Here is a 72,089-nt window from a genome sequence, read left to right on the forward strand (position 1 = left end):
GCCACGCGGAAGACTCGGGTTCGATTCCTGGGGTGGTTGATGTAAGGTCGAAATTTTAGGGTCTTGTCTCACTCCATATAAAGCGACCCCGGGGCTCAACCAGCCTCGAATCAATGGGTACCTGTGTGGTAAAGGCGGCCCGAAAGTGGTGCTGATCACATCACCTTCAAAATGGCCGAGATCGAGAATGTGTGGGCTTTATCTCCACATCCTCTAAATGTGCCTTCATGGCACTCTACTCTACGCACTGTAACATTTTACCATTTACCTAAAGTATGGGTTTCTGTCCCCTCAGTTTCTTGTACGGCACAGGTAAGCTATACCCTGTCCCGGTTATCTCTGGAGTTAGCAAACGAAAACAAGTCTGCACAGTTAGTTACGCGAGGCGACTTCACTAATGAACACGTGAGAGGGAAGTGGGGAGAGCGACTACAGTTACAAACCTTCCCAGCAGCGTGTACTGCTTCGCTCTGCTCACTCGATTTCCCCCCTTCTCTGCCGCTATGCGTGGCCTTGCTCCAGCTCAGAGTACAGATTTAATATTTTTAAAGGGAGAGGAAACCCTCGAAGAATGCCCAGACTCCACCCGCATGCATTAGAGGGTATGCGCTTATGTCTGGTGCCTAAAAGACCATGAATGTCGGTTCCCCCGTTTTTCGCTCTTCTTTATTGTTTAAAGTTTACAATTGTCTTGATTCTACAGGTGTAGTGTGCAGACATTCTGCAGGATAAAGTACCAAGTACCGAGGCTGTTCGGCAGTCCTGGACAGCCCCAGTTTACAAATTACAATAAGTATAAAAATGGATAAGCTATCGTTCATGATATAAGTGTAGTGTAATAGTGCATATATAGCAAATTAGAGTGTATAAAAGTTATGTAGAAATGAAGGTAACGTTTGATTTATTCATAGTGGGTGGTTTTAGTTGAGAGGAAGAGGTATATTGGAATGACTTCAATAAATTGGAGCTATTTTGGAAGCTCCAGGAAGTGTAGGTCCTGGGATGCGTCAGTATAGGAATGGGAAGGTTGGTTAAGGTATCGGTGCAAGGGTTAATAGGCTTAATATTTCAAGAACAGCAAACCATAAACACACAGGTTCGCTACAATTATTAACCACCGACTGGTGCACGTAACTGTTATGTCTACAACACCTGCCAGCATTTTATGCCGGAGGAAACGTCATTCCGAAGCGATCGCCAAGCTTTGAAATTCCCACCATGCGTATTCAAATTGAACAGAATGCAAATGAAGTGGTCCTGTGGCGGTCCTTGTTCCACTGCCGCAGGGAAAGGCCTCCAGCAACTGGAGAGAGAGAGAGAGATAAAGAGAACTGGAGCCCCTCCCTCCGCCTTATCCCTGGAGAAATTCTCTTCACCTCATATTTGAGGAGCTTACGTTTAATAGCTGAAGATATTAAGTTTGCAAATTGATGTGGACTTAAAGCGAAAGTGAATCAAGAAACTTATAATTGAGACAAAGAAATTTCAGCTATGGGCAAATTTTGTATTGGCATAGCAATTGAAAACAGACAAATGGAATTATAGGTAGATGAGAAAAGGGTCCATGTTGACACGTCGAAGGGACAAAAACCAGCAAAACTGTTGGGTAAAAAATTATGGTTACTCCGGTTTGGACTCCAATTAATAATTAATTAGTAGACCTACATAAAAACGAGTTATACCCTGTCTCGGCTATGTCTAAAGCAAGGCCAAGAAAAGCGCAGAGTAGGAAGGGGAGGGAATCAAGTGGGTAGAGCGAAGCAGTACACGGGGATAGAAGGCTGGTAACTGCATTCACTTTCCCCCTCCACGCAATCCCGTTCCCTCTAGCGTTTACATTGGTGAGGCTGTCTTGCGTCACTACTTGTGCAGGCTTATTTTCGTTCGCTTGCTCCACAGATAACCGAGACAGAGTATACATAAAAATTTAGATTATTCAATGCAGCATTAATGTAGGTAAGGTTAACGTATCCCTCTTCATATGCACACATGCCATGAAGGAACGTGGGGTGATGCTTCACATATTCTTGATCTCGGCCATAGTTGAGATGTGATCATCATCACGCCCGACCGCCTTTACTCCCAAGTACCCAATAGTACGAGGCTGGGTAAGCCTCACAGTAGCGCAGAAACAGGGAAAAGACCGAAAAGATTCTTGGTGCAGACCACTTGCCCCGGGATTCGAAGTGATAGCCAGATGCTCTACTAACCGAGCAACCGCGGCACCTGCTTTAATCTATGGTAGCCATTATTTTTGGTAATCCTTTCCATTTATTGTCGTGAGAACCAAAAGGTGACTTTTTTTTTCTAAACGCCAACTGTCTTTGAAATGCTATAAATGCGAAACGTGTAGTCCAATCCTGATGAAATTTAAATACAGTGCAGGCAGAAAGGTTTAAATTGAATTCTTAATTTACACATTTTTTTTGGTCCGCAAAGAAAAGTTCTAATGAATTTTGTCAAACAATATTTTCATAGTATTCGGTAGTCCTACAAATACAATCTTGGTCTTCAATTGAAACTCTTTGTAGCTGTTTTTAAAACCAATCATCACTGTAAGTTCACATTACAAAACCGATATTACACTGAATAATATTCAACGATGTACCGATGTGCATTTAACATGACAATACCGCACGAGCTGCCGTTACCCGACTCAACAGCGATGTACAATGAACCATGGAATGTTAGTGCTATCCTACTTCTCAAGGATACATGGAACGCTCTCGTATGTCAGTTGTTGCGCCATGGCTGATGTGAAGGGACACAGTTATAGTGCTTATGAACGCCTAGTGACGTGTGTGTGGGTGCACAAACGACATCACATGGGGAAACAGTGTACTCTAATGCAATGTAAAGTTGCCAAGAAATATTAACGTAAATACATGGATACATAAATATATATGTTATGTACAGGGTGTGTCAGAAAAAACCTGATGAGTTTTAAAATGATACAAGACAACTGGCAGCTAGATAGGAGTGGATCCCACCACGCAACGCGACACAGAAACAAAACACAAATCGGCAGATTTGTCTTCCCCTGAAAGTAAAAGTTTCATCGACCGACTCCAGAAGTGTGTGGACCAATATGGGCGCCATTTGAAAGATATTATTTTTCGTATTTAATGTTGCTGTATATCATAATTGTCTTACTTTAATAATAATGGCATACACATAGCTGTATAGCTAGCACATGAATAAATACGAACTCTATTCATGCAATGTGTTATATCATTTTAAACGTCATTAGGGTTTTCTTCCCCACCCTGTACTCGTATATCTACGGTTGTGCATTATATATATAATCTTGATGTACGGGGATTTCCTGGACACCCTGTATTTATTCCCACAGAGCTGCAAACTGTATGCTACTCTGCTAGGTCACATAAAACGTGTGATATCGATTACGGACAAGGTCCTCTGAAGCTCGTGTAATCTCTTGGCGGTGAGATGGCACTGGCCAGCTTAAATTTCCTCATTCCATGCGAATTCCGTGGTCAAGGAATGCCCTCACTGTGGAGATGTTCTTGTCGTCTGCCTGTCATGTTCTTGTCCCCAGGGCCCCCAACGCCTGTCCATTGCGAAGCTGCCATTAACTTCACTCATTCCTATGCCATTTCCTCTGGAACACTTACTGTTGGTCATATTGAAGAATAACAAATAAATACGTATTGACACACAGGGGGAAAATTACTGCTACAGGATGTAAAGCAGAGCTAGTCGTTACAAGGATTATAAGTGTTATAATCAAATCTTTAAAGCCTTGTGATGTTTGTTTTTGTTGCAATTCAAGTCCTGCGTGTGAATGTTGTATTAATAATGTTCATGTGTTACAAGAATATGTTGAATTAATGGTATTAAATTCTGTGAGGTTTATTTATTTAATTGCAAACTTGCAACTCAATGTATAACATTTTGGTAACCACACAATTATACTCAGGGTTTAAATTCATATTAATGTGCCAAGTGCACGTAGTTCCACTGTGTGCCGTCTTAGGTCTCGTCGGACTCTCTATCCTAGTGAGCATTCCTGTGCGCACACCATCGCACAGTTCGAAGGAACACCACACGCCTGCGCCATCGCCTATATAAGTGAGGACGGGAGCACTAGGTGCCATGGCTTGCCGCGAGTTGATAGCTTCCTGGAAATGAGGCCTTGCTCGAGAAAAGGTTTATTATTGCTTATTTTTGTGGGAGCAGGAAAAGGTTTATTATCCATTTTGCCTTGACTCATCTCACCAAAAGGGTCAACAGTTGCCGGTGCTTGCCCAGAGTTGATATTTTCCTGGAGATGAGGCCTGCTTGAATAAAAGGAAAAGGTATATTATCCAAACTCTAACCAGGGGTTCTACAATACCACAGATGCCAAGGCCTTAGACACTCCCAGATTCAGTGTCAAGCAAGACGCAGATGTGTCAAATGTGCAGATGAACACATAACTGAATGTGGAAACACAGACGAAAACCTGCTAATGTTGCAACTACTGTATAAATCATCGAGCCAACTACAGAGGTTGTAAAGTAATCCAAGCCATCAAAACTCCAAAACAGCCTGTACCACCGGCTAACCCAGGGAGCTCCAAGAATTGCAATACACAGCAGCAATCAACACGACCAGCAACCACAAGAGTTACAAGAAACAAATCGTATGTGCAAGCAACATAACCAAGCCACCCAGCCGTACACCGCAAACCAACCACAGCCACAACTGGCAGGAAGAAGATGACTCACAAACATTCTTCGTCTTCTTGAAGAAACTCTGCACCACTCACATCATGGACCATGTGAAAAACGTAGGCCGTAAACATAAACAAGCAATGGACCAAGTCACAAAAACCATATTCGTACTAGAACCCATCATCCATATCATCGCTGTTGGAGACTTCTACGAAACCTTCCTTAAACCTAGAAAAAGGTTCAGAATTCCTAACTACATAGTCTACCGACAAGACAGAACCACTGCAACAAAAGGAGGTCTACTACTCCTAGTCAAGAGATGCATACCAACAGAGAAGATCGACATCCCTCAACTCCCCACATAGAAGGCCTTGGAGTTTGTCAAACACCAGGCACTCCAATGAGGCTGATCTCCTGTTATAAACCACCAACAGCAACACAACTGCAGGAAGACCAGATAGAACTGGACACTGCATAATTGCAGCAGGGCCTCAACGCCAAGCACCAACTGTAGCACCCTAGAGTCAACAATCAAGCCGGCAGAACATTGGCAAATGCACTCCAAAACACACTGTAATTCAGAATAGACGCACCAGACGAACCAACTCACTACCCGTGGAATGGCGGACACCCAGATGTCCTAGAAGTAGTACTCGAGAAATCCTGCACGCTGGTCGCAGGACCTCGGATAACAACAGTACTCACATCAGATCATATTCCGGTTCAGTTCACGGTACCACATAGAGTATCACGCACAAGCAACGAAAGTCACAGCCGGAAACACTGGACTGGGCACATTATACCCAATTACTGGCAAACTCTATAGACCTGGAACAACCAATCCACTACCCAGATGAAATTGACAAAGCAGTCAGAGCTATTACGCTGGCCATCCAACAGGCGTCCAAACTAAGCGCAAAGAACAAGATAACAGATTCACTCCAGAAAGAAGACCTCCGTCTATTTCTTCTAGTGAAGATGAAAAAATGTGGCCGCAGAAAATGGCAGCTAACAAAAAACCCACGCACTGCAAGGCACTTTGAGGTGGACTTCATAACAAGAATACCCAACAACAAAGCTTCTGGACTTGAAAAAATTAAGCCAGAATACCTGAAGAAGCTACCGAGAAAAGCCCTGGTCTACATTACCAAGATCTTCAATGCCGTTTTAAGAAGCTCCTATTTTACAGCACAATGGAAGACTTCAAGAATCTGCAGTACTTCCAAGGCGGAAAAATCCACGAATACCAAAGAGGTACAGACCACCACCTTATTGTCTCACCTCAGCAAAGTCGTGGAGCAAGAACAAATAACAGCCCAACAACTGATACAAGACTTCCAACGTGGCTTCAGACCTGGACAACAACCAAACTTACGATAGTGGTTGACTTCCTCAACAGACAACAAAGCCTACGAAAAAAGCTGTAAGAGTCTTCCTCGATGTTGAAGGAGCGTTTGACTGCGTCTGGATACATGACCTCTCCTCGAAGCTACGGAAAACGTCATTATCGGAGTGCTACTTGCATCTACTGCAAATCTGCCTCGAAGTACGAACCTTCATCTCCAGCTTCCAAGGAGTGCAAACACTCGACCGGCCAGTTAACGCAAAGGTACCACAAGGCTCCACACTGGGACCACTACTATACTCTCTGTACATGGCAGATGTACCAGCAGAACCAGCCTGCTTTCCAGCAAACTACGCAGATGACGCAGCTTACTTTGCCGCCAGAAGAACATTCACGTGGAGTTGCAAAGCCCTATACAGACAACTGAACAGTCTCGAAACCTGGTCAACAAAATGGAGTAAAAAAATCAATAGCACCAAGAGCATGGCAGTGCATTTTCAACGAACAAGAAGGTACAACAAGCCCCCAGCACTTAGATGTCATGGACAGCTTATTCCATTCACCGATACAGCTAGATACTTGGGGCTCACCCTGGACCACAGAATGACCTTCAGACAACATACGGAAGAAACCAGACACAGAGGAAACCAGAGGTTTGCAGGACTATACTCCATATTTCGCAATCTGGGAAAACAGATGGAAACCAGACTCCAGATGCACAAAATGATGATCCGCCCATCATTCTACCGGGTGGCCAGAATTAAAGTTACCCAACACAGAGCTGTAGCCTGTTTGAGGCATCGTAGAACTCTGAAATTTGGTGAATCCACTATGCAGACCATGGGGAAGAGGATGGCGATAAAAAATAGTTCAATTTTCCGCCAACAGGTTGAAATGTGGCGCTGTACTTCCATGATGGGTTGTATTAATGACGTAAACTGCTCCAATTGGTTATGGATTTGCCTTTACCTTGCAATCTTGCAATAAACGAGAGATTATTTTCTCGCAACTTCCAGGCAGTAACAAATGTCTTTCTAATTAATAACTCAGCTAAATCACTTAACGTGAGTACTGAACAAAAGTTCGAAGTGATTACCATGCCATTAAATCAGAAAGAACGTGCATTGCTGGTGAAGTTGTTTTATCAGAACGGTAGTAATAGTGCAGCTGCACTGTGAGGTTGTCGTCATGCGAAAGGACTTCGAAAGGGGCCCACGACGACGCATGGGTTAAGAAAGATGATGAAGAAATTTAAAGAGACTGGAGATCTGGGTGTTGTAGCAGGAAGGGGCCGCCGGTCATTGCAGAAGAAGTTGTCACCGAAGTGGTTGTTGCAGTGGCGGATAGAGCCTCTTGTTCCCGATATTCTGAGACTAGTGCGCGAGCTTACGTCATTATTTAAACCCATCATGGAAGTACAGAGCTACATTTCAATCTGGTGGCGGAAAATTGAACTATTTTTTATCGCCATCCTCTTCCCCATGGTCTGCATAGTGGATTCACTACATTTCAGAGTTCTACGATGCATCAAACATGGTACAGAGGGCTCTGAGGTGGATAATTTTAATTCTGGCCACTAGGTATATGCAATACCAGCATGGCACAACGTCGCACCATCCAATCATATGAAGATGCAGGTAATTCAGAACAAGGCAGCACGCATAATTAGTGAACATGGTTGGAGAACAACAAATCAGCAAATCCAAGAAGATCTGGAATGAGAACCACTGAAGAACCTCATTGTCAGAGACGTAAATAAATTTTAGAATATGTTTCCAACAAATGGCAACCCCACAGACAACAGTATAGGAAATCAACCACTAGGACGGGCCAATACCAGAACCTCTCCTCCACGACGAACACTCAGCAGTTGCAGACAATAACCCTGCAAACCCAAGACAAGACGACCCTTCAAAGTGCCACAAACTACATAACAAGTAGGCCCTTCTAAGGACCACAAAGTCACATGACTTGTCGGCCCTTCTTAGGACCACAACGGGATGGTTCAACTAGAACCACAAACACCTCCACATAGCAGATAACAGTCTAAGCGACAGAGGCAGGAGTTGCAGAAGACATATTCAACACACGCCAATAGTGAACTCCTTGAACCACACTTTGAAGTCAGGCTTAATGCGACCCTTCACAAAACCAACAGTCATATAAGAAGAAGAAGAAGAAGACGAAAACCCTAACAGTGTAGAGACCGGTTAGTTCTTTGAACTCTCCAGCCTAACTATTGCCTATTTTGGGGGGAGCATGAAGATTTTTATTAAACTCTTCCCTTGACCCATCTCATCCAACAGGTCGGTAGCTGCCGGGCTTGCCCGAGTTGATGTCTTCCTGGAGATAGGCCTGTTCGATAAAATGATAAGTTTTTTATAATCTCTGCCGCACATGCTATTCTCACTACTAATGACCAAATCCGGATAAAACCTGATCCAGATATACGATAATTTTCTATTCGGATTTCAAATATTAGAACTCCGGATATTCTGATACACAGATTACCTGGGTATCCGAATTGTCCGGATTATCAGGATATTCGAATTATCCCAGTCGTCCGGATATTCAGATTACCGGATATTTGGATTATTCGAAATGTCCGCAGTGTGAGCATTATCCGGACAGTTTTATACTTTACCCATTTTACAGGCTATTCACATATCCTTTTATTCGCAATTTTCGTATTTCATCTAATCTGTTCTATCCGAATTATCCAGATATTGGGATTATCCTTTGCATCCAAAACGCACATAGGATAATTTTTATATCCGAATATCCATTGTTCGGATTGTGTGGTCATTCCGAATCCTCACACACTCCGGACCAACCCCCAGGCATCCTTCTTATACCGCCCCAAGCACTTGGCCGAATTAGTGTTGAATTAGAGCAGGGTGGTAGTGAAACAAGTCCTCAGACGAGACGATTTCGAAAAGTCCCCACCTAGCAACCGCCCGTGCGGTTATGGCTGTGTAATCAGATGGAAATTGACTAATGACTCTCCCGCCCCGGTAACCTCAGAAGTCAACACGGCACGGGCTAATGGGACCCCGCCAGAAGCAGACGGAGAGGAGGAGGAGGATGCAAATTTCGCCTCGTGTACTGCGATGCCACCTACGACGGGTACAGGGTGTCTCGAAACACCAATCCAATCCCAGCCTGGGCATGGATGTTCTTTGTGAGTATCCCTTCATCAATTTAATCATATCATCACTCATCCTCACGATTATCCAAAAGTGGTAAAAAAAGTGAAGTACGGTATATATATATATTATTATTAAGGTATAAAAATGGATCTATATATATATATATATATATATGTATGTATGTTTGTTCCGGCATAACTCTCGAACGCCTGGAGCGATTTCAACCAAACTTGGTACACATATGACTTACAATCTGGAAATATATATTGTGGGGATAAGACACCCCTGGCACTCCTAGGGGTGGAATGGGAAGGGGTGACATGTAAAAATAATCGAAAACGACCTATATTAAGGTGGATTCCATAGTTTTCGGGGTCGCTAAGATGAGTAGTGACACTCCGAATGCCGTTCAACTCAAGTTCATCACCTATCGGCATGAAGGATGAGAGGGGGTGAAAAATAATTTGTCAAAAATTACGTTCATTAGTGTCGAATCCATAGTTTTCGGAGTCGCTAAGCTAATTGGTGACATTCACGATGGCATTTGAGTCAGAGAGAGAGAGAGAGAGAGAGAGAGAGAGAGAGAGAGAGAGAGAGAGAGAGAGAGAGAGTCTTGCTATCTCGATCACGATCAACAAGACACAGGGGCAGTCTATTAAGTATTGCGGATTTAAGATCGACATATTTGTCCCACGTACAACTTTAATAGAAGATTTGGATAAATAAATACCCGAGCAACGTCTCGTAATCAGCTAGTAATAAATAAAATCAAACAGTCATAACGCACCTCGTAGTGTGTTCGATTCCTGAGCAAAATTTAGATGTTTCGTTGTGAATGTTCCTTCAAGAAATAATATTGCAAGACCTTGAAAACATTCAAATACAGTGTAAAATCGGGTAAAAATTGTTAGTTCTGTTACAAAAGAACTACAATTTGTAAGGAATAATATCATGTAGATAAACAGGCATGAAAGGGTAAAATGTAACAAAATTGAAAATATTGCAATAACAATTTAGTTCAGTATTATGTCAAATAGAATTATATAGTGCATACAGTTTGCAGAAACAGAAACAAATTATCACTCTCGCCGTCGCAGTTAACCTAAAGATATAATAGATCGACGTAATATGTGTAAAATAATCATAGCGATGATCTTGGAGTCACCAAGCATCTAATCGATAGTTGCACACTTCAACGCCAGGGGGCAGTGGCGTCATTTGGGGTTCATTGCTCAGAGCGTTTCATTTCTTTAGTTTAATTCTCTCTAAGATCACACAAGTTTCATTTTGTAACACCATTAAGCCTTGTTCCCATGATAACCAAAAACTCAATATGCTGACCAAGCTAGAAGGTTGAAACGTTTGGTTTGGTTTGATTTATTGTTTTAAGTCCACTTTATGCACAGTAAGGCTAATCGGGACTGGACCTACAGTTTAAAGTGGGATCCGAACCACTATGTGCCTCCACCGGGTATCGAACCCGGGACCCCTTGATTACAAGGCGACGACGCAACCACTGCGCCACGGGGGAGGCCCGTAAGTTCTAACTTCTAAAGTACTAATTCCTATAGTAACTTTATGCTAACACATAGTAAAGTCTCTTTACCTTGATTGGCCGTCGGTGACGAACAGCTACTCCCCTCACACACGATGATGTTTCCTAAAAGGAAGAATTCATATACTATTTCCGTTAGAGTGTCTCGACAGTTGCCCTAACCTTCAACTAATCTTTTCTGTTCCAGTGGCCATTTTCGCCTAAGTCCATATCCTGTAGACTTGCCCTTCAGAGTACAAGCTATCAGTGCGACCACTATCTCTTACATGTGACGAAACTCGCACTTGCTTTGTTATACCCTGTTACAACTATCTCTGGAGCAGACGAACGAAAACAAGTTCTTGCGCAAGTAGTGACGCGAGACGGCTCCACCAATGAACACGAGAGGGAACGAGATTGCGTAGAGGGGGAAAAGCGACTGCTGTTACCAGCCTTCGCAGCGGCGTGTGCTACTTCACTCTGCCCACTCGATTTCCTCCCCTACTCTGACGGTATGCGCGGCCTTGCTCCATAGCTAGCTGGGATAGGGTATATATAGGCTACTCCCTGTTTTCGTAAGCCGTAACATTAACGAGGAGATAGACTTTTCATCACTTCCTCCAACGTTTCATAGAACAATCTATATCTTCGTGCCTTGTTTTGAGGAAGAACCCGCATAATAAAGAATTTTACACAATCCCAAAGACTGGTGGCTATTAACGCTAATTCATGCCTGCTACATAACTTTTGCCCGCTCGTTTTGTAATTTTGGCCTTGGCTTTGGTGTTCTTTGTGAGTCATTAATTGATTTATTTAATTTATTTTACTTCGCTTTTCTGCCATTTTTTGATAATCGCGAAGATGACGATGAATGGTGATGTAGGATGAAATGGACACAGAAACATGTAGGGACGACACAACAGAGGAGTTCTTTGTGAGTGACCCTTCATCGATTCAATCATATCATCACTTATCCTCAATGTCGCGATTAGCCAAAAGTGGCAGAAAATTAAAATAAAACAACCTAAATCAACCAATCAAAAAATTCCATATTCACCTGAAACTAGAATTGGAGAGTAAAATCTAACCGATTTGGCAACACTGTCAATATAGCCACGCTGTCAAGCGAAAAAGCGGCGTTGCTGCACGGTGGTTAACGTCGCAACCATCTTCCATCCCGAGGGAAATGCGACAGGACATTGTCATTTTTCCCAACTTTTTGTCCCGGTCCCGATTTTTCCGCCGCACGTTATCAGTCCGGGACACGTACGATTCCTGCGGGATTCGGAATCCCATATCCAGCGCGTAATTCCTTCAGGAGGCCATTCGACAGACTCCCATCAACGGCGTCAAATATATCTCCGATCCATCACGAGTTGGGAGCAGCGTTCGTGGCGTAACGACATCGTCAGCTCATTGAACAGCCAATGCAGCGAGAAAGGTACATGTGTCGTGACAAGCGGATGGCCTTGTTTGTCGAAATGCCTGTTTTCACCCTCCTTCTGTGTGGGAGAGAATTGTTCAATGTTTCAACACCATTTGAGGTTTTTTTTTCCAATTTATGGCCAGAGTTAAAGGTAAAGTTCCCCGTTCATAGTACCATGAAGGCACATTTAGGGGATGTTTGGGTAGGGCTCCACACATTCTCGCTCCGGCCGCCTTTATCCCCTAGCGTTGCCCCAGGTTCCTTTTAATTTGAGTCTGGATGAGTCCCAGAGCCGATATGAGGTGACAAGGCCGGAAAAATTGCGACCTTATAGCACCTAGTACGGGAATCGAACCCGGGTCTCCCTCGTGGCAGTCAGACGCCCTACCGCCTTTTTTAAATTAAAAAAGGAAAGCTCCTAAGCGGAAGCTCCCCACATCACACTTCATTTACTCATATCATTTCACTCAAATCTCTATTTCAGTACTTCCAGTACAGACAATCCCAAACATCCATGTCCGAGTCGGGATTCGAACCCGGGACCCCTGGCGTCGTAGCGCGATGTGTTAAGCACTCCGCCACGTGGACTGACTTCAACTTTCTCGGAGGAGATTTGAACTCCCATCCTTTTGGATTCAAACCAACACTCTCACCAACTGAGCTAGGGTTGAACACATGAATCGAACTTGGATCTCCCTCGTGACAGTCAAACACCTTACCGACTAGACCACCCCGGCTCAATTTATGCACAGGTGGACTAATTTGGACCGAATTTATTTGGATCTAAACCACTGTTCTTCCACCAGGAATCGAACACGTGTCCCGTTAAGTAAAAACCTAGGCCTGTAGTTTCTGTAAGAGATAAGAGACTATAGTTTCGTATGCGTTCATTCTTTATAGTCCTGGCAATTTACACTTCGACCTGGGCAAAATTGCTTCAGAAGGTTTTTAAAGAGTTTCTAGCTCAGAAATTATTGCAGAATAAGATATCCAAAATCAGACGAAATCGGACCTCGGGAAACTCCCCCCAAAAAACTTATTTCAAAATGGCGGACTGTTTTCTACTACAGGCAAAAATAAAGTAATTTACGCCTTATATATAGAGAGAGATAACGCTTTTATTTACATTTAAAAATATTTAAGTTGAAACTATATTTGAACAATATACCATTTATTATTTAATTTTGATATTAAAAGTAATTTTTAGAAGTTAGTAATCAGAAAAATAACAATTACTTCAAGTATAATTATCTTAATTCTAAAGCCAACTCCTAAGGATGGACAAAGTTTAATTCATCATCTTCATCACTGTAAACACTGGCGTACTAATGTGTGTGTTGGGGGCAGATGGGGCTACAGTCCCTCCCGAAATTTTGCGAAAAATGAAAATTGTTAAATGAAAGCAGCAAAGAACTTGAGAAAGTGCTAAATTCGAATCCTTCTGAAATTAATTCTCAGATTACAATTTTGAGTGAAACTTCCAAATATACGAAATATTTTATAGTGTATCACCCCCAGTAGAACGTAGGTAATGCGCATTTTTACAAATCCAACCGTCCCCTGTCAAAAAAATAATCCTACGTACGCTAGTGACTGTCATCATTTTATTATGCAACCACTCGCCACGAGCGATTGAACGCTTGCATCCACATCGTCAAGTATCACCAAGATTCGTCGTGCATGAACAGCAAATCATTTTAAGGAGGAAATCTGGATTTAGTGGTTGTACAGCCACAGCAGGAATTATTCTCTACATACCAACTCCACCCTTCTGCCTCGACCATCTCTTCCGTATACTTCCAGATTCTTATTCGAAAGTGTGTGCGAAAGTTATGGAACTTTGTGGACGAATCGGTAGGCGACAGACACTCAGGTGTAACAAAGGATGTACCTGCAGCTACGTTTTCAATTAACATTCGACGACATAGTTCGCGTGTGAATTCCAACGACTCCCAGTCATACATCAGAAGCATTTCCTTTCTTCCAACGGCTTCAATATCTGAATGTAGGCAGAGATGTAAACAAAATGAATGTGCAGCTCAGCGGAGCTCAGTTACCTTCTTCAATTTGTCTAATACTGCAAATTTCCCAATCGAACACATTGTGGATGTGGTTTTGAGTTCTTGTGTTAGTTCCACTTTATTCACAGATACGCTAATCAGGTATCGAATCCGAAGCCCATTGAATACAAGAAGACGGATGTTACACCATCGGGGAGGCCAGAACAATTCTGGGTGTGGTATTACAGCCCGTGAAAACATACAGAAACAGGAGCAGCTTGGTGATGTCACGACCCAACAGTGATTGAATTCCGAGGATATCGAACGAAGCAAGTCGGCTTCATGTACCGAAGCAAGTCGGCCTCTTCCCTCTGCTAGTACAAATATTTCCATTATGCGATGATGAGACTGTAGGATGAGCGATGCCTACATGAGTATCCTCACATGTGTTGTGCACAGCATACGGGCACTTCTTCAACATCTTACCTACCTAAAAGGGAAATAATTGCTTGGTTCTTGTTTTAATTAGCTAGGGAGTGTTGTTTCTTGCCGGCGCTGATAGAACATTCCTACTGGTCTTGGTGCAGAATCTTCTGAGGGTTATGCCCTTGATCGTAAGAAAGCCATCAGAAACCTCGACAGCCCTTCCATCTTTTCTCATAGTGAAATCTACACAAGACATTGCAAGGTTCTTGTGTGTTTCTTTGTTGCGCAATGTAGCTCAATGTAGGATAGATCACCACCCAAAACGCACTGGCTTGTACATACACTGAACCTTCTCCATTTGTAACTAGTTCGTGTATTTGAGTACTGCATGAACTAACCCAGACTTTTCAGCTCTCTTCAACATACTTTGTCATTCGAATAATGCACGAGGATATGCACGAAGCCAGTGGCAAAAGTCATCATTATCTGGAAAAGTGATGCATATGCTTGTATATCGTATACGACAGGGCTCACAACAGCAACAGCAGCAGAATATCCTACTGTTTTCACTTTGTCAACCCTTTGGCAGAATATTTAAATACCTCTTTCTCAATTACTTTGAAGACGATGTCCGTACCGATATATAAGTAATTTAATTCATCAAGATTAACTCCTGAATCAGCTGTGACTACCTACTGTACTAATGTTGCAGAAACTTGAGTCAAAATGGAATGGGGATACAGATTCCAGTCGTTAGATTTCTTTTTTAATATCATTAACGCCCTCCCCCTTTGTCTACTTTCTCGCATTTCATTGTGTTGTTAACTACTCATCAACAAAACTCTGGGGTATTCTTGCATTGCTAAGTTGTAAGTGGAACCCAGGTGTATGGAAAAACATACATTGCCTTCTAGATTTCTGTAAATCCATTTCCTCGTGTCGGTCCTTCCATGCTTTGCGGGGAATGCATTAGTATTTGTTCTATTAAGAGATCTTATCCGAGTTCAACCCAGGGCCCCGGATTCGTTACCCGGTGGAGAAACATAGTCGTTCGGATCCCACTCTAAACTGTAGATCCAGCCCCAATTAGCCTTTCTGTGCAAAAGGACTTAAAGAAAGCTCAAAACTCAATCCGAGTACGGTCCATAATGTGTTACTTCATTTTGTCACAAATTTACCTCCCAGGAACATTTTCGGCACGGTTGGATTTTCAGACGACAGACAAAGTTTTCTGCAAGTACGGTGCTGCTGCAATGTTGGAGAGAATTTTCAGCATAACTTGCAACTGCCGGTTCTATCTGCATTTTCATGCAATGCTGGTCATTCCTGGTGATCATATTTTAACTACCTCTTGTCTATTGTCCAATTTTTTCTCACAAATCGCGCACAATTTAGAGATTTTCATTCTTAAAAGGCAAAATATAATTCGACACAAAAAGAAACACAAATGTTAAGTAAAAATACACAAAATATTAAGTCATTCACAAATAAACATAAAATGTTGGGAAATTCACAATAGCCAGTCCGCCATTTTGAAATCCGTTTTTAGGGGGTTTCCCGTGGTCCGATTTTGTCTGATTTTGGATATGTTATTCAGCAATTATTTCTGAGGTGGAAATTGTTTAAGAACCTTCTAAAGCAATTTTGGCCAGGTTTGATGAAAAATTGCTTTAGTTTGGCTGGACTGTTATAAAAAAAATAAAGTCACGCTTCCTGTAAACGTTTATTGGTAAAGTTGAAGGTGATACTTTCTTTCTTAACTCTGCACAAGTAATTTATTCAAACACCCCCAACAACCCCTAACACACCCACCAAATTTCCTGAACATATTTCTAATTTTGTTTTTACAAACATCCAATTTATGTTCATTTTGGCTGTAAATATACACTTACGTAAATTTCAATGGTACTATTGAGATTTACTATTGTACTATTAAGCCTTGTTTCCATGTTTAATGAAACACTAAAATGCTGACCAAGGCAAAATATATTATAAAATAAGACATTTCTTCTTCATTCTCATTTTTATTAGTGTTGCCCACGAGACGAGACTTTGGCCTGTCTCGTCTCGTGGAGCCTCGTGGAAATGCTGTCTCGTCTCGAAAATATTCGTTTGTCTTATGACACATGGTCAATCTCGTCTCGTCTCGAATTTTTAAAAGCCTGTCCCGTCTCGTCCCGTGGGCAACACTAATTTTTATCTCCTCTCCAACTCCTTATCAGAGCTTCTCATTTTTTGGAACTTAGAGGAGAGAAACCAGCATTTATTGTGAATCTTTGTCTGAATAAGATCCTGTTAGAGTGTGGAAAACTTATGTTTATAGCGTTTATTTTACAGTAAATTATGCCTTGGTCAGCATTTGAGTGTTTTACGTAAATGCCCCTAAATAAGAACTTACACCCCCCCGAGATGGAAAATTCTGGAAAAACCCCTACTGTCGACGTATCAGCGCATAACGGCATAGAAGGGAGAAAGCGAGTTGGCGCAGCAAAGCAGTGTGCTGCTGCTGAAAACGGCTGGTAGCTGCACTCACTTCTCCTCTCGTGCATTCATTGGCACAGCCCTCTCGAGTCACCACTTGCGCAGAGACCGTGTAGCTATCGTGGAATGTGAAGGTATGAATCTCGCAACATTGGAAGCGATGAAGACGCTGAGAAAGGTATTCTTGGACGAAATGTCGGATCATTGTTATCATTGATGGGATCAATGTGGTTGGAAATGCGGAAGACGGAGCATTGGAAGAAAATAAAATGCAAGGCACTGATCGGAAAAGGATCAGCTCAGAGAAATTGACTCTGGAGAGAGTGATTGTTGTCTGTGGTGAGAGAAATACGCGTATATCGGCATGTAAGGAGAGATACGAAGAGTAATATCAGAGACACTATCCTTTATATCCGAGAAGTCCCTGTACCAGGGTGGATGAAAATCATGATTTTTATTTCAAATAATCATTTTGCTTGATTTGTTTGATTTAAATCGATTTTTTTTAAATTTATTTAAAAAACACATTTAAAATTGCTTTTATGGTTTTTGGTGCTATACATATAGATATATATGTATTTTGTAGAAAGATTTTTCTAGTAAACAGGCCATGTAAAATATTTGAACAGTTAGATTAAAGCAAATTAAAAATTGTATATAAATATTCATTTTTCTGCTTCTCACACTGCACCTACTATGGACATTTTTTTGAGTGTTTTAATGAATCTTTAATAATTTCAGTAATTTATCTTTCAGAGAAAATAGAACGTTCTGGTTGTACTATATAATTATAACTTAAAATATTTTATATAGTCTTTGTAGCTGAATTTTCGCAATATTTTTAATGACAGTTTACAACATATCAGCTGCCATGTTTATTTACAGTTTGATGATAATTTCAGTATTTATAGTTTAACATGATTAGTATTTTGTATATTTTTCTACTCAAAATGTTTGCTATTTTTGCCCATAAAAATTATTGAAGTTTAAATCAAGGGAAATGTGTGTTTACAGTTTACATATTACATTTCCTTTCCTATGAGCTTCACACCATCAGTACATATATTTTGTTTCCTTTATCTTCCTACTTTAGAACCTAATAGACAACATTCAATAATTACGAGAATAATGTACTTTACCAAAAGTTATTCTCATATATAACGTATGGTGAAAAAAAATTGCACAAAAAGAAAACGCTGTGGTCAAGGGCAAAAACGCACGTATGTATTTCGTGTGCTGGTTGGTATACAAGGGTGGTATCTGAACATCACTGAACAAACACATTCACACCGAGTCTGCTGGCCTTGCGACAATTTTGGGGCACTTTCTGCATAGATGGAGCAAATGTTGATGTATCAACATCGCTCAAGCATTTGCGGATCCGCTGGATGAGGGTTGCAACGGTTGGTGGTTGATAATTATTGGCATACACCATCCGCTTTAAATTTGCCCAGAAATCTTCAATGGGCCGCAGTTGGGGAACATTAGGGGGATTCTGTTCTTTGGATATGTAAGGGATACCTAAGTGCTCCATGGGCGCAAGACTGTGTGCAGCGTAATGGCAGCTGGCTAAATCTGGCCAAAAAACAACATTGTCCCCACGATGGTATTCATTGATAAACTGCTTCACTTTAGGCAAACAGAACTTTACATACCGTTCGGCGTTGAGTGCAAGGCCAGCTTTGACAAACTAAGGTTTCGACAGTACATCTCACTCATGGCAAGCCATAGCAACACGTTCTGTGGGAATTTGGTTTTGGCAGCAAAACGCACTGGATCGGGCACAGCAGCAGTTCCATTATCATAGTGACACAATATTATAAACCGTACTACGAAAAAATCCTACACGTTGAAAATGTTTCACAAGCTCGGACTTTTGAACATCACGATTCTCTGTCCAATATTACACGATCATTTTCCGACGGTCGTCTTCTTTCAGCTCCATACTGACTTGTTTTTACACCATCCTTCTCCTGCTCTTCACACTACATAACTGGTAGACGTACGATCCTACACAGCTCAAATGGTGTGCCAGTGTGCAGTATTGCCAGTTCCGCAGGGTGCAAATGTTTTCACCATACGTTACATTATTGTATAAATTATTTATTTACAGTAATTTAAATCAGTGATTTAATCGCGATTCAAATCAACCTGCACGCCGATTATCTCCACATGGTCCTTCATTCTTTAGCAATGAAGTTGTGTTGAAGTTTTCAGTTTTTCTATGACACCACACAAAAGCTTATATTTGCATATTACAACCACAAATCGTTTTGTAAACTACCATATTTCAATAGATCTTGAAGTATCGCAGAATATTTCATCTAATTTATACACTAACTCTAAAATACGTTAACACAAATAATTCGGAAAGTTTATTTGGTCTGGAATGTATTAAATATGTAAATTTTATGTTCTCTGCATTAAAATTAATAAATGTTTTATGTGCTAAAGGCAAAATTATGCATTTTATGTTAAATAAGACTTATTAGATTACATTGCCCATATGGTCGACACTACGACTAAGTATGGTCGACTTCTGAAGCAAGGAAAAATGTTTTACCTAAAATTCCGATCCCTACGAATCAACAGTCCGGATGAAATACTAGCCCAATTTATTATAATTTGTGTGAATGTTTGGTGTTCAAAATACATAAATATACTGTCATATATGTATATGTAATGATACGTTTTAAATGTTATAAATATGACCTAAATTGAATATTTCCTCTTTTTCAGGTGAGTGAGTGTCTATTACCTGGGGAATTCCTACGTAAGTCTAGTAATTCATTTTAATTTTATTTCATATTGTGAAATATGTTATTTTTGGACCATTTCTTGTAATACATATGGATTTGTTGTCCTCACAGTCATGCCCAGCTTCAATTCTTGATAAGAATGTCATTTGCCCAGGATTAGTTCAATATAGCCACTCTCTAATTTTATATTAATTCGCGAAGAGGGGCGGAACCAAGAGTGGTCAGAGTTGGCATAGAACACCCGAAGTCAGACAAACCCACCTGGTGACCGGCAGCATCATAATTAGAGACCGGATTTTAAGGTGAAAAATGTTACTCTAAAAAGGACCAAATAAAGGACGAGAAAGAACTATGGTTATAATCATTTTAAATTAAAACACATACATCATTCATATACGTATAAAAAGTGATAAATCATATATATATATATATATATATATATATATATATATATATATATATATATATATATATATATACACACATACATACAGGGTGTCATTGTAATGGCCCCCCACGGGACACAGATTCGTATAGAGGACATCAAAACAAACAACTTTCCCCAGTAACATTTTTCTCGTTGTTGCGTCGATTCGACGCTACAGGCGTTCAAAAAAGACCGTTTTGCCGCCTGGATGCTGGCAACCCAACACAACATTTGATCGTACCTGTGACCTCATATCCTGCGGCGAAACAGCGCACGGCAGGGTTGTAAGGAACACACACATTTTGTGAAAAGTGACAAACTACCAACCACATTATTAGCTGTAAAACGATGCGAGAAACGCGTCCAGCAGACCGAATACCATAGCCTACCAGCCAAAAGATCAGCAGTCATCTCAGAGGAAGGGGGAAGTGAACCAACGATATGAGAAATGGTAAAAAACGTATTCAAAATGAAATGTCAATGTCGGATTTTGTCTCAGCCTACATCTAAATATCAACAACAATACATTTTAATAGACTTACAGCTTACATGTGGCTGTTTACGCCCAGATATATGTCAATTATATGTATTTGCAAATTTAGTTGCAAGGTTGATATCTACAGGTTTGTGTCCAGATGCATTGTGGTGCTTTTGTGCTGATAACGGAAATATCCGAGGTTCAGTTTGTTACATTACGACTAAAACACGTACAACCACAGTAACAATCTAATGATGAATCAGCAGCGAATATACTGCCCTGTTCACAGTTGCAAACTATTACATGTGTATCCGGTGCGTAGATAAACACAGTCGTCGGAGAGTTTGTTTTACTACTACCACTTACTACTTATATCCTTGTATTTTCAACCATTTTTTCCACTTGCCTCATAATGCCTTGAATACGCAATATACAGGGTGTATCAAAAAGAATCATCCGATTTAAAAATGATATATTTAGGAAACCAATGGACATAGAACCTTGCAGTAAGTTGTAGAATACATGCTGGAATATAAAGTTTTGCTTGCAATAAGGTTTACTTTGTTGCAGGTAGGTGCCACTGGTGCAGCTCACTCTTTAGTCCGCGTCAGGATGGCAACCCAGCAACCGGCAGCATTCTGCGTGCAACGTCGAATACTGTTAGCAGTAGGTGGCGCAGCACCGTATTTACGACGAAACTCACGCTGCACAACTGTAACGGACCACATTTGTTGAAGTGGAGAACGCAGAAAGCTTTCGGTTGTTGGGATGCCATCTTGAAGCGGACTAAAGAGTGAGCAGCACCAGGCGCCCGTTCCGAAAGTCGCACGAGTTGAACGCGTTAAACGAGTTATGGTAAATGACCGTCCCATAAGTGCTCTAGTGCATTTCGTTATGCTGTCCCAAAAGTCGCTTTCCGTGCTTCTCGTGCAAGAACGAGATTCACCAAACGCACGGGCCAGGAGGCTGGTTTGTTCGGTGAGGATCGTCTGCTGCGTGCAGGCAACGCGCGTGCTTTAAACTGCATATGAAGCAACATGCGTAAGACGAGTGTGCCTCAACTGTTCTTACAATGTGATTAAGATGAGTAACAGTGTCAGCAGTAGAGTTTATTTCTGCCATAAGGACATGCCTTCCGCTCGACGCCACGAGGACGCTGCGCTTTCGTCTAGAGCGTTCCATAAGTCTGTAAAATAACTCGTTTCACCAGGTTGACGAGCCAAGTTACTCTCGTTAAATTCGTTTCGTTAAGACTTTCGGAACGTACCTACCTGCAACAACGTAAAACGTATTGTAAGTGAAACTTCATATTCCAACATGTATTTTACAACTTACTGCAAGGTTCTATGTCCATTGGTTTCCTAAATATAGAACTTTTAAATCGGATGATTCTTTTTGATACACGGTGTATTATGTGTTGCTTACCTTTGGAATTTTGAGTTCGTTAATTTCTATCTTGTCATCTGTTCAGTGTGTGTGAGACAACTAGTATCAGAAGGACTAAATTGTAGATATATACTTGGTAACTAGATTTGCAAATATTTAACATGTAAGCTGAGACAAAATTCGATATAACCACTTCCACTTGAATTCTATTTTCTTTCTACCGTTTCTCGTATTCTTTGTTTACTTCCTGTTAGGTTACAGAACTTGTTTTCTCGTTTTGTTTTAACGTACATAATGTGGCTGATTGTAGCTATGTCGTTTTTCACAGAATATGTGTGTTTTGATGTCGTCTATACGTTTCGGTGGTCCGTGGGCGCCATTAAAATGATACCCCGTATTTATGTGTGTGTGTGTTTGTGTATATATATAGGTTAGTGCTCGTTTTGCAATATTTATATAAATGTCTGCATATGTCCATAAAAATAAGCGGGCATTACAGGCCGCAAATGTCGGCATCTCCGTCAGCGCCGCCCGCCACGCTTCTCCCGATCTCTCGGCTGAAGATCGAAATGGACGCACGGTGTATGTATATATATATATATATATATATATAGATATAGATATATATATAGATATATATAGATACACACACACACACACATATATACAGGGTGTCTCATAAGTAATAGCGCAAACTGATACAGGTGAAAGTACACGATAATAGAAGCAAAAAAAATGTCAGTAAACATGGGTCCGCATAGGAGCCGTTTTCTATCTAATCGCGAATGTGTGATTACAAGCCGCCATTGACTTCATTGTTTGTAAACGTCGTCCTAGTTGGTAAAATGGTAAAAATGTCCGCGAATGTGTGGTTAGAAGCCGTCACTGATTGTATTTTATAAAAACCGACTGCTTTACTCCTTGCGCGTTCCGAGGTTTGCTCTTCGTTTACAAAACAGAACATTTCCGAGAGGTAGCGTGGGAATCAAACAGGATGATAAAGCACTCGGTTATTATAATCAGTGATGGCACACATTATTAGCATTTTACCAACTAGGACGACGTTTACAAACAATGAAGTCAGTGGCACATATTCTCAATTATCTAGAAAACGGCTCGTTTGCGGAACCATGTTTACTGAGACTTTTTTTGCTCTATTATCGTCTACTTTCACCTGTCAGTTTGCGCTATTTCTGTTGAGAGACACCCTGTATATATGAATGGTATATATTGTGTTTTCATTTAAAATAATATTTTAGTGCAAATCTTCCTTGAAATAGTTTACCGAATTTACTGTCACACGGTAAAGTTAACACTATTCTAAAAACTTCTTAATATGAGTCTAAATCTATCAGAGAATTGCACATTTAAGTTTCAACTCAATAGGCTTGCCGTTTGCAGCGCGTTTGTTACTGCTTAGGCCCAGATCGCATTGTTGCAACAATCGCTGCAAATGTAATCCCAACACTCATGGAGGGAAGGGAGGGGAAAAGGTCCTTGTTCTTTCTATTCTCTAAGCTGCACCAAATAGACAATTGTTGAATGTTTTGTTTCTGTAAAATACAGTCGTACAAAGTTTTTGATATGTTTTCAAGAGGGACCAAGGAAATGTTTTTAAAAAAGGGAAAAAAGAATATGTGGACTGAAAATGGAATATTTCATAAAAAGGGAAAAAGTGGGAATGTGGGCTGAAAAAGGAAAAAAAGGGAAGTCAAAACCATGTAATTTTGTTAGTTGAAGATAATTACAAACACTGTTGTTAATTATTCCATGACTCATGTTGAAAAATAAAAAGGACTTCCCTTTAAAATACAGTCTCTAGTCATAACGATGAATTTCATTTGAATTTTCCGTGTTTGCCCAAGGGGCGTCATTGCCTTGTAATCAAGGGGTAGCGGATTCGATGCCCGGTGGAAGCACAAGTCGTTCGATTCCCACATTAAACCGTAAATCTAGTCCCGATTAGCATTGCTGTGCATAAAGTGGACTTAAAACACCAAATCCAACCAAACCAAACCGTGTTTGCCCAACAGTAGATGAAGTTTTTCTTTCCACTTTTTAGTCTTTAATAATATATCCAAGTCACACTTTATAAAATAAATTCAGGAGACTTTGACACGCACCTCCCTGGTCCTCTAGGGCCTGCAACTGGTCACTGTTAGTTACTCAGGTTACAGCTCAGGTTGATAGTAATAAATGACATGACCCGGACTGGTGACCGGTGAGGGATCTAACACCAGTTTCTTGCGAAATGAAAAGTTGACGGAATTTCTTTCCAATAACTCTGTTTTTCGTGATTTTATGCACAGTTACTGATATACAGGGTGAGCTAAAAAGAAATTAACAGTTTCAAAGTTTTAGAGAAACAATTGTTCTAATAACATGGTTGGAAGAGTATTTCATGACGTTTACATGGCTAAGTCACAAATGTTCTATGTGTGACCCTTTTGTAACACGACAGATATCAATGCGATAGTCCGGTTCGTTCAAACACGTCTAAGCATGTCCGCCACATTGCTTCAATGACGCCAAGGGCGCTCACGTGATTCTGACCACGACAATAAACGAAAAGTGGAGATTGAGATTGTACACTCGAAGAGTTTCTTTAAAACAGTACCAAATGCTTCCTGATGGAACAAACAGTTTTCGATTTATAAAGCATCTCAACTGTCTATTTGTTTTATGATCACCATGTACTATAAATAGCCAATTTGGTTACACAATCTGCATCTGGTAACCCTTCCAAGATCACTTCACAGTTACTTTCATATCGAAGGAACTTTGTCCAGGGACGGCAGGGTTGCGAAAAGCTGCTTTGTCGGGTTGCACCAGCGTAAGCTCTTCACTATCAGCAAACCGGGTAAAATAGGCCGTAGAACTGACATATTTTACCTTTTTATAAAGCAAAAGGTTGTTTACAAGGTTGCTTGACAACTTGGTTTCCATTTACAAATTTCTGTTGTTTTTTTATTTTATTTTATCTAAAATTAAAAGTTTTACATAAAATACATAATTTTGAAATCAACATACCTTTCTAAAATATTTTTCTAAATCCAAAATAAAGATAATAATTCTTTAAAATTTTGCTTTTTAAATGTAGATAGAAAATATTTCTGCTACATGCTAATGGATGATATTATGCAAACAAATTCCCGCATAATCACTGCGCTAAATCACGCCCGCCGCCATATTTCCGCCAAACTGATCAATGAGATCCTGCGTTGAAAACATGCTGGGTAAGCACTGTGCGTGTGATCTCTGCGAAGTGATTCAAAGTATGATTATCTTGATCATAGGAGGAATTTGTACGTATAAAATATCACAAATTTATGGCCGAAGAAAGGCTTCTCAGATGATTTTCGTAGCACGTGCGAATCTGTTTCCCCTTCTTCATGGGGTATCTTCCCAAAGAGCACTGTGTGATGACGTCAAGCTGAATATCGTCCAATTAGTATCGTCCATAGATAACGCCCACAGATGTTTCAAGACTTGTTTGCAACACAAAAATATCAGAATTGACCGCAGCGCCACAGCTTGTCATTTGTTCACAGTCTGAAATAGATTAAGCCTTGAGGCAACCACAAGTTTAATATCAATGAGACAAGTAGCACTTCATTTGTTTCAAAGCTTCCCGTCCTATAAATATTGTATTTTCATTATCGCGCTTCTCAATTTGTTGATAGTGGTCAGAAGTGGACATCCATGACCTGATATCGATTCCCCCCACCCTTCTACTCCCGGATAAAGCGAAAGAAAACAGCAGGAGTTTATTTTAAATTTCAATTAAAATGTGAGTCAAACAGTATAATTGGAACGAAAAGAATTTCCTTAATTGCATTTGTAGCTAGTTGTGGTGTGTATTTATGGATTTTTGTTCTCTCTCTCCTCTCGTGCCAAATCCACAGATGAGCAAATTTAATTAATGAGCTTTGTCTTTTCCCGGAATAGAGTTCGCTGATTAAACTGGCCTGCAGCTTGTTGCAAATGTCATTTCTTTTCGACACAGTCATTAAATAAGATCCAGTGTTTCAGCTCACCGTGATTAGCATAATTATGTGCTACGGGGACGTGTTGAGTAAGCAATTAATTCGCATTAACTCGTAACTGTTCATAATCGGATTTTGTAGTGAGAGATGTGATATAGGGTGTGCAGAAATTATTGTCATACAGGGTAAATAAAGATTCGCCAAATGCTAATTTATATCGTGAATAATACAACGTTAAAATATATGATTGAGTTTGGAGAAGATAGTTCCAAAACCACATCTTTGCACTTTTGAGAAACGCATACTTTTACAGTTCATACAGTTTCACAAATCTTCGTTTACTCTCGAAATTGCTTCTGAGACTTACTTTGTAATAAAACGCATAAAAACATCTGCCTTTGTGATGTCTGCAACATTTAAGTTTTTCCATTATAAAACCTTCTTGGTACACCCCTGTTCACATAAAGTGGGACACTTTATAAGGCTTCACAGTTGAAGAATGTGTCACTTTTTCTGAACAAGAGTGTACATTGATCAACGCCTGTTCACAAGAAAGAAATGCATGTAGTATAGTAGTTTTGACATTTATTGAGAACTTTTGACATCGATAGCCATGAGGTATTGTTGTACGTATGTACAGTCACCGACAATAAAACTGCGGCGCCTGAAAAAGACGCTTCCCTGCACAGAGGTGTGTGTATTGCCTAACTCTGCGAGAATAGCCGGACTTCTTATTGACAAGTGGCTAATGGAATAGGCTTTTCGCCTTACAGGTAGGCAACACAAACAATGTATTGAAGTTAAACGGTATTTCAGGATCTAAGTGTCCCATTTTATTGTCGGTGACTGTACATGACAGATTATAATATACGTTGAGATCGCGCATGATATATAGGGTGAGGCAGTCAAACAGGAAGATTTTTAAAAAAATCACAAGAAGTAGAGAGAGCAAATTTTAGTTAATTTTTGAACATGTATGTACTGTACATGAGTTAAAATTACTAGTGTATCTGAAAAATGTTAATTTTTTTAATATGGTGTCAGTAAGATGTCGTCCTAGGTGTTGCACACATTGTCGGAGTCTCAGAGTAAATCCGCCCATGACGCTTCGTAGCATCTCCAACGGAATGTTGCGGATCTCTTGCTGAATTCGCTCCTTCAAATTATCCCTGGTTCTTGGACGATTGTCCTTGAATACTTTGGATTTGAGGTAACCCCAAAGGAAAAAGTCAGGACCCTCAAATCGGGTGAACGGGCAGGCCACGGAATATCGCCGAATGTGCTGATGAGACGACCATGAAATAAGAGTCTAATCACATCCATACACACTCTGGCAGTATAACTAGTTGCACCATCTTGCTGGAAGAGTGTTTCTTCATCTGGGTCATAGTCATCGAGGACAGGTTACCAATATGTCAGCATAACGTCATGGGCGGATTTACTCTGAGACTCCGACAATGTGTGCAAAATCAAGGACGCTATCTTACTGACACCATATTAAAAAAATGTACATTTTTCAGGTACGCTAGTAATTTCAACTCATGCAGAGTACATTAATGTTCAAAAATTAACTGATATTTGGTTTCTCTATTTTTTGTGAATTTTTTAAAATCTTCCCGATTGACTGTCTCACCCTATATATACGCAAATTTGGCATTATTTTCTTTATAGAACTGTAACAATGATATAATATAAACATTTTTTTAAAGCCTATAAAAGCCCGACCCTGTGGCCGAGTGGTTAGCACATCGCGCTGCGACGCCAAGGGTTCCGGTTTCGAATCCCGGTCGGGATTGGTTGTTTGTGAATGTTCATTCATCAATTTCATCATTTCATCACTCATCCCCATCTTCGCAAATTAGCCAAGAGGCACAAAACGCGAAGTAAAATAAACTAAATCAAATCAAAAATCAAATCAAATTAAAGCCTATAAAATCAATATTATTTTATGATTTGCTGATTTAAGTGCAGATAATGCACAGATAGGCTCATCGCGACTGGACCTACAGTTTAATGTGAAAACGAACCACTGGGTATCGAACTCAGGGCCCCCAAAACCAATTTCATGTTCTTATTTTATAATGCACTAGTATTGAACACACTATTTTGTTCATTTCTGATTACAATTATTATAATTTTACAAAAAAGAAGATTGATTGATTAAAAATTTTTGGGTCCATTTCACACCCTTTAGTGTATACAAGGAATATCCCTTTATCTATAACCCTTGCTTCTAAATTAAAAAAAGGTGTAAATAGCCTATTCGGAAAGGTTAAAATGCAAGTTCTAAAATGACCTGCATATGACAAACATAACACATTAAAAAAAGTAATTATAGTTTAAAACTATCTCAGAAATAGTGGAAGAGGCCGGCTCTTCTCAAGAAGCTAGAAACATTGGCTAAAACACTGACATCGTTCCTCAACATAGAAGACTAATCGTTGCGATGGATAAAACCCTGCCTGAGGCCTTTTAGTTATAATTAAAAGCGTATCATACACCAGAAATTTATCGAATTAAATTGTTGGAATTTTTATTACAATGATTTACATCCGATGAGAAAGAAAAAAGGAACGTGCCGATTGAGTTTTGACTTTGACAGTTCCTAACGTTTCGAATACTTTTATTTCCCCCTGCTTTCATTGGTTTTGCTGGTTATCTAACCTCAACCGTCATTAATCACGTGACAAAGTGACCAGCGTATCAATGGAAACGATCCACTTTAGGTCGAGACCTCTTCAGCCCTGCTTGATCCAGTTAACGCACTATCGATAACCAGTGTGGCGCACGCACTGCTAGGATTTCAAAATCCCGGTCGGAGAGTTGTTCACAGGAAAAGCCTCTTTGGTTGTTGTTGTTAACTCTTTATCAACTGTGAAGCACTTGCAACTACAACTGGATGAGTCCTTGACCACCCTCCTAGGTGAAGTGTTTACGCGTGTTAACGTTATTTAACGAGTATAAATAGATTGAGATACTAGGATTGTAATCTATTTTTATGTCAACGTGTGTGTTATTTTTCGCAAATCACCTCGAGTTTAAGCCTATTTTATGCACAGGTTCAAGAGATTAAAGAGAGATCCAGCCGCCCCCCGTGGCTGAGTGGTTAGCACATCGTGCTACGACGGCAGGGTTCCCGGGTTCGAATCCTGGCATGGGCATGGATGTCTGTGAGTGTCCATTCATCAATTTCATCATATCATTATTCATCCCAATGTTCGCAAATTAGCCAAAAGTGGCAGAAAAAAGCGAAGTAAAATATAGGAAATCAATGAAGAGAGGTCCGAACCCAATGTTCCTCCACTTGTTATCGAACCCTGGGCCGCTTGATTACAAGGTGAGGACGTTACCACTATCTCATCGGCAGGCCTCTCGCACATTCTTGTCATCCCTTCATGCTAGCTTAACAAGGTAAAGTAAAGGTAAAGTTCTCCGTGTGTAGCACCGTGCCATGAAGGCACATTTAGGGGATGTTGGGGGTAGGGCCGCACACATTCTCGGTCTCGGCCACTTTGGAGGTGATATGATCAGCACCACTCTCCGGCCACATTCACCCTCCCACCCTCCACCGGGTTGCCCCCAGGTACCCATTTATTCGAGGATGGGCAATCCACAGAGCGGCTTTATGCGGGGACAAGCCAGGAAATATTCTGGCCATTGATTACCAACCTAGGGAATCGAACTCTGGTCTCCCGCGTAACAGTCAGACGCCCTATCGACCCCTGGAGTCGTAGCGCACTGTGCTAACCACTCCGCCACGGAGATCGACTACCGACTACACCACCGCCTCTTCATATTTAGCATGATGCTTCTAAATTGTACACTCTAAATAAATGTGCAACCAATTTTTTTAGCATCATCTTTGGTATCTTGTTACTGTCAAATCACACCACCTTTAACACTCGAATAGGTGTTGTGTTACACTAATTAGGGTGTAACTAGGAACTAGAAACATCTAGAAAGAGATAAAAAAATGTATAAGGTGCAAAGTTTAAAGGTTTAAAACTAAAAGATTTATCATGAGCTCAAGAGCAGAGTCGATTGTTTCAATGTACTAAATATTATGACGTAATTGAATGAACGCCAATTAAGAATTAGAAAGATGTTGAAGACTAACTTTTATGTATGTAACTAATGGCGGAATGTTTAAAATTTATACTTTTGAATCTACAAACTTTGTTAACTAAGCAAGATATGTCAATACCTTTTAAATTATTTGTCAAAGCTTACTGATGTGAAAACTACAAATTCTATTGTAACCTAAGAATGAATATGTCTTTCTTACATGCTAGACAGGGGTTCGATTCTACAGAAAACGGGTTTAAATACGCTAAATTTTCTTTGCTAAAATAGTTGTTTTTAAGTATCCGCGCCTGCGTGTGTCTGTTTCCAGACATAGTGTTGATTGCACTCATACCCAGCAGTTGTTGGAACGTAACAACTGCATATTTCTTAGTGCAGCTAAATATTAATTTTTTATATTTTACATAAACGTTTTCCATACGTAACCCCTTCTGTATATTTCTTGGAACCTTGGAACCCAGCTACGTAATAATGTCGTTATTATGGGAGAACGGAGAATGTAAAAACGCAGTTTTTAGTAATAACCGAGCTACGCAATGAGTATCGTTTATTCTATTGAGATAAGGAGAATGGATTTCTGCGAAAGCGAAAAAAGAGAGCTATTACGTGGGGAAGATAAAAAGGGAAAATGGCTCGAGGCAGAAAGTGACGCACAAAGGAACACGAAAAAAATATATAGCGCATGCAGATCCGAAATTCGCAATCACAATTAGAATTTTTTTAGCTGGTAACGTATCTAGATATCTTGCTAACATTAATCAAAAGATGTTTCTTTATTAAAACCCTGGGTTCGTCCGATAGGAGCGGGCAAATCCATTCGGGACGCCGAGAAAGGGAAAATAATTAAAGGAAATGGAGCTTATTCCCCCCATTCCCCTCCCATATCTCGCTCCCAGCATCCAATAGCTCTGGACCAGAAGCACAATGATTCCATTCATGCGTATTCGTAAAACACGCGCGTCATAACTGGAACTTCAGGACGTGACTCGATTGTTAAAAAAGAGAATTGTGTGCCTCTCTTTGTACCTTAGCTAATTAGGCTGCTCTCAAAGTTTAATTACAAGATGTCATTTGTCCACATGGTCCATTGGTTAGCGGTTTGCTGCGAAGTTGAAGCTATACGTATGCAATTAATTGAAACACGAACAACGCATTGAATTCCGTGCTCAAAGGAAGTGACGTCACAGCACACGTCATGTTTCTTCTCGCATTCGTGGATACCGTTCTATTTACAAACTGTTCTAAATAAAGCCATTCGTGGCCGACTGTTGACCAATCAGAGCACATGCTATTGAAATCGATTGTCGAAAAGAAGCATTGTGGTTCAGAATGCTATTTATTTTTATTCTGTGGTGAAAACAAAGAAACGTAAAATGTGTAAACACGAGGTTGTGACTTGGGCGAAAGGAGGAGCGGTGGATCATTCTTATCTCTATTTATTTAATCGAGGTTATCATACAAAACTTATGTGTGTATGATACACACAGTAATGTGTGATAATAAGACATATTCGATAAGCAACGGTAAAACATAATATTTTTGCTTTCATCTTAAATTGTAGTTATGATAAATCAAATGAAAAACATGTCTGTGGAAATGAGATTGTTTGATCGTTTCTGGGTGTATACCGCCGTGTACCCTCGATTACAACCGTGCCATGCACCCCCACGGCTGTAATTGAAGAAGGAACAGTTGGGAACGAACACACGTTGCCCAGAAAGTGATGGCGGTTAGATCTTGAGTGAAGTGGTCGGTCACGGAGTAACCAAAATTTGAATCTAGAAAAGATACAGCGAACGAACGTTTTATTTGTTATTGCCTGTTTATTTATAAATTAGCTGCTACATAATGTCCTTGAACATTATCAAAGAAATTAAAACCTTTATGGTATGCAGTTTCCAAGGCTGGCTGGCATCTCCTCAGGGCGCATCTGGTGACTCGTCGGGCGGCACTTTGTCTGCTGACTTAGGCGTCGTCGTAAGCTGGAAGTCGGTGCAGCACTTACGTATGAAGAAGGGGTCATACCACTTAAACAAATACAGCTATAAAATAAAACACCTTGTAACAACAATTGTTCCACTCTCAGAATAATAGCATACGTATAATAGTGGTTCCCAAAGGTTTCGTTTCACAGTGCCCTTGGTGTTTCAGAATTGTTCCGTGGCACCCAAGTCAGAATGTAGGCCTAACTAACACTTGCAATGGTCAGTTACTGTGGTTAGGTTGCTTGCCTTAAGTTTAGAAATAAATATATATTTCTAATTCAGAAACATTTGTAATGACCCCGAGTTGGCCTTTACTACCTTGTGTTATATTATTACTTTACGAACATTAGTATATAATGGCTAGTATATTATCTCATGTTCATTGTAGTTTATTATAGTTTCACTTATTTTACAGTTAATAATTCTTATAACAGGTGGCGCAAAAGTCATCATCCTACTTGAACTAACCTTTATTTTGACAACTTGTTATCAGTAGTTTTTTGTCAGTTAAATAGAAGATACTCACGAAATTTATTGTGTGCGAATATGAAAAAGTATACCCCACATACAGCCCGCGAAACATTAGTTCTTTTGCGTGACACTTTTCTGGGCAGGATAATATCCCGTTTTGGTGATTTGCCATGGCCGGCGAGGTCGCCCGATTTGACCGCTCCAGACTTTCTTCCTTTGGGGATATTTGAAGTCATTCGTTTATGTGAATAAGCCAGAGACGTTAGAGCAACTAAAGGACAATATTCAGCATGAAGTTGAAAACATTTCCCCGTAGATTCTTTCCAACACCACCAATGCAATAAAAAGCGCCAAAATTTTCATCAATTCCAATGGTGGTCATTTATTGAATGTTATCTTCAAAAATTGAGGACATAAAACTTACAAGTATCAATAAAAGTTTAACACAAAAAAAACTACTTTGTTTAATTTAAAACCCAAGCTATAGGCTAAGAAAATCAGGTGATGACTTTTGCGTCACCTTGTATAAGTTCATAGGTATTATATTAATGTATTCAGAAAACGTTCCCAATATGGCCATATGGCCGCCATTATCATAGTTAACTCTATTTACCGATATTTCTAGAAGTCCGTATAAATGGCGTCATGTTTAAGCAATTTTTATATATAGAACAGCAATAGTTTGATTCGCTTTTAAACGTTGTAAAGATTGGCGTAAGTTTCATTTCAATCAGTATAGTGAAGCCGAAGTTATTAATTTTTAATTTAAATGTCTTATATTTATTCTTAGATTCATTATTTTTGGCAGACGCCATTCTTTCCTCTCGTCATTTCGAAAGCCATTGTTTGTTTATTTAAATTTTCGTTTGAGTGAGAAGATTACGCGTTGTCTTTTGCATTGTTGCCATCACTTATCAAAATTCACTGTGCCAGATGAATGTACTTTTCATTATGCTACTGTTCGGATATATACATTATTTGTATCAACGTTCTGGCATTTAAAAATTATAGTAGCTGGTACCACTGAGTGAGTGATTTGAAATAGCTGTTTTCCAGTTAGCCGTTAGAAGTGTTTTCGCAAGACGCTCGAGAGAAATATGTGCTTCGCGTAGTGGAACATTAGGCTTATGCATCTCCCGATGAAACCAGTCTAAACTGTTTTATTTTTATTTTGCATTAAGCTACAAAACGTGAGTGCGTAATTCTAATAAGTTCTAATTAGAATATATATCGGACTTTCATTTAAAAAGTTTGTAATACGAGTTGACTACCAGAATGGCGGGTGAACAAACACGTGGACCTCAACGGACTTTACAGATCTACAAAAGGAGAAGGAATCAAGTATATCTGCCCAAACCATGGGATTTTACCATAATGTTCAACTGAGCTAGAAAGGTAAGTTGCACCAGTGTTCCCACGTCATTGGTGACAAGTGCGGCGCTACGAGGATCGTAGCACATTGTAACATGTAAAAAGTATTAAAACCATGTGTAAGCTAACAAGCATTGTATCTTGAGTTTTACCGTTACCTGGCTTGTCTACAAAAAAGAAACAAATGTTAGTATTTTTTTATGTTTTTAATGATTAAATGGCAGTTAAAATTTGTCTCGACAGTGGCACTAGCACATTTATAATTTTATTTAGGATTCTGAAATTTCTAACAACTTCCGACTCCGTCATTTCATAACAGGAGAGCCATCTTCGCGATTAGCCGTAAAGCGAAGTAAAATAAAAAATACCAACAGTAGCAGAGCTTTAGAAATGTTCAGATTGATTCAGAGTGTAAGTGTAGTACAATACAATTCTAAATATTTTCATCGCTTTAGAGTATTTTAAAATTTGAGTAGCCAATTCAATTACTGTATAGTTCAGTTACAGCGCCTTGAATAACGTAGTGTGGTTCTGGGCTCTCTGGCTGGTTCCACTCGAATATGATACCGTTAGAGGCGCTGGTGTTGGTCTCGGTGCATGGCATTCGTCTGCTTATAATGGAAGTAAATGGAGTTTTCGCTGCAACGTCTGATTCTTTTACATGAAGCATTTCTATGAATATGATAATTTCTATGATATTTGGTACAGTGGTCGCGAAGATATTAACGAACATTCTAGACAGTCGACCACGTCCTGTTATCGTTATACTTTCATTAATAATGCGGGAGAAAAAAACGCGTGGAATGCTCTTGGTAACTAAATTTTTGTGTATGAATTAGATTCATAATTATTATCATCATCATAATTTCCTTTAAAGATATACACACTGAAGCATTTATATTTTTTATATTTACTGTCTATTTTCTTCCGCTTTAAACTAATCGCGGCAATGATGATATTGATGATAGCATGAAACGGCAAGGGGAGTGCCATCGACATGAGTGTAAGGAAACTTTCAGGCCAATGGGACAAGCGACACGGGATGTTTACACTGATGTGACTAGTGACACAGACACTTCCAGACTGCAAAATAGCATTCATTGCGCATTAGAATCGAAACAGCAAAGGAAACACGTTCATATGTCGTATTCGCATGCTACTTGTTTTTTTCTGTCGGAAAGCTCCTTAAAGGAAGGGTGCTCAGACCGAAGTGACGGCCTACAGAGGGAGTTCCCAACTAAGTGACAAGCGACAACCTTGAAGCAGTAACTACAGTCTATTAGTAAGCGTTTGCTGCTAATTGTGCGAACAACATATCTAAGCCACACGTGTCGCTTTGTCGCTTGTGTGTCGCTCAAACTGGGCCATTTCCTCAATAGCTTGCAACGTGTTGCCGTGGTTTGTTGTTTGTGCATGCGCGATGCAATGAGTCTTGATTTAGGGATATTGCGCACCAAAGCGGCACGCGACACTTATCGGTTGAGGATTTCACCAACCGAACGTTGGCCTGTGCTGCCCATCATGCCTTTACAATGTTAAATGTTGACTTGATTGGCTCGTTTCCAAGCAACATGTGTCGCGTCTCTATTCGGCATGAATGTTGCCTTGGACCGAAGGACCCGTGTCTCTTTGGTGTGAAATCCTCGTATCGTTTGTCGCGTGTCGCTTTGGTCTAAAATCTCCTTGGGGAAACTGTGCAGTCAGAGCATGTGTCCCTACGGTTCGAAAGGCTGCATTTATTACCGACTGCTCGCTTTCAAGCGACACTTGTGGTTTGTCGCCTCGGTATAAAATATCTCTCAGGATACTATTTATATTCTAATAACATAGAAAAATAAACTGTAATACACAGTCCAAGACCTGACGTCCGGAATCACATTGCGATGTTTCTTCTTGTGTTTCGCAGGCATGCTATTTATTTATTCATTTTATTTTTGTTTTCTTTCCAAATTAATGTCATTTCGTGACTGCAAATCACTCCACAAATATAACTGTTTCCATCAATTCACGAACCGCCTTTCAAGACAAACAAATCTACATAATATATTCCAAAATCTAACAAAGTCGCATTATTTTCATAAGAAAATTAGCACCGATACTGATAGCACTGCCATCTATGTTCTCATCCGTCTCGGGAACCAGTTTCTTGGGTCGTTTTCCACACTACGTTATTCAAGGCGCTGTACAAGAGTCTACTAAGTTTCATAATGAGATATTCTTAATAACTTCTACGCGAATATTAAAATTGTCAACTCGAAAATAATCTTGAATTGATAATTTTCCTTTTTTACTTTTGAACCTTGGTTTCTGGATAAATTGTTGAAAAATTTATGATGGGACAACAAACGTTAATACTTTCACTACCACTCGAGCCTAATATTCCTGGCATCATGGCGAGCTAAGCTAACATCGCCGTTCAAAGATGCTGTGTGTCTGTATTTCAAGTACACACTCAGACTTTCATGGAACAGTGTCCATGAATCTTTCTGGTGTAATATGGAACCTAAAATTTCATGTTTTTAATAATTGATTTCAGCAGAGTTAGAATCTTCAATTACAGAAGACATATGATTTTGGTAATGATTTAAAACAACAATTGCTTTTTCTTCAGATTTCTTACAGAAAAAAACATCAATGCATATGCACACATGCTTTTACACACACACAAATACACATGTACACATAAGTAGACATATAATAAGATATGTAAATAATTAACAAAAACAAATGAAAAATTGAGTCTCCTTGGGTAGCGGAACAAATGTCCCTGAGATTTCGGTCTGTGTATGGAACCGGTTGTCACCCACCACTGTGAGGAAGTTGGGGAGCAACAAATGAGTAGCGTAACCCGGTTTCGGAAATCTACCACAAGGACTGGGGGTTCGTCGTGCTGAACCACATGTCATTCCGCAACCGGCCCGCAGTCGGTGGGTCTATCACGGGTTGTTAAGCCACGTGGTAATATATTGCTATTAAGGACCTCCCGGATGGCGCAGTGGTAGCGTCGTTGCCCCTCAATCAAGGGGTCCTGGGTTCGATACCCGGGGGAGGCACATGGCACAGTGGTTCGGATCCCACTTTAAACCGTAGGTCCAGTTCCGATTAGCCTTACTGTGCATAAATTGGACTTAAAACACCAACTCAATATTGCCATGAAATGAAATAATCACATTGCATCATTCGTAAACAGACATCATACCATACAAGCAAGAGAGAATATATTTATTTCTTTATTATTTAAACGTGATTCTAATTCTCGCAAATGAACCAAGTGAGAGACAAAATGCTGTGTAAAATAAAGTAAATAGTAAATGTGATCTCCTTTATCACGACTGTATTTATTTATAATCTGTATAATTTTAGTTATTCGCTGCCATGTTTAACTGAAATTTATTTACATGTAGAAATAAATTGTTATGAGCTACCTTGTTAAGTTCTTGAACGAATTCATTTAGCGTAAAAAAGGTTCTCTCGTTGTAATGTTTAATTTGATCATCAAAAGTAAATGTATCCAGGTTTCTGATAGGTTACTATTAAAAGTATTCAATCGATCTTAACTGACATTATTGTTCTCTTTTACAAAGAAGAAATAAGCTATTGAGTTATTGTTTTAAGTCCACTTTATGCACATATAGGCTAATCGGGACAACAAGAACTAAGTGTTCTTAGTTACATCCATTGAACTTCAATGTTTAAATGTTTAGATATCCCTAATAATAGAGGTTCTTGGTTTCAGTCATTGAGGGGTACTCTACAATTTGTACATGTATTTAAAAGAATTACTTACCTCCTGCATAGCAATGACGAACATGAAGAATATATTTCGTTTCACTGACATGTTCGTGACGTTCTGTAACAAAAAGCAAGGCACCTATCAGAATTAAATGTCTCTGCTATCGTGACATATGAAATTTTCAAAAAAGAAGAAAACATTGTAATTACTCTGTATTTAAGGGACCTCGCCAATTGGGTTGTGGTATCGCTGTCACATTTTCATCAAAGAGTCACAGGTTTGATCCCAAGAGGAGGCACCTTGTACAGTGATGCATGTCCAACTTTAAACTGTAGGTCCAATCCTCATTGAGCATAAAATTGACTTACACAAACTTTGTATTTAATCTCACAAGTGATATCAAGGATCCTACATCGTCATTCATTATTTATGATTTCTGCCCGTCAATTTCCTATATGCGCTGAGAGTTTGCTGCATGATTCTCAAACTGGCCAAGTCTTCTAATAAAAAAATACATTTTACTGCAGTTTACTTGTTTGAAAATTAATCTAGTTTCGTTGTATTTTTTGTTATTTCCCGCCCCTTTTTTGCCTCATCTAGCAATCGTGACGATAATGATTACTGGTGATTGTATGAAATGATGAAGAGACACTCGTAAAGAACACCCATGCTAACTCCAGGATTCGAACCTGGGAACTTCGTTGGCGAGATCGAAAGTCGACCACTTAATACGGAGTCATCTGATCAAGTTTCACGTTTCATAAAATGTTTCACTTTGCCTGCCTTCAAAATACACAAAAACATGTTTAACTCCCATGTTTAAATTTGTATCTAATTTGTATTCTCGTTCATTTACTTATTTATTAATGATGAAACCCAACAGGCTAACAATAATGACTTCTGCTAATAATACATAAGGCATGAGGAGAGGTAATTTATTGTAGAATCCCCTATTTGCAAGTAAAATATCAAAATGTTCTCTCCGGTTAAACATAGGTAATACCTTTCATAACACAATATCATCGTTTCAAACGATTCTTTAAACGCTTGAATATTTTCATCGCGCACTCATTTGTTGAGATAGAACAATTTTTGTTGATATCAAAAGTGGGTTTGTGGAGATTCTGAAATATACGGTTCATTAATAAAACTCTGAATATATGTAAACAAAGAACATCAACATTCATAAACAATTGTCATAATCATACAATTTTAGTCACGAAACATTTGCTTAATATGTAGAAGACTGAAACGTATACAACAATTAAAATGATTTAGCTTATTCAAAAAATATATCAATGTTGTGCATTTACAAAGAAAAGCCAAAAAGTGCTAACAGAAGTTGAAAGGAAACAAAATAATTAAATTTTAGTTTAGCAATCTTTGAACAATCGATCACTGAATTTTAAAGAATGAACTGTTTCGTTCACAGCACTTTCCTGGTAAATACCGTTATTTACTTAAAACATAAACTTGATTTTTCTGATAAATGTTTTGCTGGGAATATATGGCCAAAAATGCTTTCGAACCAAATTATATAAATAAAGCAAGCGATACAGAATTCCACTGCTGCTTCTACAGGAACAGCAGCAGAACAGTAGCACATACAAGAAGTAAACTGGCACTCAACAAACGACAAAACACCCATATTCTATAGCCTAACTGTAACTATTGGAATTTTATTACTATCTACAAATTATTATTTTCTTATAACCTTATGTTAACATTCACATTTATATTGTTTCTTTTTACATTTGTAATTTTTAATATTTTTTATCTTTCACATTTATATTATTTTATGACTAAAATTACTGTAATGAATATATTCGTAATTGTAGGTATATGTGAAATTCTTTATTTCTCTTTAGTGTAATCAAGCCTTCCATTTGTATTCATATATTATCATATTATTTTATATATACTTCTGTTTTCTTATGTAGCTCATGACAAGAGTTAAGTGGTAGAGCAGCCTACGGCTGAACCTCGCCCGCTAAATAAAGAAATTATTATTATTATTATTATTCACAAATGCTAGAAGCCTGTTTTAATATATAAAAGTAGCCAAGGAAAAACAAGCCAGGATAAAAATATCTTGTAAACATGCGAGCTCCAGTGATTACAGAGCGTACAGTTTGTATTGTACATGTGTTATTCCGTTTCACCATACATAGTAGAAAAGAGGGTTTACATTCAGCACAATTGATTCCACTGCTAGGCAAAATGTGTTATAAATAAATTAATATTCTAATTTGTTATGCAACTGAACTTGTTCTATTTCGTAAGTTAATATTCAGTTTGTACAATAATCATTCTTTCGCAAAATAGAGTTACTTTACTGTTGGTTACTATGTGATAGTAGGTTCGGTTTCTATAGTAACTACCATAAAATATTAAATTACGTACACGATACTTTTCCCCTTAGTCAAACGTTACTTCCAACACAATTGTGACATTATAGGCTTCGAATAATATTGTTTCCTGTTGTTTACTTATAAAGCTACCTACAAAATGATTGTCAAACTGAACTGCTATACGTTTTATGTAATAGCTGGTTTAATTTCTCTGCATTTTCAAAACTGTTTTGTATGTGCTTAAAAACATGCTAGCCTGTCAGGAAAAGTAGAAACATACCAAAACAAGGTAACGAGAAAATAACTTGAAACGGTAAGTTGTACAAACAACAATGAGCTACAACGAAGTCGAACAAACATCAACATTTCACTTAAAAAGTAACTATGAATAATTCTAAGCTTGTACATTTCAGTTTACATGAATTACATACCTAGAACTGGTGCAGAATGAAACAAATAATTCTATTTAGAAGACTGGAAATAAAAGGATTGCTGTTGAACGTCCATCTTCGTTCGCACCAATTTTGTTAGCACATGGCGAGTGTTATCCAAACATGGCGGAGGTGAATAATATGAATCGAAAGTGCTGATTGATCGATTGCTGGTATCTGCATCTGAAACGATTTTACTTTATCGATATTAGTTTAAACTTGTTATCTGTTGAATAAAATCTTCTGAACTGATACAATATCGTAATGGAAGAGTAAATCTGTACATTTCCTTTACAGTGTATTGAAAATGCATTTATTCTACTAATAGTTATAATATCTATTGAATAATAAGATATTTTCATGAAATATGTGAATGTTCTGGTGTTTTTGTAATTACGCCAGGTACAGTGGGATCCACTAGTTGTCCATGACTATTTTCATTAATTATTCTCTTACACCGTATGCGTTTTTAAGCGATGGATTTTTATGTATGCTGGTGCAGAAGTTGTAAACACTGTACTTGTAACTGTATTACGATATTACTAACTAAATTAATGTGGATAGTACACAAAATAGGTATGGATTTCTAGTTAAAATATATTGATTGTATAAGCCCTGATACTAAAGTATGATATATGCAATGCTTAAACAAAATATATACATGCATAAGCTTCCTGTATGTTTATGGAACATTGCTTGGCTAGCACTTCCGCTTTTAACATCGAAATAATTAGGTTAGTATTCATGTCATAAATAAGCATTGCCTTTGTGCAAATTATATGGTAAAAATCTTAACCTTCCTTGTATTGACATAGAAAGTAGTTGTGGCTTTGTTTAGTTTACGTCAAAATCATTTCTATTAATGTTTGTGAATAAAGTATCGTATTTCGAGTGTATGTGCAATTAATAGCATATCCAGAGACTGAAGTAAAATTTGTATCTTCGCATTTAATGTTTCACAAAATACCTCTTGTACAGTGGGATTCATGAGTATTACCGTGCAAATTGTCCATCACCATGTTCGTGCACTTTAATTGACCCAATAAGAGCTTTACGAATTAAAAGAAAACTCAAAACAAGTTGTTGACAACTTCTGCACCAGCATACATAAAATAAATAACCATCGCTTAAAAACACATATGATGTAAGACAAAAATTAATGAAAATAGTCATGGACAACTTGGATGGTAATACTCATGGATCCCACTGTACTTATGCAGGATATTTGGACATTCATTCGTATACTTCTGCAAAATATGCATCAACGTGTAGTAATCAATATCATATTATCCATCTTCATCATGGCCATTAGTCAAAAGTGGCAGGAAATATACACTAAAATATAAAAATATATACAAGTGTAATTCAATACATTGACTTTGAAACATTCATTTTATTAAATAACGAAACACCTCTCTAGCTTTACGTAGAACATTATTAGTTCTTTCGGTAATGTATCAAAACACTTTGATACAGCATTAACATTATCTTAAAGCATTAGAATCACGTAGTACCGGTAGATCTAAAGGCTTGTAGTATACCATTACGTTTGAATATTATACGAAAGTACTCACTTGTGTAGATCTTAATATTAATAGTTTGTTGGTGAAGTTCACATTATGCTCAGTAAGGTTAACTCGGACTGGACGTACAGTTTAATGTAGTTGCATACACACAGGATAGAAAATGCCGTTTTAGCATCGAAATGAGGAAATAAAAAGCAACGTGTGGCTAAGAAAAGTCGTTCGTCTTAATTTCCTCTACACACTATGAAAGTTTGTTGATTTTGTACAACACACTCTGTGTATACAACCATTATAAATTTTAGTGCACAGTTCTCGTCAAGATAATGCACTCCATCCGCAGAATCTACAACAGTTGTCAAAATCTGAAAGCGTCTCATCTTGTCCCCTTCTTTAACATGATCCTTTCCTGCCTCTACTTATCTATGTTTATAGAAACAAGAGGGAGACGTCCAGCATCATCCTGCTTCTCTCCAGTGAGTGGAAGGAGCTGGACAACTCAGAAACTGGCCTGCTTTGTTGGTGGTTCCCAAAGTCTCAGATTTATAGTTGTGGTTTCTCATGGAGTAGAACCTACATTAGACAGTAAGCTTGCTGCAAATTTGAAACAAGCTTTCTCATGTAAAGTGAGCACGCTTGCTGCAAGTATATAATGGAAAGCTGTAAGCTTGAATCAGGCTTGAATCAAATCGGCTAGTTATCGCGTGTCAAATTTGCAGCAAGCTTGCCACAGAGAGCTGCATGCTTGAATGAAGCTTGATGATCAAGTTTGTGGTATCTAACTGACTTTGACAAGCTACAAGCAAGCTACTGGAAGCTTGCCACAAGCTTTCGCGCTATTTGGGAAGAATTAACGTTCAAGAATCCTTGTCCCAGAGAATGCAGTAGGAAGGTTTATGCAGTGTTCGAATTGAAAGGTTGAACAAAGGATGCTATACTTACTTCGATATCATCTTTATAAAATTCTGCATTTTAACTTTGTTCCCAGTGGGAATGAAAGTTTCTCCCATCAGCATAAGTATTCTACGTCGTGATTGTCTAACCGCCTTCCTATCCGCGTAGTGATAACTCTATCGTTTCATTGTAATCAAGAGTTCCCGGGTTCGTTCCTCAATGTTGGCATAGTGTTTGTTTCCCACTTTAAACTCTAGATTCAGTCCTGCTTAAACTATCATGGCATAAAGTGGATTTGCAACAAACTTTGGAACTTAATTTTAAGATAAAATTGTAATAACATATGACTGTCTCCTACATTGACTACACACACACGCACACACAATAATGTATAATTTATTCCTTTTCTATTGTACAATGGGATACACAGGTACTGCTCGGTCAATCCTTGACTGTGATCATTAATTATTGTCATGCATCCTACGTGTTTTACTAAATGGATTTTTACGTATGTTGTTGCAGAGGTTGTCGGTAGCTTGCTTGTAGTTTTCTTTTAATTTTTTAAACTTTCACTGCGTAAATCGAAGAGAATAAACATGATGATGGCAATATTCCGGATCCTACTTACGTGCATTTGATAATTAGCAGGAACTATTTAAGTTCAAGAACGATGTGTAAATATCAGTGTTTTAAAGGTTGTTGTTGTATTTCGATTCTTTTTTTATAGAGTAGGAAGATGCATTTAACGAAATGGTTTGTGTTTAAATGCAAATTACATTTGCAATGGACTTCCAATGGAACTTGTATAATGTCATAGAAAATCCCAGCTGAGAGTTAAGGATTTCAAATTCAACTTTTAATTTAACTTTTTTAACTTTTTTTAAAAAGGTATGGTGATCGTTCGAGTCTCGCGTGAATTAGAATTCAATGTAATATCTGCCTACTACTCATGTCTCAAATTATTACTGAAACGTTACGATCCTAGAACTGGAAAACATGCAAATAATGTTTGGGAATTAAACTTCACATATTTATAAATATATGTAAAAACATTTTCACGTTCGTATTTCTGCTATAATAGTGAAACTATTTAATATGAACTAAGAAACTTGCGAAGTCCGTCTTCCGCTGTACTTTCCTCTCAAATCTAAGATTTCGGCATTCCAGCGTTTTGACATTTTACACATAAAAGTTAAGATTGTGGACATGTGATTGGATTAAAATATTCATAATGAACTGTATTTATAGAATTATGAAGTACTGTCTTCTGTGTGCTAACAAATGAAAAGAAAACTTGAGTATTATGGCATAGGCTGAGTGCATGATATGTATTAACAAAAGTGCGGTACGTGTGTGACGCTTTAAAAATGTAGCAAATTTTGACTTCATTTGTCTGTGAAGCATATGGGCTGCAGATGGTAGGAACTTTTGTTGGTGAAAATTGCAAATTATATGCATTCACAAACATCTAAACCTTAATGCAATTTAAAACATAAATACTTTCTATTATTAATTCATTTCGTTATTTACCTAGAGTAGGACCACTTTTCGTGGAATGCCCCGATTACATTTAGGAAATATTTTTTGTTCTTTTGTTGTTTTATGAAGCTCTTATTATCTCTTTGTGTTAAACTTAGGTTTGAAACAAAAAACGCTTAGGAGCGCTTCGGTGATTATTGGGCAAGTATATGCTCGTACTTTGATGTCAGCTTAAGACCTGTACGTTAACCGAAGCGTAGAATGCATTCATTTCATGGCTGCAGGAAACAAAAGTTGTAATCAGGACTGAATATTCCACACATTTAACGAGTTCACTTTTTCTAGATGTTTTTTAATCGATTTGGCAAATCCCAAATTAGTAAAATATACAGCGATCGGGTTGAACTTTTGCATTGCATTTACAACACCATTTTCGACCGCAATGGACTGTAAATCCAATTTCTGATGGCATTCTCCTGGGATCGAACCATTTTCCACGCACTGTCTCTCCGGAATATTCCCGAATTACATATTGCAGCTCGAGCACTATGCAAATCTCGCATGGTCTAAATAACTAAAACCCAACCTGCCTAAAACCACCGCTGGCCAATATGTTAATTAGATCTGTGTTATCCCCCTGCATGCTCCCATGTGTGTGGTAGCTCGGTGTGTGTATATATCAAATAGGTGCTAAGTTCAATATAATTTCCACCGAGTGGGGCAATGAATCAAGGTCTCAACGAGGACCAGCGAGATTTAGCGCATTCTCGTATAATGAATGAGAATTAATATTTGGTTCTCGGTATCGTATCGAGCTGCAAAAGTCTGTCTCGTCCCTTTTCTGAAGAACGGCTCCCCAAAATACTAATCCGATAAGATCTCTTCTCGCAAAACATCCGTCGAACACGATATCCTAAAGAAACACAATCTAGAAATTCTCAAACATAAATCCCCCACCAATAACATGTTATTCATTATTACAGGGATTGGGGAATGGGACAAACTTGCATTATTTGCCATCATAGATTGAAGAAAAACTAAATAACTTAATATTATCTTAACAACTACATTAACCTTCGAAATAATGCATACCTATCACCCCCTGCCTTACAATGCACTACTAATGAGTTATTACTTATATTTACTCCACAGTATACATACTAATCAATTCAATGTATTATTTTATCATTGTATAATTTTTATATTATCTTTGTTGTATTCTGAAAAGCGTTAGTTGTAAGAATGGCTCTTGAGGACGAAACACCCCTGCTTAAATAAAGAGCATTCTATTCTATTCTATTCTATTCTATTCTATTCTATTCTATTCTATTCTGTATCGATTCCCGGTCTCGACTAGAAAGAATAGTGCTCACTACTGCATCAACGACCACATCACATTTCGCCTATCCCGTCTATCCTAATTCCTTATAAGGACCCGGAAACCAGATGTACCGGCTCAGGTGGCGGATTGGTTAGCACATCGCGCTACGACACCAGGGGTCCCGGGTTCGAATCCCTGTCTAGGCATGGATGTTTGGGAGTGTCCATTTATCAATTTCATCATATCATCACTCATCGCCATGTTCGTAATTAGCCAAAAGTGCAAAAAAGCGAAGTAAAATAAAGCAAATAAAAACTAAACCAGATCTGACAGCTGTCCTCCATTTTAGGCGAAATGAGATATCCCGTATCGCCTAATTCCGTTTAAGCTAAACTGGTTGGAAAGAAAATATTGCAAGCGAGGGAAATTTTGACGGCGATTAACGTAAACACCAAACAATTTGGAGCCTATGCTAATTACGAACAGTAACACGAGCCAAATAGCAATGTAACAGCCAATAGCTCTAGCCGTATGCTAGGCGCTAATTAAGGTTAGGTCCGATTAGGTTATTATATTGTATTTTTAACCTAACCCAACCTAATCATAATCTTGTATTAAGAATAAATTAACATAACAAAACAGATCACGTATCTCCCTGTTGAGAGACGGTTAAATTTCTCTCATTTGAAATATTTCCATATCTACCAGTTTAGGGGAAATTAGATTTGACGAAAGAGGAATTCCCGTTTCGCCTAAAAGAAAGCCTTCGCCTTCGTATGTATTTTGCATTTTTTCCCTAGTGAAGAAAACATTGATTGGAATACATTTTGAGTATATTTGAATTCAAAACTAAGTTCTTGTCTTTGATCTTATAACAAATAGAAAACAGTGTAGTTGCGCGTTCTGCTAACCACTCTGCCACGGATATCTGCGTGAAACGAAGAGTCGATCCTAAATGCTTTTGCAACTGAATTTTGATTCCACTTTACGCACTAATCTGGACTGGACCTATAGCTTAAAGTAGGACCTGAAACCAGTATGTGCCTCCACCTGGTATTGAACCCGGGACTTCTTGATAACAAGGTTGGAGTATTAACGTTATGGTAGTATTGTAGCTATAGCTAGACGTACAATTATAGAGTTTCAATATTAGAATTTAAGGTAATGAAAACATGGAACTCGGCTACCAAACAATCAGCAACACAGTCGCTTGCGGACAAATGCTCTCACACAGCGTACAACTTGGTTCTTATTGTATGCATTCAATCCTCAGAAGTATTGGAATAGTACTGTATTCTGAAAATGAACGATATTTTAAAATTCCTTTAATTTTCTTCTTCAAACCTCTGAACTGCCATGATAATTTTATGTTTACAAAGAAATATATTTACAAATTAAATGATATGCATTAGCAATGATTCTTATAATAGTAGTAGTACATGTTTGAATGTAAGTTAACAAAGGAAACCGTGATATTTTCGAATCACGACTGCAGTTCGAAAAACGTCGGGACAGGGATTAAAAAGAATGCATTGTCCCGACTAAATCTGGTCGAGTGGTAGCCTTGAAACAATGGTTATGAAACTAAAGTTACCAAATGTTGCAGACTGCAGACATCTGGAGCTGGCCTCTCTCCACAAACAACCCATTCGTTTATGCAAGGACAAAACCGAAATTTGTTCAAAATCGTGAATGTATTTTTGGTAGGTTTTTATAGGTTAACACAGTGGCCTTGGTGCCAAAAATGAGGGGACAGGAACAGTATATTTTATCTTCATATACAAGGTTTAGCGTTAAGAAGCCATAGTGATGTAAAAAAAAAGTAAAGTGCTCCCCTGTGCTTTGCACGACGTCATGAAAGCGTAAAGGACGTGTGGAGTTAGGGCGCCACACTTCCTTTTATTTTATGAGTTGGTGTTTTAAGTCCACTTTATGCACAGCAAATTTAATGTGGACTGCACCTAGAGTTTAAAGTGGGATCCGAACAACTATGTGCCTCCACCGGGTGTCGAACCCGGGACCTCTTGATTACATGGCGACGATTCTACCACTGTGCCATCGGGGAGGCTCCCCACGCTTTCTTCGTGACGGCCGAAGGTGGGGATGATATGATCAGCACCACTCCCCTGACCGCCTCCAGGTGCTAACATTATACAACACTAGGTGGCCGCGGAGCCCCTTCAATAGATGGAAAAAATCCCGGTTCTCCCCTCCCGGAGATCAAACCCGGTTCTCTTACATAGTAGTCAGACGTCCTAACGACTGAGCTACCGCTGCTTGCCATAGAACCGAGCAAAAGTGCGGGTGGGGGGGGGGCAACTGCCCTCTACGTCTCCCTAATTGCCGCCACTGGGTTCAAATTACAACATTTCAAATTCGAGTGGAAGGGGGGGGGGGGTGCTACGGGTCTGGCAGAAGTAGTTTGCTGCTGAATAGCTAAAGTCCAGTTTAGGCATGTACTTCCTTTTTTAGTTACTTCTTCACTTTGCTTTAGTGTCCAAGAAATTATAATCTTTATATGTAGTTGCAATGTTTCATGTCTAAAGTAACCCAATTACTATTAGATTAATCAGGTGACGTTTTCTAGTCCAATTAGAGTGAAAGTGGCGATAATGCTGGTTGAGATGTGAACTTTGAAGCTTTGACACCCTCCTGAGAAGGGCATGGAGGGACGGAAGCCCTTCAGCCCTTCAGCCATACTTAGGCTAATGAGGGAAAACGCCAGCACAAAGTCAAAGTCACATTTCATTCTAAGAAAGTTTTTGCCGTGGTAAGTCGCGTTAATTAAAGCGATCTAAACAATTAAAATATGTCTCCATTGTTGTCATTCTCCACCCAATTAGCTGAACAATACGTCTTTTAAGAGTGAATGAATGGTAACGTTGAGCCCGAGATTAAATAAAGCGTGTTGTTTCATGTAAGTCAAGTGGGAAATGTCTAGGTAAAGGGGCTCAAATTGCATGAGAATTAGGAACTGGAAGGCAGCTGGTTCTCTTTTTTATATATGTGACCTCGTTACTTTCTTTAAGGTTTAATTTAATATTTATATCCAACTTGGGTTCAAGCTAATCCCTATGATGTAGAATTAATTTACATATAGATATACTCTGTCCTGGAATCTGTGAAGCAGGGCCGCGCATACCGGTAGAGAAGGGGAGAAAGCGAGTGGGCGGAGCAAAGCACTACGCGCTGCTGTTTACTGCTGCTACCTTCAGCCGAGCCCTTTGGAGTCGTTACTTGCGCAGAGACTTGTTTTCTCCTTCGCTTGCTCCAGATAGAGTATAGATGGATAGACAGACACACACACACATACACATTAACCCAAGGTTGTTAAAGGCCAAAGAAATGTATTTATGTTCAATTCCGGTGCGGGAGAAAACAACAGCAAGCGTAAATAGCTTTTTCCGTATCAATTTAGATACGGTCCAAGTTCGGTATTGAAATGAAACAATATCCAATTTGGAAAAAAGGTTCCTGTCCTGTTATGGAACCCAAAAGAATTGATGGCTTCGTGAACCATTAACAACCCTGCATTAGGCCCGGTAACTCAACATTTTGAAACTGAATGTAGTTGTGGTGCAACCCAATGTCGAACGGGTGCAATGAAATCGTCTGCACGAAGAATAGTGATGTCAAAGTCCAGAATATTCAACAGCCTGTCTGATGCTTTCAAAGTCCATTTTGTTTCTTATCGCGTATCACACACAACACTGTACGTCCCTCCAGAACATACTGCAAGCGGTGCAGACACCACATACACTGCATGACACCAAATCAACGAAGTGAATGACTCATGCTCTGTCCGAAAGGTACAAAGTCAGTCTTGAAGTATGGTATTGACGGAAGTGACGTCACCTAGTACAGTTCGAAAGCGTCAAGAACAGAAGTACGCAAGTGCACAGCTCGCAGTACAGATGGTTACTAGGTCACGTGATTACCGCACTCGATATACGTTATGGGCCAGCAAGTTGTTGGTTAAAGTTCTTCTAATGTGTGGAAATGTATGTATACGAACATTTGAAAACGCTATGTGATTTCTATGGTGAAAGTCAAGTGTTTAAAACTCGGGGAAAACAACAAGTACTCAGTTTTATCTACTGATCGTATTTGGCGCTGCAGTCGAAGTGCAATTCGAAAGACTTTCACTTACAGTCCACGACTTGAAGACCGCACTCCAAGACCATACTCGTAGGATGCTCGCTTCAAGTGCGATCTCGCACCCTTCGGACACGGCCTCAGTCTAACGCTTTTGAGATGAGGCTATTTCTGGTTCCTTACTGGAATTCGGCAACCTCAAACTCATGATGCTGTATTTAGGGACGGGGAAGTCGTTCTGGAAAATATTCCTCTTCCTTTCCGAATCCTTCAGACGAACTTGTTTCAAGGTGGCGCTAAACATTTAAAGTCAGTTTGTTATTCCAATAATAACGCCAGAAATAAATGAAAGTTAAATTGATAGAGAGGATCATATCTGATATGCTATCTATACTGATCACATTTCCAGTTGGCGGCTGGGACACAAGGAATGTGATCTTTATGTCACATATTCACGAGATATAAAATTATAAAGCTTGTTGATCAGTTAATATATCATCAGAATTGAATGAAAGGGAAAAAATGAAAATTTATACTTTAGGATTTTTTTATTTAATCTAATATTTCCTGTAATTATTACTTAAGGAATACTTTCGTAGGTGATTTCAGCCCTTTTCAGTTAAAAACTGCTTATTTTTAAATCCAGACAAGATTTTGCAATAATGTGCTTACAGACTTGATATCTATTCCCAAACTCAGTGTGGGCCTCCCCGATGGAGCAGTGGTAGTATCGTTGCCTTTTAATTAAAGGGGCCCGAGTTCGAGACCTGGTGGAGGCAGATAGTGATTCGGATCCCACTTTAAAATGTAGGTCCAGTCCCGATTAGCCTTACTGTGCATAAAGTGGACTTAAAATACCAACTTAATCAACCCAAACTCAGTGTAGAATGATTGCAAGTGTTGTAAACTCATTATAAGGAAACATCGGGAAAATCGTGATGTTGTGATAATTAATTCTTAAGCAGATTTTTGATGTAAGCTATTTAAATCAAAACTAATTTGGAAAACAAATTCTTTTATTTTTATCATTTCATTATAAGCAAATATGTATAAAATTACATGGAAAATAGAGTTTTCCCATGTACCAAAATGTTAAGTCTATAGTTGGTGACTATACAAGAAAAGTAAGATCGCTGGTACTACTGATATGGGATTGCTCTCTATGAACTTGGCTTTACTGGGAATCTGGAGGAGTGAGCTCCTTGATATTGACAAATATACCATGGAATAGGCTTTTTACTCAAGTATCTACGGGTTAAGGCATAAAAAAAATGGATTGAAGTTCATCTCCAGATATGTAAATTGATATTTGGTCCTGATACTTGGTAAAGTATGAACAGTTTTTCGTTTTTTAGACTCTTAGGCTGAATCTGAACATAGTAGCCATTAGTGTTCTACTGAATGTATTATGCTATTGAAAACCTGATTATTCTTGCTTGAGGTAGATGTTTTAGAGCAAATATTAACCTTTAAGTGGGTTAACAATTGTTAATTAAAATAGTTTATAAGTTGGTAACAATGTTCATCTTTCCGTTACCTTCATGCCCAACCCTGTGGCTGAGTGGTTAGCACATCGCGCTGCGACGCCAAGGGTCCCGGGTTCGAATCCTGGTCGGGCTTGGTTGTTTGTGAATGTCCATTCATCAATTTCATCATTTCATCACTCATCCCCATCTTCGCAAATTAGCCAAGAGGCACAAAACGCGAAGTAAAATAAACTAAATCAATCAATCAATCAACCGTTACCTTCATGTTTACTCCTTGAGGGGTAGGTCTTTCAGTCGCTTGATTGTTGCGCGCTGGTCCACAATAACAAAAGATCTCCGCGTTCTGGGGTGTTATCAGCACCCCACCTACCTACTTGAGTATTGTTCTAAACTTTATTTTGCTGGAGTGTTGCAATACTTGTGGCATTTCTTTTCTTGGAAATGGATTACAAGAACGAACAGGACCGTGTCAAAAGGCTATTAGAGTTATTGGACGTGGTTAGTAGTCTAAATGCTCTTGCAGATCCTTATCTGACAAGTTTTTTTTATGTGAACTGTAGTGATATTAAAAAAATATAGGCCTGTATCTGTTTTCTATATTTTTTGAAGCCTCAAATTAAATTTCATGTGTTACCATTTAATTAGTAATGATTAAATATAAATCCTCGTACATTTGTTTAATACATATGCTACTTTTCAGTAACTATTGTGTATTCTGTTTGGAAGGAAAAGTAAAACATTGTCCCTAAAATATAGAAGGAAAAAGGAAAATTATAAAAATGTCTTTAAAAAGTTTCAAATTTAGTTATTTTCATTATTCGCAATTTTACAACCGTACAAATAATGTAAAATTACATATATTACAATTATAATTGTTAGAATATAACTGTAAGAGTATTTTTTTCTGTGGGGTGTCGTGAGCACCCCACTATCCATTTGTGTACAATTTGGCCACCTACCTACTTAAAGGTTAATCTATAATAAATATTATAATATTAAAGAAGAATTATAGAAGTTTAATATAAACAAATACGCAAGATTTGAAGAGGGTATAAGAAAATTACACATACTGTTTGGTGATTGGAATATTAATACAAATCGCAGACATTTTACTTTAAAGGAATCATATTGGAAAGGAATTGATGTCGAACCTAAACTGACTTAATTTATATTTTCATTGCATTGATTCTATGTTAACTGCTGTGTGAAAGTACAACATGAAATCGTATCAATCTCCTCTAAATTGAGATTTATAGCTAGCCTGAATTCATATCCCCTGTCGCCCGCCGTTGCTCTCTCAGGCATTCAAAGAATGTCACATCAGTAATTTACAAATCCTTCCTGGTCTATTGGAGTTAAGGTGCTGATCAGCTGGTATTTCAGGCCAACAACCAGGGAAGGAGGAAAGAGAACAAAACAGAGAGCAACGTGTGGTGTGGGGTCTTTTGCCTGGAATCGCCGAACAAGAAGGAACTGAGGACATTGAGCGATCGAACACGTTTCGATATGAACAGCTATCAGCGGGGAATTGTATCATCAGAGACAGACAGGTATTGTTACTTCCAACCATGTTGATCTAGACTTGAAGGTATAAATCCGAAAGCTTGTCTTTTGCCATTTCCAAGTGTGTAGTTAGTACCTCTCGCCCATTACCATTAGGCTTACCTTGAATGGCGAGAGCTCAAACGAGGATGAATGATTAAGCGAGCTACATCACCCCCCTCAATGGTTAAGGTTCTTGGTTCGATCCCACGTACTCAGAGTACGTTACGAAATTATGAATTTCCCTAACGTAAACTTTGGCATTTTTCCAAAAATTCAATTGTGAATCTGGTGTACACTGAAAATAGTTATTTTGGCCAAATAAGGTAGAGAAATTCTGCTGTTGTCATTTTACAATGTGAGAAGAATAACTTACAGTATAGTAATAAATACGAGATATAATATTGTATGAGATATTTTCATGTTCTTAAACAAATAGTTTTGCAAATACACATTTGATTATCATATTAAGAAGAAAGTTGACCCTTTGTGGAATAAAAGGTAAGGTATTGTGCTTCTAACGGGTTCTGTATAATACATTGCTTCATTATGAATTGTTCATGTTGTCCTGCAACTCATACCAGTGGCGGCTGGCCAAGTGCAACAAGTGCAGATGTTTTCACCTAATTTTGAAATTAATATTGACATTTTTCATTTCCTTGTTAAATTAAACTATTTCACAGCAGAACGCACACGATAATACTCAAATAATACGCCGCTCGGCGCTACGCACGTGAAGAGTTCGTCGTAGCTTAAACAAACCAAGAGCAGACGCCGCCAGGTTGCGGAAGACTTTAGCCGGTTGTCATGGCAACGGTGACGTCACCTACCGTTGGAATTGAATGGGTGTCGCCATCTACGTGCAGCAGTTCTCTCGTCGACAGAAAACATTGCATCCAGTGGTTGTGGCAAAATCGTTGCGTTCTCGCGAGATCTTGTTCCGCGTGTGTGTTTCGCGTTTCCTATCGTGTGTTGTGTTCATGTGTTGAGCTGTGGTTTGTACAATGAACTCAGTAAATGACTTAGTGTGTAATTTGTTGCAGACACCATTTTCCAGATGGACGGATGAAGACAAAAAAGACGTTTTAAATTGTGGGGGGGCCACTGACACTTACTATTTGTTTTTCATTGCCTATAAATGTACTTCTTCACCTGTTATTTTAGGCACGAGCCGCTACTGACTCATACCATGGCTTGTTGAGTCATTGTGCTGCCAAACTGCGCTAATATGTTTTCATATCCAGGTTAAACTAAACTCTAATATCTAAGAAGCTAAAAGTTAAAATATACAAAACAGTAATTGTGCCAGTAGTATTATATGGATGCGAAACTTGGTCCCTTATATTGAAGAGGAACATAAATTGGGGGTATTTGAAAATAAGATCCTTGGGAAAATTTTTGGGCCTAAAAGGGATGAGGAGACAGGTTAGTGGATAAGGTTACATAATTTAGAAGTACATAATTTGTATTCATGTCCAGATATTATTAGAGCGATTAAATCAAGACTTAGGTGGGCAGGCCATGTGGCACGAACGGAAGAGGAAAGAACAGTTTACAGGATTGTTGTTGGGAAATCTGATGGTAAGAGACCTGCAGGAAGGCCAAGGCGAAGATGGAGGGATAACATTGAGATGGACCTAAAGGAAATCGGTAGGGATGGAAAAGAGTATATAGATCTTGCTCAGGATAGGGACAGATAGAAGGCCTGTGTTGCTGCAGCCATGCACCTTCTGGTTTAGGAATGCTAGAGAGTTAGTTAGTTAGGTTAACCCTTAGTACGCCGCAGGGTCTGACGAAAGTAAGCCCTGTGTCGCCGAGGCTTTGAGCGGGAAATTTGAATTCGTATACATAATGGAGAAAAATCGTAACAACTCTGGCACTATGGGACCAATCCACTTCGGATAACTTTTGTTTTGCAGGTAATACATCGGTGCATGCAACCATTTAAAATTTGGATGCCCCAACCGTGGGGGGGTTACGGGCGGGGGCTGCATCCCCCCAATTTCAATGAAAAAAAAATGGAGTTTGCCCCCTCTTCTCCAGCTACTTTGGGGAGAAAAACGGAACTTTTACTTTTTTTTCAAAGAATGGACCTTCCGCAACAGAATGAAACTTCATTCATGTTCGTGGGTGCAATACAATTTGAATAATAAGGCAAAACGTAAAACTCTAGCGAATTTTAGCCAATTTGCATATTATTCATAAAATTGTTATAACTGACACTATGGGACCAATCTACTTCGGATAACTTTTGTTTTGCAGGCAGAATATCAGTGAATGCAACCATGTAAAATTTGGATGCCCCAACCGCGGGAGGCTTACGGGCGGGGGCTGCATCCCCCCAATTTCAATGAAAAAATCATAAAAATATGGAGTTTGCCCTCTCTTCTCCAGCTATTTTGGGGAGAAAACCGGAACTTTTGCTTTTTTTTTAAAGAATGGACCTTCCACAACAGAATGAAACTTGATTCATGTTTGTGGGTGCAATACAATTTGAATAATAAGGCAAAACGTAAAACTCTAGCGAATTTTAGCCAATTTGCATATTATTCATAAAATTGTTATAACTGACACTATGGGACCAATCTACTTCGGATAACTTTTGTTTTGCAGGCAGAACATCAGTGCATGCAACCATGTAAAATTTGGATGCCCCAACCACGGGGGGCTTACGGGCGGGGGCTGCATCCCCCCAATTTCAATGAAAAAATCATAAAAATATGGAGTTTGCCCCCTCTTCTCATGCTATTTTGGGGAGAAAACCGGAACTTTTGCTTTTTTTTTAAAAAGAAGGGACCTTCCACAACAGAATGAAACTTGATTCATGTTCGTGGTTGTAATACAATTTGAATAATAAGGCAAAACGTAAAACTCTAGCGAATTTTAGCCAATTTGCATATTATTCATAAAATTGTTATAATTGACACAATGGGACCAATCTACTTCGGATAACTTTTGTTTTGCAGGCAGAAGATCAGTGCATGCAACCATGTAAAATTTGGATGCCCCAACCGTGGGGGGGGGGGTGTTACGGGCGGGGGCTGCATCCCCCGAATTTCAATGAAAAAATCATAAAAATGTCGAGTTTGCCCCCTCTTCTCCAGCTGCTTTGGGGAGAAAACCCAAACTTTTGCTTTTTTCGTTCGCACTTGCATCTTGTGTAGCTACTGTGAATCTATTTCTCCCTTTTGACTCGGCTCTTTGTGGAAATATGTCCGGAAGGAAACGTTTGTGCGTTAGGGAAATCGATGAGCTGTTATATGATACGAAGTGTTTATGGTGAGGCGTTTGTTAGTCCTAACAGAGGAGGGACGGAGCCTTTGCAATCCTTTCTTTTGTCTATACTTCTGGATAGACACATGCTTTAGACTCATGCTTCTGGCCTCTGGCTATCGTCAAGCTTCATTGCATTTCTAACATAGAAGCGACAGAAAGCTGACAATGCCAAACCTCATCCAATCCCCTCTCTCCTTCCCCTACCCCCTAATCCCCGCCACTACTTCAGCTCGATCACCAGGTCTAAACACAAAGAAGAATGTGTGCCTTATCAGTACTAAATCACAGCGTTGGAAGCTTGGAGGAAAACAGCATCGTAAATACCAAGCATTTATTGTGTCTGTCAACTGAAGAGCGAACACGTGTTTGGGTGAGCCCAAACACGTGACATATTCAGAGAAAGGAGGGGGTGGGGGGATTTGGAATTTTCGAAACATGATTGCAAAACATGTTCCCGAACGAACTGTCAGTGTTTCAACCTCAATATACATATATAAGTGTGGCAAACCCTCGATAATTGTATCTAAAGCTGTTTGTAACATATGTGTTACAGCGGCTACAAGGGACATACTTTTTTTGTAACATATGTGTTACGGCGGCAAACTAAGGGTTTAAACTAATAATTACTTTCAAAATTAGGTAAAGGACAAAAAACAATCCCTTCTACGAATCAGCGAGCAGTTGAATTCTCTTGTACTGACATTGCGAATTTGGGTGTCACAATATTGCTGGTAGGAAGAAACAAGTGAGAATCGGATACACCGCATGTTGCCAAACGTACTGTAAAACAGAGAGAGAAGGAAAGAGTTGATCAGCGCCGTTACTGGATAATAGAACACAAACACGGAAATATAGTACACGAAACACTAAATACGCAAGCTAACAAGAACAGACGTAAGCTTGGCAAGGTTGCTTCGGGAGAGTGATGTTTCCCCTACAGCTTTTACTTCGCAACTGATGTTGTTGATACTCATGGAGGCACCCCCCGAAGACGATTGGTGGGCAGATAGAGCTATGAAGCAGAAAGTAGGTCATTCGCCAGTTTGGCCTTAGATTAGCATAGTTATACCGGCACTTCTTTTCTGGGGAGGGGAACTCTCCCCTGTCCCTTTGGTCTCGTCACTGCTGCATTATCTGTTCACCGTCAACAGTCGAAATTACTAGAACTGGGTGAAGGATGAAAAAGTATTCTACACTAAAGACTTAAACCTAGAATTATTAACAATGATCCGCGAAAAATAACTTTCAAACCTTGTAAGTAATTTATTTTAAGACGTGCATTGCACCTTAATACCTTTCTGTATTTCCATTAAAGTTATAAGTGACATAGAATGAAGGTTGCTGCAGAAATGTTCTAATTGCAAGAGCTTTGCAGAAGTGTCATCGAAAGTTCCTAAGCTTTCTCCTTGAAAAGCTTACTCCGTCTACTTTACTGGAGCTTGTGAACTTCCTGGAAATAGACCAAGGTTCCGTTGAGAGATTTTCTTTCGAAGAATGTTTACGGGGATTTTAACACGGAGAAAAGTGACACGCTGCACATGGCATATCGAGTGCTGCAGTACTTGAAACCGAACCTTGAGTCTTTGCTGGACCTGCAGCCTTTCACGTGACTCATTTGGTTCATTTTATTTTGCCTTTCTGCCCCTTTTGGTCACTCGGGAAGACGTAGATGAGTCATGATATGACGAAATTGTTGTAGGGAGAAGTCGTCCAAAACGGAGACGGCGGGTCAAATGGGGACGTTCACTGATTAATGTTGCTACCTGCGTATCAATCCCTAAGATTGTATATTTATTTTTATTAAAGTCTCTCTGAACGCTTCACGTTGACCAGGGCATTCACTTGTTTTTCTCAGTTGTCTCAACCTCTGAGGCATGTTTACAATGCATTGTGTTGTGCCATGCAAACCTCCTGAGCATTCAGGAAACAGGTAATACTTCTGGTTATAGAGTCAGCGGTTTGCATGGTAGCAATTAAATAACACGATTCGGCATAGAGGGAGAGCTCGATGGCCTAGTAATATAGAGGTGAGACAAGCTGAGAGGGGACTGACTTTTGGGATTGAGTTGAGAGAGACGAGGTGGTCAGCAAGGCAGTAGGTCAGAAGTGGAAGGACGCTTTGGTCAGCATAGTGGAGAAGCTTACAGAGGACTTCGCTTATTTGATTCAGCTTAATACTTCAGATAGACAGGTAATTATCCTAACACCCAGCCATGATTCAGGTTCAACGGTTCACAAAACCCAACGAGTAACCATTGTCTTTTCTGCAGTTTAGTTCCTTAGTGTGATTTTGTACCTTTCGCATTGCCAAGCGATAACCCGTCATGCCAATGACGAGTGGTCTCATCAGAGGATGAATGATGAGTAGTTTACATCACCCCAGCAATTAATTGCATAAACAACTGGTTCAGATCCCCTCATTCTTTAGAATGACACGCCTGTAACCCAACACTCCACCAACATTCTTGGCCGTCTATATGCCAGTTCGAATCGAGTCGTGGACGTAGCAGCCCGACTTTCTTTATTCTAAGAAGTTTTCAAGTTTTTGGGAATAAAAGTATTTGATTTTAAAAAACTCAATATGCTGACCAAGGAAGAAATTTATTTTATTTTAAAACATAAACTAAATGTAACGTTTCAACCTTCTAGCAAGGTCTTCTTCAGACTCTGTACCAAGTACAAATGAAACAAGGTACAAAACAGGAAGATATATGTACACAGAAATCACTCACCTCCAAACACAAGATCATTAGAAATTTGTTTTCTCTCTAGAACATTCCAGCAGGTGGCCTTCCCTTGTCAACTGTACTTTCACCTGACAGGCGATTTTGATAAACATTTCCTTTCATCTGGAAAGTGGCTGGACTCTTTATCTCACGTTCCTTTATCTTATACTTTCTTTCTTCATTACTCTTCTCTTCTCTTTCGCTCTTGTCTTTTACACTCTTTCTAACACCTTCCATTCTTTGTTTATCTTCAGTCCCCCATTTCAGTTCATTGTGACTTCTTCTCCTTTCTTCTTTATTTCCTTGGCCTCCTTCCATTTTCTCACTAGCATTCTCTTCTCCCTTCCTATCTCTTTAGCCTCATCCCACTCTATGTCATGTCCTGTTCTCTCGCGTGTTTCAATATCGAATTTCTCTCTCTCTCTCTAAGTCGTACATCATCCCTATGTTGTTTCAACCTGTCTTTTAGCCTCCTTTTCGTTTCTCCTATGTGCACACTCTGACATTCTTTACACTTCACTTCGTAGATAATCCCTTCCTCTTCCTCTTCTCTGTTTTCCTTTTTCTTGTTTGCATTCTGCGCATCTTAAGATTCTTGTGAACACTTTCATAGGCGTAACTTAGCGGCGGTAAGGGGGAGGCGCTTGCACCCCAAAAACTTTCAATTTGATAGTACCTTTGTTAACCTCCTGAGACCTGAGGAGCAAATTAATTAAGAGTAATATTTGTGATTTTGCAAATATCACAGTTGACATCATATTATTTATTTATTTAGTTTAGAAAACTTTGAGTCTGCTTCCTCAAAGTTGAGCTCCAAGTTCCATTCTGCCCCCTCAAAATTAGGCCCCAATTTACGTCCATGAACACTTTAATACATGTGAAATATCAGCAGTATGCCATGGAAACGTAAGTGGAAAACAGTCTGCAGTTGTCTCGGCGCGGTAACGTTGGTCAGTTGCAGAATTGTGTCCTCCTTTCATCCACAAGGGTGTATAATTTTCGGCAGGTACTTTGATGACTGGACCATTAATGAGCAGGAATGATTTTTTAATTGTGTTACATAGTTTTAAAAAATGATATACTTTTACGTTTCAATTCCATTGTCTTTGTGCGGGGTAAAAACATCTCTGTCAGGGATAATATATATATATATATATATATATATATATATATATATATATATATATATACACACACACACACACACACTTACAAGAGCGCCCGCAGAGGGTGCCAGGGGAGGCAAGTGCCCTCCTGAGATATATAGAAATACTTAATTGAATTCAAAATTTGAAATATTAGCCCGAAAACATGGACGAGAGGTGCTGTGAAGGAAAACAGATTAAGGGCCTATGCAAATTTTCCTAGTGGTGGAGATGCTTTATGAGAATTGTCTTAACTGGTGAGAACCATCCCCACTTCAAGCATTGCTGCCCCTCTGAGAAAAAATCCTACAGCGGCCTTGTTATACACACAAACACACACACTTACATATACATTGCCGGGGATATTTTTTTGGTGTTAGGCGTAAATCTCCGACATCCCCCCGCTAATTCACTCACAGTACATATATAAATGAAGCATATTCCAGTTAAAATAAACATTGCACCCTTCGTAGAAACGACAGCACCTCTAGAATCCAGGTCCTGGCACCACCTACTTAGCACCAACCTCCCCTAACCTTGCACCCATTTTCTGTTCCTGCCGACAATTTGCCAACACAAAGCCGTCCCCTCCGGGGTAATTCCATCTGCAAACCAACGTTATTACGAATAGCCTATCCATTCCGTAATTATCGATTGTGGTGCTTGCGATGGAAGTTATGGCTCCGTAAACGCTACAGAAGCACTCAGCGCTCGGAATTACATGCGAATGGCTGTTAGGCGCCGGTGCCACGATGCGCTATACGAAAATATCAGCATTGGAACCATCTCGGTGAATGGTGTTTAACTGACGTTATTAAATGGGGCGCTTTGGATTTTGCTCTTAAATAAATCAGAAACAAGTCTGTGTGTTGATAGAATGAGAGATATATCATTTTCAGGTGTCCCTCGTGTATCTATATTCGAGGCTACAAAACACCTCTATAGATAATGAACTGGGAATAATTGTAAAGTCCTGTTTACATTGTATTATTCATAATAACTGGAGCTCGGATAATTATGCATTTTGCATATTGCATATGCAAATGCATATTTAAGGATTTTTAACTAAGAATGCATATTTCATATGCAGGTGCATATTTGTATGAAAATAAGTTGATTTTTGTCCCCACAACCAACACCGAGCATATACTGTATTTATTTGTCTTCTACTCGCTTCACTTCTCTTTTCTTTACCTTTTCTCTGTCTTCCTTCTTCCAACAACTTCAAACAAGGTACAACTTCAAACAAAAACATCAAAATTATAAAAGACGTTAAAGAGGCCCTCGCCCAGGTTGAAGATTGGATGCAGTATTGAAAACGAACAGTGGGTTTGCAACAGTGGTGAAAGTTTGCAAAATTCCGCATCCAAATGGACAACGTGTGGATTATCTGGAACTTGACATGTCCGACTTTGTTGCTCTAAAATACAGTCCACTTGTATTTTGTGAAGTGGAACGTGTGTTTTCTGAATATAAGACTATTCTAGCTGACAAAGAAAAGAATTTTCAAGTTCGAAAATTTGAGACATCATGTTGTTATGAAATGCAATCATGATCTTGATTTGTAATGTATTGTGTTTCATTTAACGCAGAAGCATATTAATTGAAAAATTTGTTTAGCGAATGATGATGCATGGCATGTAATCTTTCATAGTTTGTAATATAGGTCTACAGCAATTATAAATTAAACGGTTTCTTAAAGTGCATATTTAAGTGCATATTATAAACTTCTTTAGTGCATATTTTGCGTTTTTTTAGTGCATAACTATCCGAGCCCTAATAATAACTATATAAGTTAGATTTATTTCACTATGTAATTTTGGGCCTTGTCGTTGGCGTAGTCAGAGAGAAGGCTCTGTGGCTTAGTGGTAGCATCGTCGCCTTGTAATAAAGGGATAGTGGGCTCGAGACCCGGTGGAGGTATATAATGGTTTGGATCCCACCATAAACTGTAGATCCAGTCCCGATTAGCCTACCTGTGCATAAAGTGGACTTAGAACACCAACCCAATCGATCACTCAACGTATGCACGACTTGACGCAGTACTACACAAAATGCAATGCAAATATACTTTCTAGTGTAAATCGCTTGCATTTATACGATCATTTTCTGAGTTAGCCTCTGGCTGTTAGTTTTCGTCTAAAAGGTTTAAGGGCGGTAGCCACTTCCGTATCCGAATGGAATGTGGTGTAGTGATTCCGTATCCGCCTAGTATTTTCCGCATTCGCCCTGGTTTATAGAGGTCTCTTATATATTATCCCTGGTGTGACTCTAGTACGAAAGGTCGCACTATTTCCGAAGACTCGTTTTCCAAGTGATGCATGTGGCTTGTGCTTTGGTGTGAAAGCATTCTAAGATGAAAAAATGTCTGGGGAAACATAAAATCACAGTGTTTTATAAGACTGGTCAACAAATGATAGGTTATTTATTTCATATTAATTTTGTTTTAGGTTACATAAAATTATGCTACAATTTATATATTGTCTTTTAATATATGCAACAGCTCGCAGATCTCCGTTCCGGAGTGGTTGACAGAGCACGCTACGCAGTCAGGTTTACTGGGTTCAAATCCCGGACTGGGCACGGTCGTTCTTTTGTGAGGGTCTCTTCATCAATGTCATCATCACTATTCCTCCTCGTCGGAATTACACAAAACTGGCTGTAAAGTACGCTAAGTAATAAGTCAAAGTAATGCAAAGTAAAATATAATTTAAGGAGGGGGCCAATGGAGCCTATGCCTCACATTAAGTATGCAATTAAAAAGAAAGTCTTGTCAACGAACAAGGCCGATCTGAAGTGGTAAGCACGTCGAACCCTCAGCCGTTATAGGAGATTTCCGAGATCCGATTACGCTACTCAATCGAAGCTCCACAATTTCCTCACGATGGTGGGTTGCCACCGGTCCTATACCCAGACGGAGAACCCAGGCGAACTCGAACCCATGTCTTCCCGCAGTCGGAATCCAAAGCACAACGTCTTAGGACACGGAGCAGGCCTGTATTTATATTATACTTAATAATTACAAATGGTGGCTAATTACGATTTTAGGAACGATATACGTGAATGCCATGTTACATATGTTTACATACTTCGAGGTTTATTACATATGTCCCGTTTACATGACATATTTTGGGCCTCCCCGATGGCGTAGTGGTAGCGTCGCAACCTTGTAATCAAGGGGTCCCAGGTTCAATACCCGGTGGAGGCATAAGTGGTTCGGATCCCACTTTAAACTTTAGGTCCAGTCCTTAGCCTTACTGTGCATAAAGTTGACTTAAAACACCAAACTCAAACATGACATATTTTTACATAAAATGCAGTGTTTGAGACATTTTTCTGTTTTTCCTTTCATTGAGTAAGGATTTATATTGTAGGACAAACCATCCAACTATTATTTCTCCAAGAAACAAAAATATAGCACAAATTCCTCAAAGTAGTTGTGTATTTAGTTGTTCACTATGTATCACATTAACATGATATGTACTGATACAGAAGCACTTCTAATTTATTTAAGAAGTTATGTATTGTTGCATTAAATGTATTATGACGGATTTGGGTCATAAATACTCCCGAGATGAGAAATTCCTTTAATGTTTAAGTATTTAGTAGCCAAATTAATTAGCAACTGTTGGCGAACTGATTATAGGGTCAATCCATATGAAATCATACAACATGGTTGCTTGACCATTTTTAAAAAAAGTTTATTTTTTGTGTGGCGTGAGCCTCATATGTTGACAGTTCAGAATCACTGTTATTTTATTTCTACTATCACTGATTTGAAGATGGCGGGCATTTCTTTTATCATGGCGCGCGTCATTTTCTCCATTCGTAAGCATCAGCGGCAACTTTTTTATCTCACCTCTCGTAAGTCCTACGACAATGAGAGAAAATACGACACGAAGCCTACAAGTCAATGACTTGTATCACGAATAACTTGACCTCAATACGCAGCTAACTAAAGTAGAGCAACAGACGCCCAATAAGGAATGGGCGAATGTTCGGGCAAAACATTTAACTAATAAGGTTCAATCTTTATGGTACATATTAGTACATGATAAATATGATAACAAAAGTAAAATATATTGTCTTCAGCTGAGAAACACGTGTGTGTAATCAGGAAGACACAATAGAACACAGAATAACTGAATGTCCTCACGCAAGTGCCTTGTGGCAACAATTAAGGAACATGTTAAGTAGAATATGTCGTACATCAACAGCTAGTTACACGATACAGACTGTAATAATTCCAGACTTTAAGTATTATCCTAAAACCAAATGAGAAGTAGCGAAATGGCTTATTTGCAATTCCATTTACTATATATTAAACTGCAAGAGTATTAAATATGCATGCAATTTTAAAGACATCTTACATCATGAGTTAATGCAAAACGCTATTGTTCAAAATAAAAGGAATTATGCAAATTTCTTGAATTTTGTATATGAATAAATTAGAGGTATATTATATATAACAATGTTCATATAAAATGTATGAGGCTATGAGGCTCACCCAGCCTCGAATCAATGGGTACCTGGGTGGCAAAGATGGCCGGGCGTGATGCTCATCACATCATGGCAACTATGCTGATATCAAGAATATATGGAGCTCTACCTCCACATCACCCCATATGCCATCATGGCATGTGTGCACATGCACAGAGGTATAACCTTTACCTTTTTACATTTGTAACTGCCATGAACCTAAAAAAGCGTCATAGAAATGAGAAAGAATATATTTATGTATATATTTCGCATGTTTTCGCTTCATAAATATCCGGGCCCTAATTATTAGACATATTTGAGCACAAGGCGTCAAAATCTCTTAATCGTCACTGCCTGTATATTCTCGCCTGCCCTGCAGTTACGGCGACAGCAGGTGGTTGGTTGGCAGAGTGGAATATCCATCAGGCTCTGGTTCCGGAGAAGGAATATTGGACTTCAATAATAAAACACAGTGCAAAGCAAATTGTGCCGTCGGTGCAGGGACCTTATAGGCATTTATTAATTTCTGAGTGACGGGTTCATGGCTCGGCGCTGGCCAATATCCCTTCCTCGGGGAGAACAAAATAAGCGAAATCTCCACAGAAATGGAATTTTAATTTCGATTCTGCAGACGAGTTATTGGACCATTACTGGAACATTCACGCTGCCTGCCTGCCTGGATGGGGATTTCGGCGACTGGAGCGCCGGGTATGCTAGGGTTGCCAACTCTGGAATTTCGGTTCTGACTCTGGCTGCAGCGGTTGCCATATCAATTAGCATATCTGGGTTTCTTTGAGAACAGCGCAGCGATTGCGTTTATGTCAGTGCAACGTGTTGCTTGAATATTTTGCTTATTTTGAATTGTGCCTTAGTGCTTTTTCCGTCATAGTCTTCATTCCGATCTATGTAGTGGAGTGGTTAGCAGAGAACGCTGAGACTCCAGGGGGCACCGGATTCGAATCCCAGCCTGGGCATGGGTGTTCATTGTGAGTGCCCTTTCATCAATTTCTACATATTATCACTCGTCATCCTCTTCGCAATTAACCAAAAATGGCAGAAAAGCGAAGTAAAATAAATCAAATCAATCACAATCCTGAGGTTTCGCTTTCATTTCATCAGGCGGTCAATCTGCTTGCCGTGATTATCCTCCGTTACTGCAGCTGAATGCTGGTATGGCAACTTTAATGAGCAATACCTGTTATCTGCTTCTGTGTCCGAGCAATAACTGCCATCTACTTATCTTCCATTCGAGCAATAAATCCCATCAGATTATCTCCTATCCGAGCAGTAAATATCATGTGCTTATCTCCCACCAGATAAATAAATACAACCATCTTATTATTTCCCATCCTAGCAATAACTAGCATCTGCTAATCTTCCATCTCAGCAATAACTATCATTTTCTTATTTAAAATCTGCAAATCTCATATCTGAGCAATAACCATCATCATCTTATCTCCTTTATGCTCATTTGTAGTCCTAGCAATATCTACCATCTGCTAATCTCACATCCGAGCAATGAATACCACCTGGTTATATCATATCCGAGCAATACACATCTTAATAATTGCACCTCCACGTACACATCATATATGCATACCTATCCCCCCAAACACGCACAATGCACTACTATTGACTTACTACTTATCTTTACTCCACGGTATACATATTAATCAATTCAATGTATCATATTATAATTGCATAATCTTTACATTATTTTTATTGGTTTTGTTGATTTATTGTATCTCTGACAAGTTGTTGCTAGGCCAACATAGATCGTTCACTTAGGTTTACTTGTTTGCCAATGAATTAATTGAGTACGTGTTTTAAGTGCACTTTATACACAGTAAGGCTAATCAGGACTGGACCTACAGTTTAAAGTGGGATCCGAACCACTATATGCCTTCACCGGGTATCGAACCCAGGACTCGACGACGATACCACTGCGCCATCGGGGAGGCCCTGAATGAAATTAATTGCTAATGAAATTCAACAGTTTCTATCACACGGTACAATTTATTTCTCACTTTAGACGGTGAAGAATGGTCTATTGAATTGCAGATAGAATTACCAAGATGTCTCGTATGTTCATTCTCCGAAAAGATTTCGCTGACTAAAGACAGCCAGATGGCCATTCATTGGGTGAGGAGATGCTTCCAGTCTCATCACTGCTTATTGATTGATTGATTTAGCTTATTTTACTTTGCTTTTCTTCCACTTTCGGCTAATCACAAAGATGAGGATGAGTGATGATACGATGAAATTTACAAAAAATACCCATTCCCAGGCCGAGATACGAATCCAAGACCCCTGGCATCGTAGTGGCCTGTGCTAAGCACTCCACCAGGCGGTCGTCACAATGAGGAATCTATTGCTACACTGTGCATTGTGCAATTAGACATTGGTACCAAGACCAGAGCTCCAACTGGTCTCGTCATTCATCTGTTTGGCCATAAATTTGGCTTCTACGATAAATAACAAAATTACGCATTTCTGAAGCATGTCGCCTTGTAGCCCGTAGGGCGTGGGTTCGATTCTCGGGGGTTTAACATTGAGATTCAACTTTAAAATAAAGATTCTCTCCATAATTATCCTGCCGATTTTCGTGGCGGAGTGGTTAGCACAGCGCGCTGCAATGCAGGGATCCCGAATTCGTGTCGAGGCCTGTACATGGGTAATTTTTGTGAGGGTCCTTTCGTAAAATTCATCATATTATCACTCATTCTCATCTTCGAGATTACCCAAAAGCAGGGTATCTACCAGTCATGAAAGTCAAGAAAAATTAAAGCTCGTAGATCATGAAGTCAGTAAAAGTCCAGGAATTCGCTTGTGGTCAATACGTTTTGCTCTGATAACGACTGATTGATTTAGTTAATTTTAATTCACGTTTCTGCCCCTTTTGGCTAATTATGAAGATGAGGATGAATTGTGGTAAGATAACATAGATGAAGAGACAATCATAAATATATAGGGACACCTCGCCAACACAACCCCTACTGTCAAATCCAGTCCAGGATGCATTAATAGATAAAACAAGTCTAATTCTGTTGTTACATGTACATCTTCAGTTTTTATTTTAACTGGCCTTTTGGTAGGGGTTTTTCATTAAATAAATATTTATTTTCTTAATTGCTAATATCCTACTTTACCTAATTAGGGTGTAAATAAAATTTAAGGAAATGGAAAAAAAGCTTAAAACTCAAGAATTTTGAATTTTTTATTTTCGTAGACACCCTGAAAAGTGGCAGAAAAGCGAAGTAAAATAAACCACATCAATCAATCAATCAACCGTAATTCTCCCTTTGTGCACGATGTGAACTTTGTAACACGATCCGCATACCTTCAGTCACTATTAGGCAGTGTGCATAAAGTGATGCGAAGGTTGCAACACTTTCCTCTCTCCTTTTACATAGTTTCGCCCAACCTCACTTTCTTTCTCTCTCCCTTCTTCTGATTGGCTTACTGGATGGATGGGGGACCTGAGGGAAATTCACTACGATATTGACTATGCATGCTTCTGTGGGTTTTTCATTTCGACCTCCTCACACTCGCCTCTTCTCCTTCGAATCGATGCTTTCCTTCTCCTCTGCAACAGCCACGCGAGGCCACAATTATTGAAACGTATATTTTATTTCGAAAAGAACCATTAACCCCTCAGACATTCTAACCAAGAAAAATATCTGCAGCAATCAGTGCAAACCCGCACTTCGAATTCAAAGTCGGTGGTCGAGATTTCGTTCGTGTCAGAGGCTAGTTTGGAACTACTCTTTGAGAAGTCCTGCTCGGGAAATTAGTCATTAAAATCCCTTAGGGAGATTTCATACCGAAGTGACAAGCGACATGCGACACGTGTCTCTTCAGCATTTATCAATCAAACGCAGGCTTGTGCGGCCTACCATGCCGCTACGCTGTGAAACGTTGCTGTTGATTGGCTCGTTCCGAGCTACATGTGTCGCGTGTCGCTTGTCGCTCAGGTCTGAAATCTCCATTAAGGCCAGCCGAACACCGAATCCAACACGACGCGACGAAATGCAACACGACGAACAAAAAACAATTAAAAATTTAATGGAAATAAGTGACAAAATAATAATAAATATTCACGAATATTACCTCCCCAACAACAAAATATACCAAAATAATATATGCCATGCTGAGTATAAGAATATAAATATAATGTCACAAAGCGACAAGGTGGATTTATATAAATCGTCTTATTTAAATTATCACTTTAAAGAAATAAATTATATTACAAAGTACATAAGGATTTTATAGACATCAGCATCAGAACCACTTTTGGTGAAAGTACATTAATCTTGTAATCATTTAATGGTGTTTATTAGGCTCTAAGACAGGAAACAAAATATATGTATTGATGGGATGAAGCTCATACGAAAGGAACTGTAATATGTAAGCTGTAAACACACTTACATTTCTCTTGATTTATATATATTTATATCTTTATATATAAATACAAAAATATCAAACTTTTTGTGCATAATAATATGCAAGATAATTATCATGTTAAACCATAAATAGTATCATTATCATTAAGCTGTAAATAAACATTGCAACTAATATTTTGCAAACTGTCACTAAAAAAATTGCCAAAATTCAGCTACAAAAACTATAAAAATATTTTAAGTTGCAATTATATAGTACATCCAGAATGTTTCATTTTCACTGGAAGAAAAGTTATTATAGTTTCATTAACACAATCAACAAACATTTCCATAGTAGGTTAATATACATACATTATCAGAAACAGAAAAATGTGTATTTATATGTAATTTTGTATTTGCTTTAATCAAAGTTTTCAAATATTTTACAGGGCCGTTTACAAGAAAAAAGCCTTTCCATAAAAAAACGTATATCATGCATGATTTTATCCACCTTGCGAAGCGACACGACACGACGCGGCAAGACGAGTCAATTCGTTCGCTAAAATCTGATATCAGATGGTAATGATGTATGTCAACTAAGTTTAACAGTTTACAGCAAAATCAAAATGCATCAAAGTGTATATCGAATTGATGTATGATTTTATATGCTGTGAAGTGAGAATTCTACATTTACCATTTAATGTAGGATTCAATGAGTGCATTTAATAGCGGGCTTCAACTTGTCCCCGTTTTCGGTCTGTGATTAGATGTCCGTGCTTGAAGTGAACGGATTCGCGCATGCGCAGATAGTTTCGTTGAAAGCTGCTTCACGCGAGACCAAATTCCACGGGCCTTCGTTGTTTTGTCGCAAACCGCCATAACGTGACACAAGTCAAATGTCTCGTCCGGTGTGCGCTCTTCCATAAGGGACTATGGTAAAACCTTCTTTTAGACGGTTTGCGACAGAATGACTCGTCGCGTCGTATCTTGTCGGATCCGGTGTGCGGCAGCCCTAAGCAAATTACACAACAGTTTCCATTTATATGTCACACACACTTTCGGTTAAACTGTTAATTACGAATTTTCTACTTCATATGTTAAAAGGCACCATTTCCTTCCCTCAATGACGTTAAACTGCCGAAGTGGCTTCGGCAAGTGAATCGACTCATCCAAGGATTCATAGAACTTTTGAACTCGCTACGACTTTCACATGCCACATTTTATTTCCAAGGAAACTGTACAAAACATATTTTCTTTTCTTGTTAATTTATTTATATTTACCTAGGTACTTGAAAAATTCTCAATACAGAGTTCATCCTTTTGTATCAAGACGTAAAAGAGTTCGATACCCCTGTGGAGGCACATTGTGCTTCGGATCAGACTTTAAACAGTAGGTCCAGTCCCAATTACCCTAAACGTGCATGAAGTGGAGTTATAGAAAGTTTCAAACTCAAGCCCTTAGTAGTGAATCATTTTATAAGTCTCAATGTTGGTACGGACCAATCACAAAAGATCCAATCAGGACAGATTCCGTGGATTTGAACCGTTCAACCTTACCGAGTGATTATTCTTATTCTGGTGTTTAGTGTTGCAACATTATCGTTTCACATTCCAGAGATAGACTACTTTAACGTCATTATGTCATTGTTCACAATGAACTTAAAAGTATATCTTTTTGCTCCTTAATGATAGGCCGAGAAATTCAACGTTTCCAGAAAATCATCTTCCACTGGCATTTTCTCATTTCCACATCGAAAAACTGCACGACTATATCGGAGAAACGCCAATGGTCGACATGTTAACACCTCTATTTGTTCAAATTTCCATTATCTTTTTTGGTTCTCAATATCATTTTTTGTTCATTATGTGAATATACCACATTGCTGTGTCGTCTCGTCCAGTACACAGTGGCCTACGAACATTTCTTTGAGTTTGATGATCATTTTCGACGGTCGATACTTCACTGTTGCTGCCATGATCACTTATGCAAGGCTGCTCCAATCACTATCATCCGAATAAAAAATATTGCTCTGCTCCTCACGTATATTTTCATAGTCTGTATTGTCCATTAACCATTGCAATTTATGAGTATTGTCCATCATGAAAAGTGGCACTTAAACACAAGAAGACCAATATAATTCACGAAAACAAAACATAAACAAATGGTAAAAATCAGTCTTGCGGATGGTCGACACGTGAACGCCACGCTAACATCTGAAAACTTGTTGACAGGATAACTGCACAGCTACTAATAACGGAAGAAAACGCTCCACCCTATTATATTTTCCCACCCGTAACAAAACAAAAGACAGCTAGACTAAGTCACAAAGAGCTTTCCTATTTTACAACAGATACATATGCATATACATTTCAATGTTAGCGCAGGGCTAACATGTCGACCAACGCTGGGTTAATTCCTTTGCATGACCTGTACATTCTGTAAAATTCATGAAACGATAAATTAACTCCCAAATTTAAATTCTAGATCAAAAGTAAAGGCAATGAAGTGGAACGAATCAAATTACGACAATTATCCAATCGTAATTTTGAAGGACTAAAGAGTTATATTACACAGGCAAATTGGTTCCCGGCATTGTTAGAATTGGTTAAAATATCCAAAACAATTCACGCCTTCATTATCCATGCTAATGGTTCCGATTAATCGAAAGAGGTTAAAATGCCCCACCAAAACAATGTTATATAAGAATGTGATGAATAAGAATTTTGATATCGCCATACATTCCTTATGGAGATGAAAAAAATATGCAACAGCTACAACTTTAAGTTACGGCTAAACGAATGGGAGTTTTGAAACTTTTCCGACGACAAATTAAATCTTCAACGTGTCCTCTTCTCGTTCATGTGTTTTTCTATCCCATCGGTAGTTTGATATTCATAAGAGAACAAGTAAAAGTAATATTAAGTTTCTCTCCCCCCCTACAACCATAGTGCGCACAGACCTCTCTTTCCCTAGCTTTTCGCGCAGAAAGGTCGGTGAGGAAAGGGCACATTCAAACCACCTATACCTGGGCCGAGATTCGAACCCGTGACCCCTTATGTCGTAGCCTTGTTCTGCTATTAATATACGTCGAATTTACTGTAATTGAACATAATTGATTTCATCCATTTCGACATTGATAATATTTTTTTGTTTTTGAAAATTAAAACAGAACTATTTGGTTCTTAAGTAGTGGAATCCTTACAATTTCGGCCTCCCCGATTGTGCAGTGGTAGCGTCGTCGCCT

General features: G+C 39.0%; 1 long non-coding RNA gene across 1 annotated transcript; it reads right to left on the reverse strand.

The window, feature by feature from the left end:
• Positions 1-31,973: 31,973 nt before the first annotated feature.
• Positions 31,974-40,622, reverse strand: LOC146003194 (uncharacterized). The gene is made up of 3 exons (XR_014443801.1): positions 40,499-40,622; positions 37,771-37,833; positions 31,974-32,198 (listed from the first exon to the last, which is right to left on the reverse strand). It is a non-coding gene; the product is annotated as an uncharacterized LOC146003194 (long non-coding RNA).
• Positions 40,623-72,089: the final 31,467 nt, after the last annotated feature.

This window comes from Lepisma saccharinum, chromosome 19 (assembly GCF_977018435.1).
Source record: "Lepisma saccharinum chromosome 19, izLepSacc3.1, whole genome shotgun sequence".
In the NCBI taxonomy this organism is placed as follows: domain Eukaryota; kingdom Metazoa; phylum Arthropoda; class Insecta; order Zygentoma; family Lepismatidae; genus Lepisma; species Lepisma saccharinum.